We start from the raw sequence: 72,089 nt of genomic DNA on the forward strand, positions 1-72,089 counted from the left end.
CTGTCTACAGTACACACATCTGCTACTTTTTAGCTCTATCAACTGTGACCTCAGAGCAGTAATCTCCACCTCCAGACTGTTGTACATGTCACCTCTCCAGTTCCTCAACAATAACTGAGGACTCTTTCAGCTGAGCTCTCAAGGAATGAATGATCTCTCTAGCTTATGTGAGATCTCTAGATTCTTTTGATATCTATCCCTCCAATCTCAACTCATCAAGTATTGTTGTCAGCTCTCCTCTTTAGTCAACATCTGTATCATCTACCTCATCATCCAACTTTGTGTGTACTATCAACTGCTCTGTGCTCTCATCAAAACCCATACACACTAGCATATCCACCTCTGTCTCTATCTGACAAGAAGAACCTAGATACATCTGAAGCTGACACATCTCCATAAAGGCTCTGTAGTCTCTCCCACATAGCCTTTCTTATATTGTAGCCACTAACTCTAACTCTCACGCTATCATCTAGTCCATCCATGATTGCTCTGCTTGACCAAGACTCAGACTTGGGAGTCCATCTTTCCACTAACCACTGCATCCCACACATAATACCTTAATCTTCTAGAACACAAAATTTGTGCCATCAAATACTGGTGCTCCAGAAACAAAAAATCAGGTAGGTCCACTAAGCGTGTCAACTGTTGTCATCCTCTCAATTCCAAAAACCCGAAGTTGTTAGACTTCTTCCCTAGGGTACCAATGCTTTAATACCAATTGTTGTTCCCAAGTTGACATGAGGAGATGAATCAGTGGACTCTAAAAATTCTTTCCTTCAATAGTTCCACTCTCAATTCATCTGTTGAGATCCCTTGGAATCAATACTAACAAAGACATAGTCTTCTCAAATACACAGGCACACACACACACACTGACTGGCACCCCTGACCAAGGCACACTCAATCACAATCATAGACTCTACTGCCTAAAGCTAATGAACATAATGTTGCCGAGAGCTTATCCTTACACTCTGCACCTCTCTATCAATCACACAACCTTAAACATAGCGGTTGACCCTCACTGTTGGCACAGAAAATCATACATAGTTGTGTACACAACTCAACATGATTGTTAAAGGCTCTACCAAGGGTATGTACATCCATCCTACAACAGAGCACTCCAATATCCAACATGCATACAAAAATAATTGGCATCTACCAATTGCCTTAGTCATCAGCCTCGGCCAGCCATGAGGTCATGCGTGCGCAGGGCTGGGGGTCTGTTGTGGGCACACTCGCACAACCTGCAGCCATGGCCATACCATGTTGTGGGCGTGGCCGCAACACCTTGCCAGTCACACTACCCTGCACACTGTTTCCACCCTGTTGCTACATTGCTACCACTTGGAGTTTCTCAACCACGTAGCCTGTCACTACACAGCCATGTTGTACTTCCACATGGCATTGTGGGTTCTCCCACCATGTGGGCCCACCTCACTTTCTCTACCCTCTTTCTCTCTCCTCATTCTCTCTCATCATTTTGCTTCTAAACTGCATGACTAAACGAAAACACTGAAATAAAGTGTCCCATGTTGCCACAAAGGCTCGGATACTGAAATGCCCCTGTAATGCTATAAATGATAGAATTGTCTCTATGTACACTGTCAAACCCCAGTAATATTGTCACTACCAATGTGGATATTGTAATAACTACTGGGGATGTCCGGAACACTGTCCAATCACTGCCTACACTCCATATAACATTGTGATCCTTGCAACATCACTATAGGTATTTGTAGGTGTCTTGCTATACCAGTACACTGTTGTACAAGATCAGCACTTACGTTGACAACAACCAACAAACATACATTGTGATGACAACAAGCATACAAATACTGCCATCTGCACTGTGTGTCCAACAGACTTGTATCCAAGATGAGCTAACAAGTAAAACTAGTAGTCACCTTTAGACTTATTCGCATCAATTGGGTGGGACCCAATTCCACCCCTCTTGGCACTCTGTTACTCCGAATAAGCAAAAAGGCTCACTGAGGACGTGTGTTTTAATGGACCCAAATTCTCTTGGACCAATAAACAAAAACCCCCAAACTTATCAAGGAATGCCCTGACCAAGGTCTAGCTCAACCTTCTTGGTTTTTCATGTTCCCCGAGGCCTCAATTACCAAACTGTCTGCTCTCGGCTCTGACCATAACCCACTCCTCCTCTCAACCTCAAGGTCTAGACCTCGATATAGAAAAATCTTTCACTTCCAAGATGCTTGGACTTTTCATCCTGAATTCAAAAATTTCTGTGATAACATGTGGAACTATTCCCACCAGGACCAAATTATTACAAAACTTGCTTCCTTGGCTAATTCTCTGAGAATTTGGAACAAAAACACTTTTGGTCACATTTCTAACCTTAAATCTCAACTCTTTGATCAATTCCAGGCTAGCTCTGAAAAGTGTAACCCTAATTTTGAACTGCTTTGTAAGATCCAGAAGCAGGCCGGGTAGATTTTTTACGCTGAAGAAGCGTTTTGGATTCAAAAATCACGACATCTTTATATCAAGGACGGAGATCAAAATACTAAATTTTATCATGTTGTGGCAAAGACAAACCTCAGAAAAAGAAGAATCAATTTTATTTTTGATTCCTTGGGAAATAAGGTGGAGGACCCTAAAGCCATTGCTCATTCTTTTGCTTCCCACCTGAAGGATATATTCACCACCTCCAACCCCCTGGATGCCAATTTTATTGAATGCTTATTCCCCCATGTTATCTCCTTGGCTGATTCTGATAGTCTTTGCTCACTTCCTTTATTGGAGGAGATCAAGAATGTCGTTTTCTCCTTGGGGCCTTTGAAAGCACCCGGAATTGATGGTTTTTCAGACTATTTTTTTTTTCAAAAATGTTGGGATCTTGTAAGCCCTGATCTATTGAGATTGGTTCTTTTTTTTTTTAATGATGGCTCCATCCCTCCAGGTCTCAACCATACTCTCATCTGTTTGATCCCCAAGAAGGATACCGCTGCTTCGGTTGAAGAATTTTGGCCTATCAGCCTTTGTAATGTTGCGTATAAAATAATTTCCAAATTGACGGCTAATAGACTCAAAGGCCACTTAAACTTGATTATTTCACCCTTTCAAGCTGCTTTTGTGCCTGGTAGACAAATTATTGACAATGTTGTTGTGGCACAGGAAATCTTTCACTTTCTTAATCACACCAAAGGTAAGAAGAAATTTGCTGCTATTAAAATTGACATGTCAAAGGCATACGATCGTATCGAGTGGAGTTTGATAACTTCCCTGTTTAAATTTCTGGGTTTTGGTGAGAAATGGGTTTCCTTGATTAACAATCTAATTACATCTATCAGCTTTTCTATTAAGCTAGATGGAAGTCCTTTTGACAACTTCAGAGCCTCGAGAGGAATTCGACAGGGATGCCCTCGTAGTCCCTATTTATTTATTGTTGCTATGGAAGCTCTCTCTAGATTACTCACCACTTATCGAGATCTTAACTTGTTCCAAGGAATCAAGATATCTAGGTTAGTGCCTGAAATATCCCATTTATTTTTTGCTAATGATATCTTCATCTTTTGTCATGCTGAGCAGGAAGACCGCTTGACTATCAAAACCATTTTGGATCTCTTTTCCGATCTTTCTAGCCAAGAAATTAATTTGAAGAAGAGTGCAATTTACTTCAGTAAAAATGTTCCTATGTTTGAGAGGCGTTCTCTCTGTTCTCTTCTTGGTATTTCGGAGATGACCAAGGACTCTACGTACCTGGGTACTGACTTGTTTCATTGTAGATCCAAAGTGAAAGATCTTAATGGGATAGTCCTCCGGATGCAACACAAATTGGCAACTTGGAAATCTAACTATCTGTCTTTTGCAGGACGTTCGGTATTGATACAATCGACGTTAGCTGCAACCCCGACTTATCTCATGAATTGTTTTTTATTTCCTCTTAAAGTGTGTCTACAAATTGATTCAATTTGTCTTAATTTCTGGTTAGGTAGTTCTAATGGAAAGAAAAAGAACTCTTGTCGCATCTCCTGGGATAAATTGTGCCTTCCCAAAGCTGTTGGGGACCTGAGTTTTAGAAAAGTCGAACACCATAATAAAGCTCTCATCATGAAACTAGGTTGGAGGTTAATTACGGATACCTTGTCTGTCTGGTCCAGAATTCTCAAAGCGAAATATTTCTCAAAAAAACCCTTTTTTATCCCACTACTAGGAAAAGAAAGGGATCATGGGTCTGGAATAGTATTGCCCACATCATTCCGGAACTTGAAAAATCTGTTATTAGGAAAGTATGTAATGGTAAAACAACTTTCTTCTTGACCAACAGATGGCTTCCTTCTATTCCAGGAAACCTTTCGGTTCTCTCCTTAATTTCCTTGATTAAGGACATGTGCTCCCACCCTCTTGAAAAGTATAGGTTGGATGATAGATGGAATGTCGATTTCTTGAATCAAGTTTTACCCCCACATATCATTTCTCAAGTATCCTTACTCAATTTTTCTAATGTTGAGGATGGTTGGTGGTTTCTGCATTCCAAAAAGGGCCTCTTTAACACTAAATTGGCTGCCACTGAGCTGAGTTCTAATAAAAAGAATAATAATCTGATTAGCAATACTTGGTGGAAATTTGTTTGGAAACTAAAAATTCATCCGAACTTTAAAATTTTCTTCTGGCGTGTTCTGAATGCAGGACTCCCTATCAAGGCTGCTCTAGCAAAATGGCTTCCGATCGACCCTTCCTGTGCTCTTTGTGGAAATTGTGTCAAATCATACTGGCACTTATTCATATCTTGTGATTGGGTCAAGCATCTTTGGGTGGTGGGACCTCTGGGCCTGAGAACTGAATTTATGGCCTCTCCAAACCTTCAAGAATTATGCCTTTCTATATTTTTCAATACCAGTTTCAATAAACAATCTTTAATTTGGTTTTTTAATGTGTTTATTATCACTTGCTACTTTATATGGAACTCCCAAAACACTGCAGTGTTTGGTACAGAAAGACCTAATCCGACCCGGGTTATAAAGTTAATTATGCGTTATTTATCTGACTTGAAGCTATCCCCTCCCCATATTTCATCCTCCAATGTAAATAATAATCATAATTTATTCTTGCCAATGTCAAAATTCTGCGGCTTATCAAAACTAGACTTTCATGTCTTAATCTGTGCAGGTTACTAAATACCCAGCTTGAGTACTGCTGGATGGTCTTACATTTTTTTGACAGAAGGAAGATTTATCTTTTTTATTGTAGGATTCCTGTTTGCTTCTTCAGAATTGGAGCCAGTTTTATATAGTATTCGGTCTGGCCTGGATCATGCATCAGTTTTAGGGTTGAAGATTCAAGAAGGATGGTGCTCCTACTCTATGATCACCGATGTTCTTCCATCTCCAACCAAATCCGCCTGGCCTTGGCAGCATATTAAAGACTTGCTATATATTTCAGACTTATACAGTAACGTTAAGTTTCTAAATCAAGGGGATCCTTTTTGTATAGCTTTAGCATCTAACTTGGCTCGTCACACACAGGCCAAGAATATTATGTATACTTCCTTATATTAACTTCGTTTTTCCTTTTTATCACCAAAAAAAAAACATGGAGCGAAGCTGTTGGCAATCCAATATTCTACAGGTAGGAATGAACAAGCCAGGACAGACCCCTTATATAAGCTAAGGTCAGTATGTGATCGGAACAGTGGAAATACATTTGTACTACTACTTTAATGAGCATAGATAATGATGTATAACTGCTACCAGAACCAAATTCACGAATGGAAAGCGTGAAAGTAACATAATGAATTTGTATTAACCAAAAAGGCTTTGATTGATTATATTATATATGCGTGTACTTAAGCAGTAATCAAAGCATAAAGGAGCAAATACATCTCAGTAATATCAACATTACATGCCTACAAGAGTTTACCTTACAAAATGTTAGAACCCTTCTTCCTCTTTTTTGTGTTTTCTAATTACACACCTTTGACCCTGATGCAACGTATGTAAACCCAGTATACCACAAGAATTGAAAGATACATAATATCTAAATGGCAACTTGGAAGAAAGAAAACAATATTAAGGTAAAAGAAAATAAATTAAAACAACTAGGTTAGTAGCTAGTTTATCTTCTACTGCAACAAAGATCAGTTTCTTCTTCCTGAGCAATAGTTAGAAATTTGCCAATCAGACGGATTCCCCGTCACAACATCCATCACGCATCTCTCCATTTTCTCTACTCAACTTAGATTTAGCTAGAGAAAAAGGTGCTTGTCTGGGAGATATCTTGTTTGTCAGCTGTTGCAAATTAAGGTAAGTGTACACAGACATACCAACAAGGGCAGTGATTACACCACAGAGACTTACTGTGCCAGGATTCGAACCAAAGAGAAGAAAACCTCCAAGAAGGATGACACATGTTTTGAACTGCCCAAGAACAACATGAGTGGTAGCAGAGGTTGCCCTGCACAGTATATGCAAAAGAAGGAACCAAATCAGAACTGAGCAACAAGAACTCAAATCCAATCATGGTTTGACAAAAGCAACCCATTTACAGAGTTTTATTATTAATGCATTATTTATCACTTTAGATATCCATAACAAATGAATATGCATAATTCCCACGTATAAAACCATGAAATATCTATAATGGATTCTGCCAGTTTGAGTAAAACATAAAACAAAGGGAATTTATCCCAAAAAAAGAATGAAATTTGATAAGCTATACTTTTCTTTTTTTGGGGTTGGGGGGGGGGTATACTCGCAAAATATTCCATAGCAACTACATGTAAAGGTACATTTTCGGTTCTTCATACATTGTTTGTTGACGAAATAACAATGTAATTAAAAGCTCGGTCTTTTATTTATTTTAGTTTAGTTTATTTTCAATACTACTACTTCAGTAGTGGGCACTACTGGAAGCATGTTCTTTTCGAATCAATGTATATACCATACACAGTGCCATGCAGCCCTATTGATGCAAAGCTGGATCTACTCCATGGTGAGCCAATTAAAAGCTTGAACTTGCCCGGAAGGAAGAGACAAAAAAACTCATGAAAAGCACATTAAGAAGAGATGGTATACCTATATGCATCAATCTCTCTATTGCCTCACTACTTGAGTAATGAGACAATGAAAAAAGGTTTTTTTTTTTTTTTAACCCGAACTTCATCAGGGACCCGAGCCGGCCCCTAGCATTTTATTAAAAGCAATAAAAGAATAGGAGCATACACCAGGGGGGGAACATTCCACCTTACCCAAACCCAAGGAGCTGCCCACACCAGACCTCTCAAACAGAAACCCTAACCCGAAGAGAAAGAACGAAACAAGCCCTACTTCCTGAGAACCGGAAGACCCACCTTGTCCTCCCGAAGAATAACCTGAAGGCCGCCACCTGTAGGCAAGCCGCCCTGCTGGAATGTGACAGAAGTCCCAAAGTCACAGGCAAGATCTCATTGAACCACTACCAGCCTTTCCATAAGTTACAACTCTTCTGACTAACCATCCTGGCCGTGGATGCCAAATCCATGTTAACCATCAAGTCTAAGAACCCAAGCTCATGGCACAGAACTAACCCATCCCTCAAGGCTCGAAGCTCGGCAATCGAGTAGGTGCATGCCCCATAGTAATTAGAGAAAGCTGCCAAGACCAAACCATTCGGATCCCTTATGACCCCTCCACCTCCTCCAAAGCCCGGATTACCCCTACAAGCACCATCCACATTGAGTTTTACAAAAGCAAAAGGGGGGGCACCAATAAACTGGTAGGGGGCATTTCAGCTTGGGGGCCGCAGGCGTGAGGCCAAAACACTGTAGGATTAGGCCATCCCTCAAGGACCCTAACCGGCCATTTTTGGGGGGTGGCCGAATGTCTTTTACCCAGGCTTTAATGCTTGCAATAATTGAACCAGAAGTGTGCCTAGTTTCTCCATGCCTTCTATTATTTCTCTCCTTCCACAGCTCCCAAACCACCAAGGCCGGCAGTAGACCCTTGATATCAGCACTAAGACTACTACAACTTGCTGCATTCTGCCACAGACCAATCTGGTTTCTAACATCCTGAGAAGGGAGAGAAGGGATGTCGAAGATACGCTCAAAATATCTCCACACCTTGGAAGCCGTACCCCCATGTAGCAGACAGTGGTCAGTCATCTCACTCTGCGGTCTCCCACAATAGTCACATTTTGAGGCCAGGGTATGCCAGCCGACATAAGCGCCTCGTCCGTGGGGACCCTTCCATTGAGAAGCTGCCACGAGAAGAAGGCTATTTTCACCGTAACAAAAAGATTCCACACCCACTTAACATAAGGAACCACAGGCGAGACACTCCGCACCTCATTCCAAGCCGACTTGGTTATGAAACGTCCACGGTCCATCACTCGAGGGAGACCATACTAGGACATCATCTCTATTAGAGAGAGTAAAGCCTCCAGTATAATGCTTGCCCTGATGGTAGGGGAGTCAATGTGATCAATAATGTCCTGTTTCCAGATGTCGTCCGCCACCAGGGCATCCCTCACACACAAATCCGTGTCTACCATCAGGCCGTTGTCAACAAAGTCAATTAGAGCCCCAGCTCCCGTCCAGTTATCGAGCTAGAAAGAAACCCTGTCAGAGCCAAGCAGCCACCGTGCTCTATCCAACATAAACCCCTTATAGGTCAACGCACTACGCCAAGACTTTGAGCCCATCCCCTGCGATCCAGCCAAAGTAACATGAAGGTTCCTGAAGAACTTTGCCCAAAAGAACCCACTCCACAGAGAGCGATCTGCAAGCACCCTTTCCAAAGGCCCTTGAGCCTGAGCGAGATACCAACATCCTCTAGAAGCCTGATTCCAAGCCCCCCTTCATCAAGCGGCCTACAGACCTTTCTCCAACACACCCAATGCCTGCGCTTTCCCCATTCCGAGCTTCCCCACAGAAAATCTGCAAAGATGCCATATAACCTTCAAATAACTGCCTTAGGCGGGTCCAGAGTATCGAGAACGGGATAGAAGCGAGGACATGCTTTAGGAGTGTAACATGTCCCCCGGAGGATAAGAGCCTCCCCATCCAACCTGCCACTCTGTTCCTTATTTTTTCAACCAAGTTGTCAAAGAGACAGATTTTGAGCCTTCTAGAGTGGAGAGGGGCCCCCAAGTAGGTGATTAGAAGTGACTTCCTGGAGAACCCTGTCACCGACCCAACCATGTGGGCCCTAGAGACCTTGTCACCCAAAACGAAACAACTTTTCTGCCTATTGACCCAGCTGCCCCGAAAAACCTTCATATCTGCTAAAAAATCCCATGACCTGTTTGAGCGAATTCTTCAGACCCCTGGTGAAGATTATGGTGTCATCAGCAACAGTGTGAGATCCTAGAGCACCCTCTCAGGAGCCTGTATTAAGACACATGTCCCTCCTCAAATAAGCTTTTAATGCCTCTGCTCATCACCTCCTCCGCCAAGATGAACAGAGCCGGGGATAAGGGATCCCCTTGCCTGACCCCCTGGAAGACTTGAAGAACCCCGACCGCCTGCCACCCAGCACTATCAAGAACCAACAATTCTCCACGATCTTTCTGATTAAGGCGATCCAGGCCTCACTAAAGCCAAATCTGGAGAGAATGAGCCAGAGGAACTTCCATTCCAGACGGTCATAAGCCTTTGCCATTCAAGCTTGAGGATCACATTACCTCCTTGAGTCTTTCTGTTCAAGTCATGAGCCATCTCCTGGACAATGGAGATATTATCGTGGATACACCTGCCCTGCACAAAAGCACCTTGCTCCTCTGCCACTAAGGACGGGAGAAGCCCTGCCAGCCTGGAAAGAAAGATCTTGGCAATAATCTTATAGGAGAAATTACAAAGGCTAATAGGGCGAAGATCAGCCATTACCTCGGGGTTGTCCTTCTTGGGAATAAGCACCAGATTGGATGAGGTGAAGCTCCTAGGGAGAGTTCCCCCCATGAAAAAATCCATAATCACCGCCCAAACATCCTGGCCCACCACCTCCTAGCATGCCGTGAAGAAATGCCCTGAGAAACCATCTAGGCTCGGGGCACTATCACTTAACATGGAGAAAACAGCCTACCTCCTCCAATGATGGGGGTAAAAGAAGAGCAGCGTTCTCCGCCTCCGACACAGTCCCGGGGATCAACGCCAATAATTCGTCATCAACTAAACAGGCTAGGGAAGTAAAGATCCTAGAAAAATGCCGAACCACCTACGCCTGCACCCCCTCAAGATCAAAAATCCACACACCATCCCCCCCCCCTTTAATTTTATTCACATTGGCCTGCCTCCTCCTGACATTGACCATGGAGTGAAAAAACTTCATGTTGCGGTCCCCTTCCTTCAACCAGGTTACCCTGGACTTTTGTTTCTATAAAATTTCCTCCTGAAGTAACACCCCTTGCAAGGCTTCCCTTGCCTCCCCAAGAGCTGCCCTGGCCTCGGCACTAGCACACAGATCAACAACTGCCTCTGCCCTGCTCACCGAGTCCTCCGCGTCCCTAACCTTCTGGTGCACATTGCCAAACACCTCCTTATTCCACTTATGGAGAGCACCACGGAGCCCTTTGAGTTTTAAGAACAAAACAAAAAGGGGCGAGCCTACCGCCGGTTTCTCCCACTCCCCTTTCACAAAGTCGAGGAAGTCTGGATGCAATAACCACATCTGTTGAAACTTAAAAGCTGAAAACACCAGGTCGCTGGTAGCCGAGAAAGAGAGCCAAATGGGAGTGTGATCAGAGCACGTCTGGTGAAGATGGGTGACCTCAGACCTTGGAAAAGCCCCAATCCATTCAGAATTTACAAAGAACCGATCTAGCCTGGCCAACACCCTTCCTGCACCTGCCTGGTTATTCGACCAAGTGAAGACATTGCCAGCATAGCCTGCATCGATGAGACCAGAGCTGCTCACAAAGCTCCCAAACTCCTTCAACTTGACGTCGAACAAGCAGGCCTGCCACCTGCTTTCTCGAAGGGGGACTGATGCAACTCCAAGAAGGAAGCAGAAGAAGAAGAAGCCCTGAACTTAGGGCTTGAATAGGGAGCCATAGATTAGGATTATTATTTTCCATACTTAGTTTATTTTCCTATTTTTAGATTGAACCGGTTTAGAATTGGTTGCATCCAATTGGTTCAATTGGTCTAATTTAAGTGAAGTGTTCCTACTGGTCAATAGGTCATTATATCCTATTGGCTAGTATGGAATCTTCTTTTAAATTAGTTGTTTTAAGTTAGATTCTTTTATTTTAAATTAGTAGGGGTATCTTAGTCAATTTACTATTTTAAATTAGTTAAGTTAGATTAAATCTCTCCCTTCCACGATTTTAGAAGGTGGAGACCTTAATTTGTATAAGGATTTGGCCATTGGCCCTTTATTATAAAATTAGAAATCGTGGGAGGCTCCCCCACATTGAAATTTGAAAAAAATAGACTGTTTCTGCTGCTGGCCGACTGCTGCTGCTGTTCTTGCTCCTTTGAGTGTGCATCCTTATGGATTTCAAGGTGGATAGAGTGGGTGGATTCCTGCGACTCCTTGCATCGAGACGATCGGCCGATCGGGAGGTTCCTTCACTTATCAAGCTGCTGCCGGTGGATTTCTGTGGTAAGTTTGAAGTTTACTTTTCTGTTCCAGCCATTCTTCTTCCCTCCCAATCGATTTCCCCTTTGTGTTGCTTGAATCCCATAAACCCTAATTCATCTAGGACCTGTCCAACCTTCATCTTCCATCTGTATTTCATAAAATTCTGATCACAGCTTCCCCTCCATCAGTCCTACACTCGACCCAGACTGTTGCCCCATCCTTTGTTCAAAAACCCAAATCCCCTCATCTCCCACAAAACCCAAAAACCCTAGGATAGTCTCAGTTCTGTCCAGACTATTTTAACCATCAGAATTGGCCAATATTCTGATCGAACCTTTCCCCCACTGCCAGTAAAATTCAACCAGAAACCCAGCGCAAAATTCCCTTCCTAAACCCTAGTTTTCAACCTAGATTCTAAAATCTAAAACCCTAACCCTAAAATTCTGAAATCTGAATTTTAATTTAAATCTATGTCAAATCTGTTTTAAAAGCCTTCCCAAGGCCTACATATTAAAATCAGATATACATTGCCCCATTCCCCCAAAAAGTGAAGCTTGAGCTGAAAGAATTCAATGGTCACTCTGACCCCCAGGTATTTAATGACTGGCTTGCTGCAATAGAAGACTATTTTGACTGTATGACCTGTCTGAAGAGGGGAAAATGAAGTTAGTCCACGCTAAACTTGTCGGACCAGCACGTGAGTGGTGGAGAACTGCTGAAAGAGAGATGGACTTTAATGGTACTGCACCCCGCACTTGGGAAGACATGAAATATGACCTGAGTAAGCAATACCTGCCAAGGCACTTCAGGTCTCAATTGCAGGATCAATTCAACTCCCTCCGCCAAGGGACCATGACTGTGACTGAGTACATGATGAAATTCGATGCTCTTTCTTCTCGCACTGGCATTAGGGAGGAGGGCATCCAAATGCTTTCTCGATTCAGGTTGGGACTGTCAAGTGAGATCAACAGGACAATTGGAGTAGTTGACGTTGCAGACGTTCGAGATTGTTTTGAGAAGGCCTTGAAAGCAGAGGAGTTATTAGCTTCAAGTAAACAGCCGGGTTCTACCTCCAAGCCGGCCTATATCAACAATAGCACCTCAAAACAAGGTTCCTCCATAGCAGCACCTCTCGCCCTGCTGTTCCCCCACCTGTGGATGATAAGGGCAAAGCTCCTGTGGGCCGAAATGACCCCTTCACTTATTATTACTGTCAAAACAAGGGACACATTGCTAGGGACTGCCCACACAAGAAGAAGCCTATCAACGTGGCTGAAAAAGAAGTTCAAGGTGAAGATGAAGACCAAGGCGGAATTCATATTCATGCACTCCCTCCTGATGATGAGGCTGATTATTTTGATGATGATGATTCACAAGGTATTCATGTAGTACGTCAAGGGGCTGCTGCCCAACCAGAATTCGAGCCTTCTTCATCCATCAAAGAGCTGCTGTCCGCATACAAGCTTGAACCATCCGCTGAAGATGAACTCAAGAAACTTGATTCTGATTTGGAAGACCATTCTATGATCTCCAGCCATTCATCGGGGATGAATGCTTTCAAGACGGGGAGAGTTGATGCAGCTCCAAGAAGGAAGAAGAAGAAGAAGAAGCCCTGAACTTAGGGCTTGAATAGGGAGCCATAGATTAGGATTATTATTTTCCATAATTTATTTTCCTGTTTTTAGATTGAACCGGTTTAGAATTGGTTGCATCCAATTGGTTCAATTGGTCTAATTTAAGTGAAGTGTTCCTATTGGTCAATAGGTCCTTATATCCTATTGGCTAGTATGGAATCTTCTTTTAAATTAGTTGTTTTAAGTTAGATTCTTTTATCTTAAGTTAGTAGGGGTATCTTAGTCAATTTACTGTTTTAAATTAGTTAAGTTAGAAATCTCTCCCTTCCACGATTTTAGAAGGTAGAGACTTTAATTTGTACTAGGATTTGGCCATTGGCCCTTTATTATAAAATTAGAAATCGTGGGAGGCTCCCCCACATTGAAATTTGAAAAAAATAGACTGTTTCTGCTGCTGGCCGACTGCTGCTGCTGTTCTTGCTCCTTTGAGTATGCATCCTTGTGGATTTCAAGGTGGATAGGGTGGGTGGATTTCTGTGACTCCTTGCATCGAGACGATCGGCCGATCGGGAGGTTCCTTCACTTATCAAGCTGCTGCCGGTGGATTCCTGTGGTAAGTTTGAAGTTTACTTTTCTGTTCCAGCCATTCTTCTTCCCTCCCAATCGATTTCCCCTTTGTGTAGCTTGAATCCCATAAACCCTAATTCATCTAGGACCTGTCCAGCCTTCATCTTCCATCTGTTTTTCATAAAATTCTGATCACAGCTTCCCCTCCATCAGTCCTACACTCGACCCAGACTGCTGCCCCATCCTTTGTTCAAAAACCCTAATCCCCTGATCTCCCACAAAACCCAAAAACCCTAGGATAGTCTCAGTTCTGTCCAGACTATTTTAACCATCAGAATTGGCCAATATTCTGATCAAACCTTCCCCCCACTGCCAGTAAAATTCGACCAGAAACCCAGCCCAAAATTCCCTTCCTAAACCCTAGTTTTCAACCTAGATTCTAAAATCTAAAACCTTAACCCTAAAATTCTGAAATCTGAATTTTAATTTAAATCTGTGTCAAATCTGTTTTAAAAGCCTTCCCAAGGCCTGCATATTAAAATCAGATATACATTGCCCCATTCCCCCATACCTAACCCTAGAATTTAGCTTAAAGACCCTAATTCCTCCTAGCCAAACCAGCAGCCTTATTTAGATCCTGTTGCTTGGCCTCTAATAGGAACCATCTCCTATTTAGAGCTACATTAGGGACACAACAGCGTTAAAATCCCCTCCCACAGACCACGGGAAAGAATTAGACCTTGAAAAAAGTTCAAGCCTCTCCCACAACTCCCTCCGCTCCATCACCGTGCATAGCCCATGGACAAAGGTGATAATAAAATTTACTGCACTGGCATCCACGCATTCCAGTGTAACAAACTAGGGGTGCTCCACCACACGAACCTGAACTGAGGTCTTCCAAAAAACCCAAATTCTTTCCGACGTGTGCATCAACTCCAGACCAAGCCGGCGCATTACCAGCCACGCCTTTGAGATCTGAGCTTTAGGTTCCGCAATGGCAACAATATCAACCCTATGCACACTTAGTAAAGTTTTCAGCCGCCTAGAAGTAAGCTTATTCCCTATGCCCCGAGCATTCCAAAAAAGGCAACTCATTTGGAACCCTGAGGAGTAGAATCCAACGATCTCATCGATCTCGTAACACGCCGGGGAGTGGTCTCTTTGGATGACTGCCCCCGCTTGGACTTCTTAATCTTCTTCCTCTTGCACACCTAGGCAGCACTGAGACACACAGCCCGAGGGGGCAGCCTTCTCCCAGTGCGAACACCTGTTGCCACCGACCCCATATTTTCCTCACCATCCTTGTCAAAGGACCTGCGAATCCGTCCTGCGATAGATGCATGAAAACGTCTAAGGCTCTCCACCATGCCCTCTCGGCTTGGTACAGCCGAGGCAGCCTGGCTTGACACATGGCCATCGTCCTTCGCCCTCAAGGGCCCCTCATTATCATCAAAAAAAGGCAACAAAGTGTCACCCAAAGACTGCGAACAGTCATTCTCCGCAGCCAAGCCAGCGACGCCCGTAGCGCCATCTTCCTCGCTCGATTCTGCCACCAAATTACCCTGCGTCACCAACACCAAGCCCCTGCCATCTGCGACCCCCCCTCTGCCGTGGGAGTACACTCTAACCCCGCCGGAAGAATTTCGCCCTCCTCCAACGGCTGAGGGGTCCCCTCGAAACCAATCCCCTCCAGCGAACCAACAACCTGCTCGACCTCTCGCAAGGGCCCTGCACATTCACCTGAACATTGTTGGGGCCCACAGCCTGCTGCTCTACAGTCCTCCATCGACCCCCCTGTCTCGCCAACCTCCGTGGAAGAGCAAGAAATCTTTGCCCAGGCACACTGCCTTCCTTCCTCTGCCCACCATTGGAGGGCCCCTCTCCCCTGGGGATGAAAACTCCCTCGCTGTTCCTGGCACCAGCTTCGACCCCCACCTCCGTAACAGCGGCGTTACCCTGTGCAGCATTGCAGCCGGACGCTAGAAACCCCTCGACATCTCTCCCCCGTTTCGCTTTTCTACAGGCCTCCACTAAATGGCCTACCTTCGAGCAAGACACACAATAGGTGGGAGTTTGTCGTAAACCACCTTCTGATGAAACCCCTGAGAGCCACATCCAATCCAAACCTTCGACAAAAGCGCAGATCGCAGATCGACCTCAACGCAGAACCTAGCCTCAACAGTGAGTGTGCAGTTGGCCGTCGCGCCATCAACTTTCAAGAATCTTCCTATCGTCCCAGCGACAGACACCAGGTAGTTTCCCTGATAGAAATTGACCGGCAGCCCAGGCAAGGAGACCCAGACCGGAGCGAAGGGGGATTCCCAACCTGAAACGAACTCAGAGGTCCGCTTCATAAACCGCAGGAGGTAGCCCTGAACATGAGCCTGTGCTTTCAACCAGACTTTGACATAGTCTGCCGGGCTCAGAAATGCAGAAGGACATGTCGCGGGTCCAGGGAGGAGATGACAACATCCCCCTGCAGAAACAGAACCTTCTGCAAGTATTCCTTGATCGCGAACAAAGATGGCCTATCGTGGCTGCATTTAGCAATCAACGCCGCCGAGAAAGCCTTCTCTGACAGCGCAACCTCTTCATTGGAGAAAAAAACAGCCAGAGCTCCAAAAAACGTCGATGGCCTCTTCACTTCGATCACGACAGAGGGGGTGGCTAGGGACTCAGACACCGCAGCAGCGAAGGAGTATGACGGGGCCCCACCAGCGACAACCCCTGGAAGGGGGTCAGGGGGCGCTCCTCCTGAGGAGGAAGAGAAGCCATGACCTAAACCCACGTGAACGAAAGGGCTTACCGTGCGCCACCAGAGCTTACCGTGCGCCACGAAAAAAGAAATCGAAGGCAGCATGCAATGAAGAAAAGGTTATCAATTAAATTCTTGATACAAAGATTTAATTATAATTAAAAATAAGAACGAATTTCATTTTAGGTAGAGGGTTCTCTGAGCAAGCGACATAGAGAAGCAAACCAATGAGGCGCGGTAGAACGGTTTCATACCTAGGAGGGTAGCAAGGTGATTTCATGTGAGGAAAGAGATAGAGAGAGAGGGTGCTAGTGTATCTTCCCCGAGACATAAAATATCTCAAGCAGAGCAGTATAGAATTACATTGAAACAACTACTTTAACATGCATATTTTATAGTTAACATTCCTACTACAATATAAAATTCTCAACATTTAAGGTATATTTACAAATAGGAAATTTATCATTATACGGTCCCATTTTGGAAAGGCCTCCCCCTACACGGTCCACAATTTTAAGCCACATGGATAATGATGAACCCAAAATCATTCGAACCAACCAAGAGCTGCCACGTGTACCAGTCCAAGAAGGGACCATCCTAGACCCAGAAGAGATCCAACGCAGACATAAGCCCTAGGCGCGGCCTCCTCACAGGCGCGACCCCTCCCACCAGGTGCGGTCCCAGACGCTGCCTCCCTAGCGGGCGCGGCCCCAGGCACGGCCTAATAGGCACGGCCTCCACAGGCGCAGCCTCCCTTAGGTGCGACCACCTCTTCACCAAGTTCTACGTTACACACATGACCTCCGCGAATAGTGCTCCACAAGCAGACATACACCATCTCCAGGACTCTAGGCCACCGCCTAGAAGTCACGTCGCCCAGACGAACTCAAACACCAAAGGAGCTACCACCACACACGCAGGTGTCTATCTGCTAAGAATCCCAACACCACTGGGACACTCCCTCCCGCAGGGAGATGGCCAACCAAGGAAGAGCCCTACTACTCAGGGTCTCTATCTGCTACATGGATTACTCGCCATCAAACTGGACTCTCCACACCACCATACTCCGCTATAAAAAGGAAGGTATGCTACTCCATTGATCATCTTAAGTTTTATTCACTCATCTGTTTACCCAGAGAGATCTGACTTTAGCATCGGAGAGTCCTAGGCCGGAACCACACTGGTTCTCCGCTGTCACCCCTTGGTCCTTTTGCAGGTTACGGCACACAGAGGGACCGCTGACAATTTCCTGACGCAACAGATTGGCGCCGTCTGTGGGAACAACGCTAGCCATCACCTCTACTAGCCAGTTTCCACAATTGTTCAATCATGGCACCGCGAGGCAAGAAGACCGCTCCCTCCACCAACAATGCCCCAAGGGAGGGGAACGGATCACCTCTTCCAAAGAGCTCACGTCGTAGGGTCAATGACCATGTCCCTCTGGAGAGGGAGATCCCAGATGATGATCAAGTTGCGATAGTCGAACCCAACAACAAAGTAGTGGTGGAGGTAGTACCTGACCCCAATGCACCAGCAACTATGGATCAGATCAATGACCTACAGCGACAGATCCTCGATGATCAGCGACTCTTCCACGAATTCCTAAGGCAGCGAGCAGTGACCCACCGTCGTAGGCAGGAGCAGAGCCCTAGGAGATCACCTCCCAGGGGTGATAGGTTTGAGAGGCATACTAGACAGCAGGGGGAGCCATCCCAACTTCCAAGGAGAACAGCAGACCTCCCAGTACGATCAGATCGTGGGAGAACACCATCACACCGAACAGTGGCACCCAGTCTAGAAGGCTCGATCAGGAGATCAGTGTTCCAAGGTCGACTAGGGGGGAGTTACGCACCAAGGCAGAGCCAGTCCGACAGAGAGGACAGCCCCTCACGTTCACGTCAGGGCTCATCACGACGTGATCATTCACCAGCTCGCCAATACTCAAGGCGGGAGGAGACTTCAAGGAGAGGACGAGAACGCAGTCGCAGTGAGCGACCGGCCAGGCGTGAGGGACCATCACGGGACGAGGAGCTGGACAAGAGACTCCGAGAGTTGGATGAGAAGCTGCAAGGGCTGAAGAAGCAAACCAAGGGCGAGACACACTCGATCCCTGGACAGCATCCATTCTCAGAAGAGCTCATGTCAGCCCCACTCCCTTCCAGGTTCAGGTTACCCACGTTTGAACTCTATAGTGGTACCACTGACCCTAATGACCACATCAACTACTTCAACGCGATGATGACCCTGTATGGTGGATCAAATGTGGTAGCCTGTCGAGCGTTCCCTGCATCCCCCAAAGGTGCAGCCACTGCATGGTTCTCCAGACTACGACCCAGGTCGATAGGATCGTTCGCAGAGCTATGTGAGCAGTTCGTGACCCGCTTCCAGAGCAGTGTCAAGCAGAAGAAGACCACGGTCAACCTACTGAATGTGATCCAAAACCCTGGGGAGTCCCTCAGGGAGAATGTCAACAGGTTCACCAAGGAATCCCTGGAGGTCCGTGACCTAGATGATCAGACCCAGCATGCAGCCTTGGCTGGGGGTATCAGGGACCTTGAATTGATCAAAGACCTAGCACGCCATGAGACTAAGACCATGAAGGAGCTCCTGGAGCGGTGTAACGAGTTCGCTAACATAGCCGAGATAGGGCAAGCTCGAAAGAAGGCGATTGAAGCCAAGCCCCAGGACGACAAGAGGTCGGCGACAGACGACCGCAAAGAGAGCAAGAGATCGAGGACTGAGCGTCGGCAAGACAAGGGGGACCGCACCTCAGGTAGGGGTGACCGTCGCCCCGAAAGAAGTGAACGAGCAAGCAGTCCAGAGTTCACACCCCTAAACACCACCAGTCCCAGATCCACATGCAAATCCAAGATCGTGACCTACTCCGATGGCCGCGACCCATGCTAGCAGGACCTGAGAAGCGGAACCCCAACAAGTACTGTCTCTTCCACAAGGACTATAGGCATGACACAGAGGATTGCTACCAACTAAAGAGAGAAATAGAAAACCTTGTAAGAGCGGGGAGCTTGAACAAATACATAAAAGGAAGACGTTACGGCCGTTCGGGCCAAGGAGACCGAAGTCGTGATCGAGAAAGAGAAGAACCAAGAAGGGAAGAAAGGAGGGCGGATCGAGATAGAGAGAGAAACCGCGCAGAAGAGAGGAGAGATGTACCAGAAGCAAGCGGCACCAAGGGAGCCCCCATCCTCACCATACTTGGAGGGCCGGGGCAGGAGTCTACCAGAAAGGCCAAAGCCCATGCCCGGTTCGTGGGAATAGCAGAGAAGCCAAGTAAGATGGCAAAGACCGAGACAGTGATCTCCTTCTCGGATGCAGACTTGGAAGGCGTGAGCTTCCCACATGAGGATGCCTTAGTAGTGCAGATAGAGATAGCCAATCGACCCATGCATCGGGTACTGATAGATACAGGGGCGCCCGTGGACGTGCTCTCACTAGAAGCCTTCCGCCAGTTCGGATTCGGAGACGATCAACTCAAGCCAGAGCCCACCTACCTGCATGGGTTCTCAGGCGCCACAGCCTCCATCAGAGACACCATAGAGCTACCCGTCACCTTTGGAGAGCACCCTCGACAGGTGACCATCATAGTAAACTTCATGGTCGTCAAGTCCGTGGTGTCATTCAATGGCCTCTTAGGGCGACCATCCCTGGTAGCCCTTAGAGGAGTCGTGTCTCCACTCCACCTGAAGATGAAGTTCTCCACTGACAACAGAGTAGGTGAAGTCCGAGGTGATCAGAAGAAAGCCAGAGACTGCTATGCCACCTTCGTAAAGAACAACAATGGCAACACACGAGGGATGGCACTGTGCATACAGAACCTGGTCAGTGACCAGAGGGATGAACTGACAGAGAAGAGAGGAAGGCCAGTGGAGGACCTCGTTCTATGGCCGCTCAGCAAGGATGACCCTTCCAAGGTTATACAGGTTGGCTCATTATTGAGCAATGAACAGAAAGAAGAGCTAGGACACCTCTTCCAAGCCAACATAGATGTCTTCGCATGGTCGACCTCTGATATGCCAGGCATACCATGGTCCATCGCAGAACACCGGCTACATGTCGATCCAATCAGGAAGCCCATCCAACAGAAGGGGCATAACTTCGCCCTCGACCGACAGACAGCTATCAAGGAAGAGGTCGAGAAGTTGAGTCGAGCAGGGTTCATCAGGGAGGAGAAGTTCCCTACCTAGCTCGCAAACGTGGTCATGGTACCCAAGCCTAATGGAAAGTGGAGAATGTGCGTCGACTACACTAATTTGAACACGGCATGCCCAAAGGACGAGTACCCACTACCCAGGATTAATCTACTAATCGACGCCACCGCCGGTCATGAGATGCTGAGTTTTATGGACGCCTACTCTGGTTACAACCAGATCCTCATGCATGAGGATGATGAGTCTTACATCGCCTTCCGAACGGACAAGGAGAATTACTGCTACCGTGTCATGCCGTTCGGACTAAAGAATGCAGGGGCCACCTACCAGAGGATGGTCAATAAGATGTTCGAGGAACAGATCGGGCGCAACATGGAAGTGTACGCGGATGATATGCTCGTGAAAAGCGTCCAAGCCAATCAACACCTGGCCGACCTGGAGGAAGTGTTCGCCGTGCTGAGAAGGAACCAGATGAAACTAAACCCTGCAAAGTGTACCTTCGGGGTAACGTTAGGGAAGTTCTTTGGATTCATGGTCTCAGTTCGTGGAATAAAAGCCAACCCCTCCAAGATCAGAGCCATCCAAGAAATGGCACCCCCTAGGACAGTCAGGGAAGTACAGAGGTTGAATGGAAGGATTGTTGCTCTTTCTAGGTTCGTGTCACGGTCGGGAGATAAGTGTCTGCCGTTCTTCAAGACGTTGAAGAACCTCCGAAGTCCTAAAGACTTTACACAGACAGAAGAGTGCCAACAGGCATTTGATGAGGTGAAGGAATACCTCAGGAGTCCACCACTGCTTGGGCGACCAAAACCCAATGAAGAACTACAGATCTACTTGGCCGCGACCTTCGTCGCGGTCAACGCAATACTGGTAAGGGAAGAGGGTAAGATACAGAGACCCATCTACTATGTCAGTCATGTGCTGATTGATGCAGAAACCAGGTACACCAGGATTGAGAAGGTAGCCTACGCACTGGTGACCTCGGCTAGGAAGCTAAGACCTTACTTCCAAGCCCATACCGTCATAGTCCTCACTGACCTACCATTGAAGAAAGTGCTACACAAACCAGACGTCTCCGGACGGTTGATAGCCTGGGCAGTAGAGTTGAGTGAGCATGACTTCAGGTTCCAACCCAGGACTGCCATCAAAGGCCGAGCCCTGGCGGACTTCGTCGCCAAATGCACCCTACCTGAGATCGAGTCAGAAGCAGAGGAGCTAGAAGAACATGATCGAGGATCGTGGGAAATATACGTAGATGGTTCGAGTAACGCCACAGGAAGCGGGGCTGGTTTCATACTCACCAGCCCCGAAGGGTTTCAAATCCAATATGCTCTCCGATTCACCTTCCCAGCATCCAACAACGAAGCAAAATATGAAGCACTACTAGTTGGACTCCGGGTGGCTAAAGCCATTCAAGTCACACACCTATCCATCCGGAGTGACTCCCAGCTAGTAGTAAACCAGGTGAATGGAGAGTATGAGGCGAAGGTCGAGCGGATGGCATCATACCTAGCACATGCTCGAGCGTTGATCAAGGGGTTCGAGATGGTTTGGGTTCCCAGGATCGAGAATGCCGCCGCCGACGCACTATCCAGGCTAGCCAACGATGAACTCAGAAACCTGGCCAGTGCCGTGTACGTTGAAATACTACATGAACCCACATATCAGGAGAAGCAGGTCAACGAGATTGAGGGGCCTAGTTGGATGGACCCTATACTCAACTACCTACAGAACGACGTCCTACCGGAAGACAAGGTCAAGGCAAGGACGATAAGAGTAAGAGCTGCGAAGTACACCGTCCTAGACGGAGTACTATACAAAAGGGGGGCCACGGCACCACTACTTCGGTGCCTAAGACCCAAGGGAGCCCAGTACGCCCTGGCAGAGGTGCATGAGGGAATCTGCGGAAGCCACATGGGAGGAAGAGCCCTAGCCTACAAAATCCTCCGCCAAGAACTCTACTGGCTGAGAATGCAAGAGGAAGCAATACAGTACGTCAAGGTTTGTGAGTAATGTCAATTGTTCGCCCTTGCACCCCACCTACCTGCCACCAAGTTGACATCCATCCTCAACCCCATTCCCTTTGCCATGTGGGGGGTAGACATCTTAGGCGACTTCACAGCAGCCTCAGGCAACCGCAAGTACTTGGTAGTTGCCATAGACTACTTCACCAAATGGGTGGAAGCCAAACCATTGGCCAAGATCACAGAGAATGAGATGGAGAAGTTCGTCCGTGACGACGTCATTTACAGATTCGGAGTTCCCAGGATACTGGCCTCGGACAATGGGAAACAGTTCAACAATCCCAAGTTCAGAGCATTCTGCCAAAGCTACAGCATTGACTATCGGCCTGTCTCGGTAGCATACCCACAGGCCAATGGTCAGGTGGAGGTGACAAACAGAACCCTACTGGACGGGATAAAGAAAAGACTAGAAGGAGCCAAAGGGAAGTGGGTCGAGGAGCTACTCAGTGTTCTGTGGGCATACCGTACCATAGTAAGGACACCCACAGGAGAAAGCCCATTCTGCCTTGCATATGGCACAGAAGCACTGGCACCAGTAGAGGTCCTCGCCATGTCCCACAGGGTACTGCACTTCAATGAAAGAACCTACATGGATGGACTGCGAGCAAATTTGGACTTCTTGGATGAGATACGTGAGAAGGCACTGCTGAAGAACGTGGCATACCAGCAACGAACAGCCAAATACTATAACGCCAGGGTGTGAGAGCGATTATTCTACCAGGGGGACCTAGTCCTAAGGAGAGCAAGTGCATTGCAGCCAAGGAAGGAAGGGAAGCTATCAGCAAACTGGAAAGGACCTTACATAGTTTCCAAGCAGATACGCCCAAGGACATACCGCTTGAAAACTCCGGGGGGCAAGAAGGTAGATCGTACGGAACTCGAGCACCGAAAAAGTACTATCAAGAAAAAAGCAAAAAGCAAGACCAATAGCAAAGATAGAATGTAGTAGTAGTAGTAAAGGCGGCGAGCAGAGCATAGTCGATGTCGCACTAGATGCATTACAGCTTTCAAGGGTAATTTGAAAAAAATTATCCAAAGTAAATAGTTGATTTCGGGTATACTCGTCCACTTCTACTACTCAATCGAATCACTTCCACCACACCGAGGCCCGTAGGCCACCAAGACTCAATGCCACCTAAGGTCCATAGACCAAGGCTTAATGCCACCCAAGGTCCGTAGACCAAGGCTTAATGCCACCCAAGGTCCGTAAACCAAGGCTTAATGCCACCCAAGGTCTGTAGACCGAAGCGCAACGCCACCCAAGGTCCGTAGACCAAGGCTCAATGCCACCCAAGGTCCGTAGACCAAGGCTTAGTGCCACCCAAGGTCCGTAGACCAAGGCTCAATGCCACCCAAGGTCTGTAGACCAAGGCTTAGTACCGCTCAAGGTCCGTAGACCAAGGCTTAATGCCACCCAAGGTCCGTAGACCGAGGCGCAACGCCACCCAGGTCCGTAGACCACCAAGGCATGATGCCACTAAGGTCCGTCGACCACCCAGGAATACCAAGGTCCAAGAACCATTGAAGCAATAAAGATCAAATAACTACTCAAGATATGTTATATGCGAAGAGGGTAAGAAATTAACTACATGTGATTGAAAATAAAGTCACAACTCAGAGTTTAGAATCCACAAATCCAGCATACTATATGAACAAAAGTCAAACAACCTCCGCAGGGGGAGTCACATCCTCCTCAGGAGGAGAAGCCATCTCAGCCTTAGGGGAGCGTGTCACACCCTCCCCCACAGAAACAGTACCCTCATCGGGCCGAGTAACCCCCTCCTCGGGTGCCGCCATACTCTCCCCTGCAGGCTCGGTGGCTACAGCAGCGACTGAGGTCAATGCTGCCACACCCGCGAACCGTGAGAAATCATAGCCAGGAGTCTCCTCAAGGACATATGCGGCCAAGTCCTGGATCCCCGCATCGTATATCCCCTGGTTTTCTCCATAGAACCAATCTGTAAGCTCTAAAGACTTCTGGTACTCCTCCACAGCATGCCTACCGGCCCCAACCAACTCCACCTCATGGCTCTGCCTCAGATCTCGAAGCTCCTCCTCCAAGACACAAATCCGGGCTAAGAGTAGCTGAACTCTTAGCCTCCACAACCCCGCACCGGAAAGACATCGCTATGAGCTCCTCAGCCAACCTCCTCACCCGAACGGTGGCCTCCTCTCGAGCGACTCAATGCTCCTGGAGCTCCCTCTCTAAGCTACGAACCCGGCGGGTCTACTGGATCTCCTGGAATGCCTTCTGCTCGAGACGAAACACTGCCTCGGTGGTGCGATGCTGGACCTATAGACAACAGCATCAGAAGCCAATCACACGACGACATGGAAAACAAAAAATGGAGATATGACTCACTGAGGCCAGATCCTGATAGAGTGTGCACCAGAACCGAGTCACTCATCCCCTGAAAGGCCGCACGCTCAGCAGGAAGCCTCCCCAGGTCTAACCACTCCCGAGGCACACCCGGGCAAGTCAGGACTACACCCTCCTGAAGCTCCCAAGGAAGCACCAGAGTGGACGAGGTCGGCAAAGCAACAGTCGATGGAGGCAACGAAGCAGCAGGCGTGCCAACGGAAGACGTCACTCCCTGCGAAGCGGCAGGAGGAGGAAGGGGAGGTCTCGGAGCGCCAGCAGCCAGCCGTGGCTTCGGGAGGATAACCTGCGGACTACTCGTAGTAATGGACAAATCAAGACCCCCTTTCCGCTTGATACCAGCGGCTGTAGCAGAAGAAGGCCTAGAGGCCGACGAAGCCTTCCCACCAGAAGATAAACCACCCTGGGTGGCCTTTTCCGCAGATTATCGTGGAAGACATTAATATCCGGTCGAAGATTCACTACATAGCAATATCTAAGGAAGACATTAAGAAAAATCAACAGTCAATGCACTCAGAGGAGACAAACATAAAAGATCAAGTACAAAGGACAATAATCTTACCTGGACTCAGCTTCCAAAGAAATAGGAAGGCCTCTGAGTCCAACTCCTGGACGTTGAATAGATCACGTCCCAGACATCGCTTGAGGGAGTCACCCTCAGAATCACTCAACTCAAGGCCATGATTGACCCTCTTGAGGTCGATAACCTCTCAGATAGTCCGCAGTGAGCATCGGGGGACCGTAGCAAAAAAGAAGCGATCCCTTCAGTACTTCATTGAACTAGTGATCCCCTCGAGGAGCTCCAAAGTGGCATAGGGTCCCTTGAGGATGCAACAAGCGAAGTGATAACATCCACCGTCCCCCTTCTTCAACAAGTAGAAATACGAGAACAGGGTAACAGTGGCAACACGCCCCATACGAGCGAAGTACACATAAAAGCCCAAAGTGACCCTCCAGGAATTGGGCAATACCTGCCCGAGGGTGAGGTGCCAGTGCTCTAACACTAACTCGACAAAACGAGGAATAGGAAAGCGAAGATCCTGGAGAAAGAAAGTACGATAGAGACAGATCTCGTCCGCTCGGTGAGAGAAGGCATAATCGTTGGGTCCGGGAATATAAAGCACAACATCCGAAGGAATATGGTACTCCTGACGAATGGAGACCAAATCTGAAGGGGTCAGGATACTGGCAACATGACCCGACTTACTGGAGGGGCCAGCGGCAGCAGGCGCCGCCCCAGAAGACCTAAGAACTCTACCAAGGCTAGGGGTGCTGGAAGGTCCCACTTCCCCTTCACTAGCACTATGGGAAGGCATTGAAGATAGGGTACCCACAGGAGAAGGCGACCCAGAGGAAGGCTCCTCCGAGGATCCAACCACGACCGTGGCAGGGTCAGAGTCACTAGAAGATGACATGAACAGCACTAAGGTAGATTACTTACTCAGAAAGTGATCTCCCCCAAAGACAAGAAGCTGACACCAGAAGGAAAAAGCCCAGCTGCAAAGGTTAATCAACAGATCCATGAGAGGTAATTCGTGAAAGGCATCTACAAAACAAAAAAAACAAAAAAAAAATTTACCTCAAACGGACGGGCGAACTCTACCTCAAGCGGGCGTAGCCTCAAGCAGGCGCGGCCTCGAGCGGATGCGGCCTCAACGCGACCCAGGCGTGCGACCTCCAGCGCAACGTAACCCCAGGCGCGGCCTCTGGGCGTGACCTCTAACATAGGTATGGATGGGCGCGGCCTCTGATGTGGACACGGGCGCGACCTCTAGTGCACACGAATAGGCGTGGCCTCTGGTGTAGACACTGTTGCGACCTCCAGCGCAAGCGCGGATAGGCACGGTCTCAAGCGCGACCTCGAATAGGTGCGAGTAAGGAAAGTGAACGTAATGGGCGCGGCAAGCAAGCCCCAAGCAAGCACCAAGCCAAGGCCAAAGGCCAAGAGAGAGCAAGGAAGCCAACAAAAAGTCACACTATTCTATGTTGCTTAAAGACAAACACATGGTGGGCACCCAAAAAGGCAAATGCCAAATGAATGCAAGGAAAAGACAAGATTTCAAAAAAGGTGGAAAGCAAAAAGCAAAAAGAGGATGATGAGAAGTGAAAAGTGAAAAGGCAAAGGAGAAGAAAGAAGATATATACAGAAAAGAAGAAAAAAAAAAAAAAAAAGTGTAGGAAGAGAGGTTTGAACCTACAACCTCTCCCACCTCACTAGAAGATTTATAGGCAAGCCCCTCAAGGGAAGCTTATTGCGAAAAACCCATCACTACATGAAAGCATTACTCTCTTGGACATTCTGTTCCAAGAGAGGGGGGCAAATGATGAACCCAAAATTATTCGGACCAACCAGGAGCTGCCACGTGTACCAGTCCAAGAAGGGACCGTCCTAGACCCAGAAGAGATCCAACGTGGACATAAGCCCTAGGCACGGCCTCCTCACAAGCGCGACCCCTCCCACCAGGCTCGGTCTCAGGCGGGGCCTCCTCACAGGAGCGGCCCCAGGCGCGGCCTCTATGGGCGTGACCTCCAAGCGTGACCTCCACCGGCATGGCCTCCAGGCACGGCCTCCGGGCGCGACCTCCACGGGAGCGGCCTCCACAGGCGCGGCCTCCCTTAGGCGCGGCCTCCACAGGCACAGCCTCCCTTAGGCGCGACCACCTCTTCACCAAGTTCTACGTCACACACATGACCTCCGTGGATAGTGCTCCACAAGCAAACATACACCATCTCCAGGACTCTAGGCCACTGCCTAGAAGTCACATCGCCCAGATAGACTCAAACACCAAAGGAGCTACCACCACACACGCAGGTGTCTATCTACTAAGAATCCCAACACCGCTGGGACACTCCCTCCCACAGGGAGATGGCCAGCCACGGAAGAGCCCTGCTACTCAGGGTCTCTATCTCTACATGGATTACTCGCCATCAAACTGGACTCTCCACACCGCCATACTCTGCTATAAAAAGGAAAGTATGCTACTCAATTGATCATCTTGAGTTTTATTCACTCATCTATTTGCTCAGAGAGATCTGACTTTGGCATCGGAGAGTCCTAGGCCGGAACCACACTGGTTCTCCGTTGTCACCCCTTGGTCCTTTTGTAGGTTACGGTACACAGAGGGACCGCTGACGATTTCCTTACGCAATAGATAGATAACGATGGAAATTCTGACCCTTGGATAGAGAGGACATGGTCTGATGTAACACGTCACATGGATAGATGATTGTGGCAATTCCGACCCTTGGATAGAGATGACATTGTCTGGATTAGCCATGTTTCAAATTTTACAGCCTAATTCAATCAAATACCCTCCCATTTATTATCATACATCTCCATGTATATCCATGCACGCCTACAGTACTCCAACCACTATAGTGTACTGTTCCACAGTCCTGGTCATGCAGAATTCCAGCAGAAGAAAGAAGAGGAAGAAAATCTCCTGCAATTCTGGCTGGTCTGGTTCAACCTTGAACTAGTTTTCCGGTTCATTACCTGACCCATGGTTCAAGATCTGGTTCACATCAGACAGCCAAATCATGGGTTAATTTTTAGGAGTTTAATTACTTCATTTTTTTCTGCTGAGTTGTTTAGACAGGCTAACGAAGTAATAGTTTATTCCAGACCAGATTTAGACATAGTTTCCTTATCTATTCCAGTTTCCTAGTTAGTGAGGACAACTCCATTTTAGCCCATGCAAGGAGGAGATTTCCTTCTTTTGGGCTATATCTTTCCTAGTTAGAATCTGTTTCAGTAATAGATATAGATGAATGGATGATGGTTTTATTGCTTTTTTCTTTCTTTGTTCTTCCTATTAAGAGCAACAGTATTGTAGCAAGGTTCTAAACTTGGTTTCGACACTGGTTTTAACCAGGCAGAAACTGAGATATGGTCAAAACTGGTTGAAACCACGGATTTTTTCCCAGCCAACTCGAGTTGGTGGTTTCAAGGCCCAGAAATATATTTTGTGCTCTGGTTTTTTCTACAGCCTATTTTTTACATTCTAAAAAACACTCAAAACAGTACTTGTGGTTATTGACCCAAGTTTACTAGTGTACGCACAATGTACTAAGAATCATAGTTGTCAAGGGCAACGCTTATTTATGCCAAATGATTTAAATGTTTTTATAATTGTTATTTCATTTACTTAAAATATTATTATTCATAAATAAACAAATCCCCCCCTATTCGAATCCAATAAAAAGTTAAAAATTCAAATTCCAAAAGGATAAAAAGTCAACCCCCTAGGGCATGAGTGCACAGAATGCCTTTTACCATTATAATACAAGTTCCCATAATTTTTTCTCACCCAAAAAAAAACTTTACTAACTATGAAGCATTACGTGCACACATATCCATGTATATTCAGTCTAGGCTCAGAACGTTGAAGAAACTGGTGAGCTTTTCCTTGACTGAAATTGGGTCAATTTAATCAACCATCCAGTTTGGAAAAGACTTGGCCAGTCTTAAAGAGACGACTTTTTCAACCCATCCAAGATAGTTCTAGGCATTTATTGCCGAAATTTCGGTAAATTTCGGTAATTTCGACACTACCGAGACGAGATGGGCTTCCGAAATGAAAAAAGTTCAAATTTCGTAGAAATTTCGGCATATTTCGGTATATTTCGTAGAAATACTGTGTATTGAGCAGTATATTTTAGTAAATTTCGGTACATTTCGGTATATTTTGGTAAATTTCGTAGAAATACTTTGTGTATTGAGTATTGAACTATTGACTATTATGAAGTTTATGAGTTATGACTTATGCACTTAAGACTTTATGAGTTTAAACTAAAGGCTACATTTGACTTTATTTTTGTTTCATTACTTTGTTTAAATTTCTTATTGCGTCTTTTAGTACTTAAACAATGTGTATTTAACTATTTTATACATCAGTGTCCGACCGTATACAGTCAATCAAGGGAGCAAACCCAAAACACCACTTTGAATTCATTTTTTTTGCAATATGAAGGTTTAAATGTGTTTATTTAGCTTAAATAAGGTTGTACAAGAAGTATCAGGCCTTAATATGGCCAAAAACCCATCGAGATGGAGTGCCGAAATATGGCAGAAAAAATACCATATTTCGGCGAAATTTCGGTATATTTCGGATATCTCGGTAGGCTCGAGATACCGATATATCGCGAGATATTGAACTATGGTTCTAGGCACTTCTCAGTTGGTATACTTGTTTAATAGGTACACAACACCAATACTTTAGGGTTCATCACCAATTAGAATAATCCAAAGACAGAGTGGCCTACTAATGACCCAACACTTACCCAAGTGCTAAAGCACCAGACAACTGAAGCAAGAAGCCAAGAACAGCCGACATGAGTATCACCGAGGTATTACTGAACGTCCAACCAAAGGAGAGGACACCTGGAGGATCGAGCCAAGGCATCAGAGCCACCAGAAAGAACAAAGTAATTGGTGTCGTCTTCCACATTAACCTGCTCAATAATTACAAAGGTCATGATCTAAAGACCTATGGCTTTGTAAGGAATCAAAACGAGAAAAAAAACAAAACAAAATCAAGAAGACATTTTGGTAGATAGAGAACATACGCCAAGGCAGTCCAGTTTTCCTGTTGTTGTAGGTTTGACCAGAGGATCTTATTGACTGCACTTGGTATGATCCAAGCCAATGCTACACAAGCACCGAAGAAGTGGAATTGGAGATCGGTAACAGTAGCCACAGCAACACCAATAGAAACTACAGTAAGTGCTAAGACCTGCAAGATTTAATAATGACAGCCCCAATCACAACAATAAGGGAATTTCCTTCTCAAAGTGATAATACATGTAATAAGTGCACTCAAAATAAATGTATGAATCATATACAGGGAACTCCTTATGCTTTGTATGAAAACAAGGCAAAAAGTATTCATCAACGTAGTATTTCAAAATGTAGGCAATGGACCATTGCCCAACCATGGGTTGGATAATCCTAGTTAACAGATCAAAATACCTAAATTATGAGGGAACAAAAAATTGCAGTCAAATCAATAAGTCGGTGACCAATAGAATCGCCAAAAGCTTTAGGTAGCTTAGCTTGCTTCCAAACTGCCCGGCACTGAGGAATTAACAGATCTTTGCCAGTGATGACTTGGATCTCGGGCATTCTTATCTGAAGGCCTAAAATGTCTAGACACCAGACTCTGTAGTCTGTATTAAAAGCACAGAATGTACACTCTATTTGCCTAGTGAGAACAAGCAATGCTTCTGAGTAAAGGTCATTCAATGCTAAGAAAAATTAAATGTACAAGAATGGCTTCCTGGACAGCCCAGTTAGGAGGCCTTCCTCTACGAATCTATTATCTTCCATGTAGCAGTTTGGCTGAGTTCCAAACTTTGCAGACAGGTAGGCATGTTAAGTTCAAATCCAAACGGAGTTGGACATTTAACAAAATAAAGCTTCAAAAATCCACTAAGAAGATAAAAATTCTAAAAATTTGGTGAAAAGAAAATGTATATAAAGGAAGTTGAAGATTCTAATGAGCACTGGGAGAATCTCAGGGACATTACAGGGTCCCAGAGATTGATACAGATAAAGGATTGTAAGGATTCTCATCTCCTATTTATTTCAATTGTTGTTTGTGTCTAGTACTTGATGCTAGAGATAGGTTTGTGCATTGTTGGAACCTATGCTAGATGTGCATCATTGTAGGGCATTTTTTTTATATATATTTTTTTTTATTTTAACCTGAATATTACCTGGGACCCGGGCAAGCCCCTAGAATTTTATTAGAACCAACCAACGAATAAAGAATATAAGGGGGGGGACATACCGCCTTACCCCAAACCAAAGGAGCAAAACTCTCACCTCAACTCTGGACCCGACCCATACAATCAAAAGAAGCAAGCAATAAATACTATTTCCGTAGAACTGGCAAGCCAGCCCTGTCTTCCCGAAGAATCCGCTATAGCTCCTCCGGTGGCTGGCTGCCACCGTGGTAACAGATGGATGAACCTGAGTCACAGGCTAGGTTGGCCATCCAATCAGCCGCCCTGTTACTCTCCCTAAAAGCGAAAGTAACCATAGCAAGTAGAACAAAGCAAGGCCAAGACTTCCTGAAACCAATACCAGCCCCTCCAGAGATTACACCACTTAAGATTTACCATTCTAACGGTGGACGCAGAATCAGAGTTGACCACCGCCCCAAGTCAAGGCACAGCTTCAAACCATCTCTCAAGGCTCTCAACTCTGCAATTGAATTTGTGCACTCACCATAGAAATTTGAGAAGGCAGCCAGCATAACACCCTCTTTGTCCTGATGACTCCCCCACCACCGCCCGCACTAGGATTGCCTCTACAAGCACCATCCACATTAAGCTTCACAGAGACGAAAGGCGAGCACCAATACACAGAGATGGGATGTTTCAGCCGGGCAGGAGGAGCCAGAAGACCCAATAACTGTAGGATTAAACCATCCCTTGGGGAAGACGATCTTCCAAACTTGGAAGGGTACAGGCCTCTCACCCAGAGTTTAACACACTCAATAATAGCACAAGCAGGTCGCCCTACTTTCACCATGTCTTCTGTTATTTCTTTCCTTCCATAGCTCCCAAACAATCAAGGAAGGTAAGAGTCCTGTAACATAGGCGCTTAGGCTGCTACAGCCCGCCAACCTATGCCAAAGGAAAATACGACTTCTGACGTCCTGAAAAGGCAGCATATCAATATCAAAAACACGTGAAAAAAACCTCCAAACTTTTGCCGTAGTGATTAGTGGCCTCCCTCTTAGGCCTCCCACAGCAATTGCATTTAGATGCCAACGGAATGCCCACCTCCATTAATGCCTCATCAATCGGGATTTGTCCATTAAGGAGCTGCCATGTAAAAAAGGCAACCTTCGTGGGCAGGGATTGGTTCCAAATCCATCTGGCATAGGCTACCTCCGGCGATTCGCACCTCACCTCAGTCCAGGCCGATTTAGCAGTGAAGCAACCATCACTAGTGAACATCCACACCAACACATCATCCTTGCCTGAAAAAGCACAACTACACTCTGAAGGACAGACTGCCAAACCCCAGGCCGAGTCAATCCGATTCAACAAGTCGTGCCTCCAAGAGCCATCCTCATTAACAGCCTCCTTAACACACAAGGATGTGTCAACCTGAAGGGCGGTGTCCATAAAGTCAATCAAAGGACCAACCCCAACCCAGTTATCCAGCCAAAAAAGAACATCTCCAGAGCCAATTAACCACCATGACCTGCCTAGAATGAAATCTTTAAGAGCTAATGCATTCCTCCGAGTTTTCGACTCTGAACCACTCGACCCAGCCAGAGCAGCATGATTACCTTTAAAGAATATTGCCACGTAAAAAGAGCTCCACAAAGATTGATCAGAAAGGATCCTCCACCAACCTTTGAGCCTTAGAGAAAGGCCCAAATCCTCCAAAAGCTTAACCCCCAAGCCTCCTTCCTATGGCCTACAAACCTTCTGCCAACTCACCCACTGCCTCCGCTTCCCCCACTCTGAGCTCCCCCAAAGAAAGTCAACGAGAATGCCACAGATTCTCCTGAGAATAACTTTCGGCGGCTCCAAAGTAGCAGGAACATGGATAGGAATAGAAGCAAGAACATGCTTTAACAGAGTCACTCGTCCCCCAGCCGACAAGAGCTTTCCTTTCCACTCCGCCACCTTGTTCCTAACTCTTCCAACCAGTTCATCAAAGAAACAAACTTTAAGCCTTCCAACATAGAGAGGGGGCCCTAAGTAAGTGATCGGCAACTCCTTTCTCACAAACCCAGTAACGGTCCCCACCATTCGAGCCCTTGCCACTGAGGCCTTTTTACCCAACACAAAACAGCTCTTTTGCCTATTCACCAGCTGCCCCAAGAAACTTTCATATCTGCTAAGAAAACCCAGAATTTGCTTCAAAGAGCTCTTCAAACCCCTGGTAAAGATAATGGTATCATTAGCAAACAAGCAATGGGAGATTCCAGGACACCCTCTTGGAAGCAGGAAATAAGAAGCCCTCCCCTCAACAAACAAATTTGTAAGACCCCTGCTCAGAACCTCTTCCGCCAAAATGAAAAGAGATGGCAACAAGGGGTCCCCTTGCCTCAAACCTCTGGAAGACTTGAAAAAGCCAAAAGCAGAGACTCCCAGGACTACAGAAAACCAACAATTATCTATAGTCTTACCAATCCAAGCGTCAACAAACCCAAACTTTGAGAGCACCAAATAGAGGAATTTCCACTCTAGGCAGTCATAAGCCTTCGCCATATCCAATTTGAGAATCACATTGCCTCCCCGGCCCTTCCTATTCAAGTCTTGAGCAACCTCTTGGGCAATGGATATGTTATCATGGACATACCTTCACTGGACAAAAGCGCCCTGCTCTTCCACGACCAAGGAGGGGAGAAGCACAGCCAATCTACAAACAAAAACCTTAGCAATAATCTTATAAGAAAAATTACAGAGAGTAATGGGCCGGAAATCAGACATTACCTCAGGGTTGTCCTTCTTCGGGGCAAGCACAAGATTGGCAGAGGTGAAGCTCCTAGGAAGGCTGCCCCCTTCAAAAAAGTCCTTAACAGCAGCCCAGCCATCACTACCAACAACTTCTCACCACACTAGAGCAGGCCTTTGCCTTGGTTCATAATGAGGAATCTTGTCGAGCTGCTATGTTACATTCATCTGTTGTTGATCGCTCTACCTTGCAGGCTGCTTCCAGTGCTCTTTCTATTACCACTACTGATGGTGGTACTGCTGCCCCCAAAAGGGTCTGTCAAGTGTGAACACTGCAACAAGCTATATCATACTAAGGCTCAATTCTGGAAGCTCCATGGGAAGCCTGCTGATTTTGAAGAAAAGAAAGGTCGTGGGAAGTCTAAACCCAAGGCTCATCTGGCTGATTCTCCTACTACTACTGTTGCTGCCCCTTCCTCTGACATTGGGCTTACTCAGGATGAGCTCCTAGCTTTCCGTCGCATGCTCCAGGCCTCTTCCGCTGCCTCTACTACGGCATCTGCACCGGCTGCCCATCCTGGTTCTTACTTTGCCTCAGGTATTCCAGTCGGTCTGTGTGCATAGGCTGTATCCAGTCCTTGGATTATAGGCTCCGGTGCCACTGATCACATGATTGACTCCTCCCATGTGTTTCATCTTTATTCTCCATCTTCTGGCAAAGACAGTGTTCGAGTGGCTAATGGTTCCCTTTCTCCTATTAATGGAAAGGGTTTCATACGCTGCTCTCCTACCCTTTCCTTAAAATCTGTTTTGCATTTTCCCTCATTTTCTACCAACCTTCTCTCTATCAGTAGTCTTACTAGAGATTTGAACTGCAAACTAACATTTTTCCCTTCTCATTGTGCCATACAGGATCTGGAGACGGGGCGCACGATTGGGGGTGGTAAGATGTAAGGTGGTCTCAACTTACTTGACACGGGTCAGCCTTCTGCTTTGCATTCGGCTTCCTCTTCAGTTCATCATTTACAGTCCATCTCATCACCTGAACTTCATCTCTGGCACTGTCGGCTTGGTCACCCATCCCTTAGTACTTTAGCTCTTTTGTTTCCCAACTTGATCACGCAATGTAATAGGAATGAGTTTTTATGTGAGGCTTGTGTTTTGGCCAAACAGACTCGTTCCAGTTATTCTTCATTAAATAAAAGAAATGCGTCTCCTTTTGCTTTTGTTCATTCTGATGTGTGGGGCCTTGCCCGTTGTACTTCCATTTCTGGTCATAGATGGTTTGTCTCCTTCATTGATTGTTATACTCGTGCCACCTAGGTATACAATGTGAGCCATAAAAGTGAAGTCTTCCGTTGTTTTCAGCTTTTTCATCGTATGGTTCAGACCCAATTCAATGCCACTTTGAAAACTTTACGAAGTGATAATGGAAAAGAATACATGGAGGGTCAGTTCCAACTTTATTTGGCTGAAAATGGTATTGTCCATCAGACCAGTTGTATTGACACACCTGCCCAGAATGGAGTTGCTGAAAGGAAAAATCGACATCTCCTTGAGGTGGCCCGGGCCATTATGTTTGCACGGCAGGTTCCTTCACAATACTAGAGTGATGCCATTCTTACCGCTGCTTATCTCATCAACCGTGTACCAACCCATGTCCTTGATGGTCGTTCCCCAGTTGACCTCCTCCAGGGTTCCTCCTCCTTTGTGGTTCCCCTAAAGTTTTTGGTTGCATCTGCTGTGTTTGCAATCATCATCCTCATAGGAAATTTAATCCACGGAGCATTCGGTGTATTTTTCTGGGCTACTCTACGACCCAGAAAGAATACAAGTGTTATCATCCACCTACTAGACGTATTTTTGTCTCCATGGATATTGTCTTCTATGAGTCCTTGGCGTATTATTCTTAGACACCTCTTCAGGGGGAGCAGGATCTAGGTTTTGAAGATGTGTCTGCTATTCTTCCGGCTCCTATTCAGGGGAAGCCCTCTGTAACTTTAGCCCCTACAGTGGTTCCTCATCAAGGGGAGTGTAGACCAGTCAATCAAATCCTTGTTGATAAAGTCTATACCCGGGAGCACAAAGGACAAGTTGAGCCTACCACCACCACCATACCACCTCTACAATCGTCTGCACTTGATCCAGATTCAAACCCTACTATATCATCTGGTAAGGATCCTTCTCTTGACTTACCTATTGCTGTTTGTAAAGGCGTTAGACCATGTACCCAACACCCCATCTCCAATGTTGTTTCCTATGATGCTTTATCTCCTTCCTATCGTGCATTTGTTTCTTCTCTTTCCTCTGTTTCTATTGCAGATCCAAAGTGGAAAGCAGCCATAATGGAAGAAATGACGACCTTATTTAAAAATGAGACATGGGAGCTAGTTGTTCTTCCTTCGGGTAAGAAATCAGTCGGGTACAAATGGGTTTTTGTTGTCAAGCAGAAGCCAGATGGAACAGTGGATAGATATAAAGCCAGGCTTATGGCTAAGGGCTTTACTCAGACTTATGTGATCGACTACCAGGAGACATTTACCCCAATTGCGAAGTTGAACACTGTCCAGGTCTTTCTGTCTTGTGCTGTCAACCTTGGCTGGGACTTGCAGCAGTTGGATGTCAAAAATGCATTCCTTCATGGAGAGTTGGAAGAGGAGGTTTATATGGAAGTTCCTCCAGGTTTTTCTTCTGACAAGACCCATGGGAAAGTTTGTAGGCTAAAACGGGCACTATATGAGTTAAAGCAATCTCCACGGGCATGGTTTGGTAGGTTTCATAAAGCCATGGTCTCCTGTGGATACAAACAGAGTAATGCTGATCACACTCTGTTCATCAAGCGAAAGGGAGAAAAGGTCATTCTTCTTATAGTTTATGTTGATGACATAGTTGTGACTAGTAATAATGCAGATGAAGTTTCTCACCTGAAGACTTTCTTGGGACGAGAATTTGACATAAAAGATCTAGGACAGCTAAGATATTTTCGTAGGATTGAAGTTGCTCGTTCTCCCAAAGGCATCTTTCTCTTCCAAAGAAAGTATGTTCTAGATTTACTATTAGAGACTGATTTGCTTGGTTGTCATCCTTGTGACACTCCTTTGGAAGCTACTACTCGTCTACAAGAGAAGGATGGTGATCCTGTTGATAAGGGTAGATATCAACGATTGGTGGGAAAACTGATTTCTCTCTCCCACACCAGAACAGATATTGCAGTTGCTGTGAGCCTAGTAAGCCAATTCATGCATGATCCTTATTCCACTCACATGGTTGTTGTTCTTCGTATTCTCCATTACTTGAAATCAGCTCCAGGAAAAGGGATCCTTTTGTCTCCTCATGACCATCTTCGCATTGAGGCTTACACAGATGCTGACTGGGGTGGTAATCCTGACAGGAAGTCTACTTTAGGCTATTGTACTTTTGTTGGAGGAAATCTGGTCACATGGCGGAGTAAAAAACAAAATGTTGTAGCAAGATCTAGTGCTGAAGCTGAATTCCGTGCTATGGCCCAGGGCATATATGAGTTATTGTGGCTTCAGAGTTTACTCCTAGATATCCATGGTTCTGTTCATCTTCCAATGATGCTGTATTGTGATAACAAAGCGGCAATTAGCATTGCCCACAATCCAATGCAACATGACCGTACCAAGCATGTGGAAATCGACAGACACTTCATCAAGGAGAAATTAGAGAGTTGGCAGATTTGTATCCCTTTTGTGAAGTCTGAAGATCAACTGGCTGATGTCTTCACCAAAGGGTTGAGTGGGAAGTTGTTAATGTAATTTCATTGTTTTTATGAAAGTTATAAACACAAGGGCTGAATAATCACATTGATTATTCTAGCCATTCCCTCAATACTGTTTTGTTAACAGAAACCTATTCCATTAAATAGGCAGACCCTCTTGTAAGTGCCAGCATAAACAGTAGCAGTGGGTAGTTGGAGAATAGAATTTTCAGGCCATGTTGCCATCTTTTATGGGAGAATATCCTTGTTTCAACAGCTGGGATAGCTATGGGTGAGAGACCCAGGCTTAGAAAGCCATCCCTTACCCCCTTCTTCTTTTATCTTCCCTATATCCTCTTCTTCTTCTTGTTCTTATCCTTTTCTATGTTCATCTTTCATATGTAAACAGGAAGAAAAAAAACAATAAAAGTTTCAGTTATTCAATTTGTTCATCCTTATTGTGCTGATCCTGGCTGCAATCGATCTCCCGTTGGGTTCCCTGGTTCGAGGTTGATCATGGCTGCATTATCAAATAGGAGCCTTGGCTGAAGGGTTATTCCAATTACAAGTTGGTTCCCCCTTCTGCTGGATTCTGTTCTCGAGAAGTAGAGGATTACAAATCTTATTATGAATATGGACTGTTGTTTCTAAAATTCCACACAAGCCATTATCCCTTTAAGTTTGTTATTTCCTTTTCCCCCTTCTATTCCAAGTGCCAGAAAACCCCTCTTTCAACTTAATTGCAAATTAGTCTCCAGTTTCTCTTAGCTTCACACAAAAGAGTCTTGAAATTCCATTTAATTACAGAATCACCACTACCAATGTTATTTGAGTTGTCCATCATCTGGGTGGGCCCATAGCAACCCATAATCAAAGTTACTGAACCAGGGATCCCATCACTTGTGCTATCTATCCAATATTCAGAATCACCAAATCAAACTTTGACATGGCACAATTAGGTGGACCATATAAAAAGGCCTTCCCACATGGGTCATGCAAAGAAACTTCTGCCTTAAATATATTGATTGAGAATATAACACTCCATCACTCACTAGCTTATTAATTTTCTTTTAGCACGGCAATAAAGTAAAATAGAAAATATATTAACAATGTTATTAATTGCTTGATATCCTACTTAAGACAAATATATATTTGTATTATTTGACTAATGTATAACATAATGACACTGTATGAGCCAGTAATGTATCCATGCCCATGTCAAAGGTATAATAATAACAAAAGAGCAAAATCAAACTAGCCAGTAACAGTGGCAACACTTACCTTCTGGAAAGAAACTGTCTTCCTGAACAGAAGAAATTCTGCTAGAACGATTGTTGGAGTTACAGCAATCTTGGCCATCTGATAAAAACCAATGCTGAAAATATAGAAATTATAACTTACAATGTCCATAAGAATATGATGTGGAAAGAAACAGCATTTTCATAGCTCACCTATTAAACTTCAAGCTGACATTAGCCAGGCCATTAGAGAGAGACATCACCACCCCAAGTGCTAACAAGGAGGAAAATGGAGTTGTCTTTGAGGGAGGGGGTGCAGGAAGAAGTGAAAGGGTGTTGAGAATGGCCATCAATAACCAGCTCAATGCATAATGAATGAACGTGAGGACGATGGGATAATTGAAACCAACTTTGCCAAGGACCTATAAGGAAAAAAAGACAGTTGAAACAACAAATCTCAGTACAGTACAGAATTTATAAATAGAATCACAGAATCAGAATAAAAAGGTCTATGGAATTACCAATTTGTTCATCAATATAATGCCAACAGAAACCAAGAAATTGAACAAAAGAGCAACAGTGGGACCACATATTCGTTGCTGTTGACGCTTTGCACCTTCAGAAGTACGCAACTCATTAAACAGAGAAGCTCGCAGGTCTTCCAATGCTCTGCCTATATTAATGAGGAATCATATCATGGAAAATAAGCTTGTGAGGATATATAAAGAATAAGAAAATAAACGAAAAGCAGAGGCCCGACAAACCGCTATTCAGATCTTAAAACTTTATGAAGAAAATTTTGTCAATCAATTTAATCTGTAAAATATGTTGATCAAGAGGACATCAGACCACTGATCCGACAGTTCATAATGTCCCAGAGACTACGACGTAGAGATCAGCCTACTGCAGCACAGATATGGATGGATGATGAGTTTAGAGGCTACCGTATTGCTAGGGGGATGGACATGATTTCAGCCCCTGATCCCTAGTTCAATAGTTGATTCCAGCCCTGATTTCAGCCCTTGGTTTACTTGGATCGAGATTCCAGCCCCTACTTGCTTACTTGGATCGATGGAGGTCTTGTTTGGTTTGATGGTGATGCAAAACCAAGGGTGTACTCAAGGAAGAAAAAGAAGAAGGCTGCTGCCTACCTTGGCAGCCAGCCACGATTTTGAGTAGGCTACAGTCCAGCAGTAGCCCACGATTCCACTGGGTTGTTTTATGTTTTATTTGTTGAGTCTTGTAGTGAATCAGTGAACCGGTTGGTTCAGCTAGTCTAATTTAAGTGGTGGTCCCATAGTTTAGTTGAGTCTTTTATTTATTTAAGTTGTTATTAGAATAGTGAGTCTCACATCAGCCTCTATTTAATTGGGCTGGTAGTGTCTTATAACTCAAGAAAGTCCCAAAATTGGAAGTTTCTAATTTTGAGACTTTCCAATTTTGAATTCTTGCTCTCTTTATTTCAGTTTATAAAAGCAACCCAGGAAGGCAAGCAACCCACGATTTTGATATTCAACTACTGCTACGTTCTTCATCCCCTTCAAGTTCTCAAGCCATTAGAAGCCTCATCTCTTCAACCGAGCTGCTCTGCTGCTGCCAAACCTACTATTCTCAGGTTACTTTCTATTTTTGAGCCTAACCTTCTAATTCCATTCCCTCTCCCTCCTACACTATCCAGTCATTTTTCTTCAAGTTTTCAGCAAACCTTCCCCCCTCTAAGACCTCTACTCGATCCTTGTTTCATATTCTACCCAGCAGATTTACTTTTACAACAAATCTCCCTAAAACTCCATTAAGCCCTATTTTCCCAGCCTGCAGATCAAATTGGCAGAGACAATAGCCTGCTGCAGATTTGTATTCTTAGTCCCTTTTACCTCCTACTGACCAGACCTATTCCCTCACCTTAACCCTAACCTAGACTTACCCATTAATCCACCAAACCAACCCAACCTCAAGTACTAGTTGTCAAGGCGTAGCCTAGGCGTCCAGGCACCTTGGTCGACTTGGACGACTTGATCACCTAGTTGGTGCCGACTTGATTTTGGACCCTCTCCAACGCCTTGGGTCACCTAGACGCCGTGACAACTACGACCTTAACCCCATCGAGCTGAACCTTTTCCCTGATTTCAGATCCTGTTTTGGGACTGGTTGAACCTTCATTCCTGTCCGACATTAGATGGAGTGCAGTTTAATTTGTATTTAGTTTATTTAGGTTTATTTGGTCTATTTGGTTCTTTATTTAGTTTATTTGGGTTTAGTTGGACTATTTGGTTCGATGGGTCGACCCACCGATCAACCCATGGGTATTTTCACTTTTGTTATGTTTTATTTTTACTTTTACTTTTTACTTAGTATTTTATTCCAATTAGGATGGATTATTCTGTTTAGGGTTAAGTGTCTTATAAAGCCTTGTAAAACCCCACGATGGATCATTATTGAATGGAATTGAAATTAAAAGAAGGAAAGCTCGGCTGCTCTCTCTTCTCTCTACTGTGGACTGCTTCCCCCCCCCCCCCCCCCCATTGTGGTACTCTTCTTCTTCTACCTCTCTCTATCATTCGGCCAGGTAAGCTTCTCTTCTCTTCTCTTCTCTTCTCTCCTCTTCTCTTCTTTTCTTCTCCTTTCTTATTTACTTCTCTGCTACTGTGGACACTAAATCCCCCCCCCCCCCCCACGAATTTTAATTCTGCCCCTTTTTCCCAGTTTATATTAATCTCTTAACAGCACTTACTTTGGGGCATCGAATGCACTTCAATTTCCTTTTTTATTTCATGAATACCTTCTCCAATCCCCACAATTTCTGTTGTGCCTATTATTCCCCTGTTTATGACTATTATTAATTAACCCATTAGTTTAGGGACTGCTTGCATTGATTAGCTTGCTGTCCTATCATTTAGTGGCTGCATGTTAGGGTTTTAATCATAGCACTAATTATTTTTTAGAACTTTGAACCTAATTGCACTCAATTAAGTGTTTTGCTGTCATGTCCCTATCCCCATGTTTGTCCATGGTTTTTCTTGTAATGTTGCTGCCTCTTAATTAGGATGTTGATTGCTTATTACTCTTTTATAACCTGTTTTACTTCATGTTAATCATCCTTATATGCTGCTGCCAGTCTATCTTCATAACTTTCCCGGGGACATTACCTTTAGTCTAACCTACCCAACCAGCCTTATAGGACCCTAGTCCCTAGGGTGTCCCCTACATCAATCTCGATATCAGAGCCTAGGTTTAGGTATCTAGTTGCTGCTGGTTGTGAGTCTAAGTGTCTTTAAGTTACCCCTTTGCATGTCCACCCGTAGTGGTAAAGTGTATCAAGACATGATGGACTCTCCTACCACCTCAATTTCACCTGATCAGTGGACTAAATTACTCCAACAAAGTAAGGAGACCTGAAGGCTCTCCAAGCTAACCAAGAGCTGCTAAGAGCTACCAATGCAGAGCTAGTTGCCAGTAGGAAAGAACTGGCAGCACAAGCTGCTAACATCCAAACCATCACAACAAGGCTTGCAGCCATGGATGGGAAGCAAGGCCGTAATGTCCAAGGCAATGGACCTAGGAATGAGATTCCCCAACCTGATTTGGACAATTATGACAACCACTCTGATGGTCATGATACAATAAGGGATAACTTCCTAGGCAATGGACGTAATAGGGGTAGTGGTAGAGGTCGTGGGCCATGTGGACAATATGGCCCGACGTATCCCACACCATCTGGGGATGATTATGGTTTTGATCATTATAATAGGGGTTTCTATGTTAGGAAAATGGTCAAGGTAGAGGCACCTTCTTATGACGATCACATTGATGCTAAAGTCCTATTAGATTGGATTAAGCAAATGGACCCATACTTCGGTTTCTATGAGATGTCCGAGGAAGTTCGCTTCATGTTCACTAAAATCAAGCTTGCCAGAGCTGCCCAAGACTTCAGGACAGAATTAGAGTACCAACAGAACAGTTTAGGACTTGAGCTAATGACCACTTGCAGATGTAAGAGAAGTTCAAAAGGGAGTTCTTGCCTACCACCTATAGGCTACAACTGTTAAATCATATGAACACCCTGAAACAAGGGAAGTTGTTTGTAACTGAGTACATGGGCAAGTTCAATGAATTGAAAATTAGGAGCCGTACTCGTGAGGATGTTGAGCAAACACTCTCCAGATTCCTCACTGGACTTAATTCCGACATCCGGTCACAGATGGCACCTCACTTGGTGCGAGATGTCCCTCATGCCTTTCGAAGAGCTCTTGAAATTGAACCATCAAGGAGGACTTTTCCTCAAAAGAAGAGCTTCCAGGCTGGGGGACCTAGCTTCCGAAGGCCCCTCCCAAATGCACCTAATTTCCAAAGGCCTCTGTTAACCCACAGCATCAAATTGACAACAATAACAAGGGTAAATGCATCTTGGGAGCAGCTCCCATGAAAAGTGGTCAGCTCCAGTGTTTCAAATGCCAAGGATTTGGACACGTTGCAAGAGAATGTCCCAACAGAAATCTTTTTGTTTGAGGACAAGACCACGAGGACTATGACCCGGATGACACCTGTTATACCATATAATGGCCACCCAATACTGGTGCGACACGTGGCATCGACAAAGGTGTTTGGTCGGGCCTACCAGGTCGGCCTTACCCGCATCACACCCGCAAGGACGGTCCAATGATCCACCCAGGGAAGCGAAAGGAAGGTAACACGCCTCTGGGTTCAGCTAGCCTCTCTAGGACAAGTCTACGTGCCTTGGCACAACGTCTTCCACTATGTATGGTTACTCCACAAAGGCTTTGGCACATCATCACCCACTAAGTAGGGTTACTCCATAAAGGCCTTGGCACATCATCACGCACTAAGTAGGGTTATCCTGCAAAGAAAACCTTCTCCCATGCCGCAACGGCATTAATGGGCATTTATTGATACTCACCAAACACGGCTCCCAGACATATAGGAGGCCTTATCAGATAGGGATTCTCCATAACCTGATAAACAGGAACACTCCACCGCCTGACGATAGGGGGGCTCCATCATTGGTCAAATCAAGACCTTTACGTTACCACATCAATCAAAGGGAACCAACCCTATAAATGGGAAGGTAACACCCCATGCAAGAGGATCAATTTTCTTGAAACTCCTACTATTTCATCTATTTGCAAAAGAGACCTAACTAAGGCATCAGAGAGTCCCCTGCCGGTACCCCATCAGTACTTATCTCCCTTGCCTATTTGTTATTTTGTCCAGGTCCCCATCCTTGGAGGGCCCACTGGAAGTTTCTTAACACAACAGATTGGCGCCGTTTGTGGGAACGATACTTCTAATCTAACCCACTTAATTATTCTCTACCAACGGTTGAGACAACACAAAACTCGCAGCCAGGCCTAGCAGACATCCTCCCAAGGGAAACGCTGGCCAAACCAGCCGTTCCGAGAGATTAGCCTCACGGGTGGAGCGACAAGCAAACCAGGAGAATCCGGCTAAGGAGCCCATAGCACCAACTCCTGACAACCTAGTGGGTAGACATGTTGAGCTGGCGATAGGAGGGCTTCCACCGCCACCACCCATTCCAGCCATAGTGATACCAGAGACACTGGACCCTAACGCTCCGACCACTAATGTGCAGGTCCAGGATCTCCGACTCCAAGTCTTGCAAACCAATGCCTTTCTCAGAGACATTGTTAAGCAAGTGGGTCCTGGTAGGGTCCCTATGCCGCCTTTCGTGGCACCCGCACAACAAATACCGCCTCCGGCCCAAAATCCTCAAATACCTTCAGTGCAAACCACACCTTTGGTTCGAAGGTTAGAAAGACGAGCGGGATCTTTGCAGCCGTCCCACCATGAGACGATGGTTCCCACTGTTCGGACGGGGACACTCCCTACATGCTCCCCATTAGCACAGACTCATCCAAAAGAACGTGGGGCTCGTGCCTCAACTATGGCACCAATCAAGGCAAAGAGATCTTCCTTAAGAGAGCAGCATGCAGAGAGCCAGAGTAGGCAGTCGAATGGGTTACAACTTCGAGGACTTGAAGAGAATCATACCTCGCACAATCTTCCAAACGTTCACCGGAAGACGCACGGATGAAGCGGTAGACCGAGTCAGAAAATCATTGTATCCAGCAGACTGACAAATCAAGACCTCGAAAGGAGAATACAAGACCTCGATGCAAGTTTTAGGAGCCTTGACAAGCCAACATTGTTACCCGGGCATTCTCTCCCAGGGGATCATCCATTCTCGACAAAAATTATGAGTGCCACGTTGCCGCTCGGGTTCAAACCACCCAACTTCGTACCGTACGATGGGACAACAGACCCGAATTACCACATCAACTACTTCAACCCAATGCTGACTATCTACGGCGGTGGTGATGCGGTTTCTTGCAGAGCCTTCCCGGGTCATTAATGTGAGACCCACCTCTAAATTCGATCTCACTAAACTTGTGTACATTCAGGTTCAAGTTCAGCAACCATGTATGCCTCCATGTTGTGGGTTGTATCGCTTGTGGATTCGGACCAATCCCCTTGATTCGTCAATGGAGGGTATTGAAAGCCAGCCCAATTGGCCATTATCGAATCTGAGGAACCTGGCGGAACCCCGCACATAAGTTTTGCATACGAGGTATGCTGGGAGGAGTGCATACAAAACCTATCAATCTCTTAGGTCGGATCATAAGTAAGAAACTGTTATTATATATATATATATATATAACTAATGTTTTATTTGCATAGTATTAGCTGAAAACTAAACTTTCTCCTGTGGGACCCACATACCCCGTCTAGGTCGAGCTGCCCGTGTTTTATCACGACCGGATTCTCAATTATGTCGCAGGACATCAATCCCGGGACTAAACTATAAGTTTTTAAGGGGTTAATTGTCTTTTAATTAGTTTAGAGAATCACATTAACTACACCAATTCTAGTTTAGCCAAACCAAACAGACCTTACTAGCCTTTACTATATAAGTAATACTTAGTTTTAGGATTCATTTTAACTCAAAATAAGAACCGAATTCTGCTCTAGAGAAGAAGTAGAGAAAAGAGGGAGAATTGGAGAACTTAGCTATTGGAGAGAGAAGGTTTGGAGATCAAACGATCTGTTGGGTTGCTACTACTCCCTCCTTGTTAATCTCCTTAAGGTAGGCTCTTAATCAGTTCTCTGCTGAGTTTATAACTCAAGCAATCCAAACCTTAAGAGTTGGTGTTTTTTATGTTAAAGATCCTAAATCCAATATGCAATTGGGTTGGATTGGCCCAATTGGTATGCTCTTCATCCTCCCTAAGCCAATTTTGTGTTTTGAGGTTGTGCATGGCAAGATCCATAAAAGAGAAACCTAAACCACTACACTGTAAGACGCACCGGATGGAGGTGTAGCCCTCCAACCGGTTAACCGGTCCCAGGGGACAGCCTCTATCCGATCCTCCCCTGCTACCTCTGTTTTTGTCTTAAATGCTTAGGGCTTTGGTATGGGTTTATTCCATGAGCTAATCCATGTTATGTACTATTTATATTAGGTTGTAGTCTGTTGTTGGTGAGGTTTAATTATAGGTTGGACCTTCTTTTGTTTGGCTCACTCTCCAACTCAAGGTAAGTGGAATTGACCTTAATTTTTGAGTGTTTATTGTTGTTTTTCCTATTTATGCTTGTTGCACCTGTTCATTCATCATATTAGAATTACGTTCATGTATATTTATAGTTTTTCTTTTGCATTAGTTGTACGCATGATATTAGGTTGCATTCCATAATGCATATGCATAATATATGGTGATTTATGAATGATGAGATTGACAAATGATAATGGAACTAATCTGTTTTACTCCTTACCATTAAATCATATGACATTCATGTTAGAAAATGCATATAGTTAGGCTTTCATAAACCCAATGCTACGACCCTTGCCAACAGGGGTGAGGTGTTGGATAACCCATGGTAGGTCCGAAGGGATGATTCCGGAATGCCATTTGTCTGTCTCCTAGGTCCGATGTGTACTTTCCGAATGGGATGTATAGTAGGGTTAACATTGGGGGTTTGCCGGGACCGATGCGTAATTCCGGTACTGGCAGGTTTCCATCGTAGCAAAGTGGTATTCTTAGGGTCCAAAAGGGATGATTCTGGAACTGAGATTATCATACTTGTTACAGTAGCATTTAACCTCATGAAACCTAGATCTGTTGTTAGTTGCATGCTTAGATTTAAGACATGCATAATGGACTATTTGCATCAGTTTGTATGTTTTCCCTCGCTGAGCTCATGGAGCTCATCCCCGCAGATATTTCCTTTTTCAGATAGTAATCATAGTATGACTGGTTGTGAGGAACCAAGGATGGGAGCGGTTGCTGCTTTGGACTTCCGCACCGATGATGGTTATGCGGTACAGGAACTCGAAGTACATGATGCTTCGTGAGTGTGCAATGCGTTCGTATTTCTGTGATGTGGCCTAATGGACTAGGCTATGTTTCTTTTGTGTTTATACATTATTTTTGTTATAGAAAAGCATAGAGTGGCTTTTACAACCTTTGAGCTTGTCTTTACTTTTGAGAAGTTGTATAGTGTAAATGCAAGTTTTTTTTTTTTATGAATAAAAAATTATATTACCAAAGCCCGAGGGGGGCGAGAGGGAGAAAAAAGGGGGGAAGGAATGTACAAAGGGGAAGAAAAGGGGGGGGGGAAAGCCCCTCTCCCTGTTAAAGGGGGGGAATTGGGCGTAACAGAGCACTATCAAGGTCCCAGGATACAACAATATGTCTGTTCCTTGGGGAATCTAAAAAAGCCTTGTGGGACAAAAGACTAACCTCCCAAGAGATGGCTTTCCAAATCAGGTCAAATGAACAAGATTTGGGAGTCCATCTTCTAAGGTTCCTCTCCATCCAAATGTGATAAAGGGTAGCGCCGAACATAAGCTTACCGATGACGTCGCAGGTAGAGCAGCCCAGGAAAGTCATGACCATCCAAAGCCCCTCTCTAGCAAATGGTAGAATACTCCTGCTGCGAACCGGATGAACGACAAAGCTTTTTTCCAGATGGTGGAAGTGAAAGGACAGGCGAAAAAAAGGTGGTCAATGTCCTCGGAGCCATTCCAACAGAAAATGCAAGCGGGAGGTACAGGGATTCTTCGATGGGAAAGGAAGGCTTAGGTTAGGAGGCAATGGTTAAGGGTTCTTCAGGCAAGGAAGTTGTGGCGGGGAATGTGGCCTTTGAACCAGACTAACTTGTGCCAAAGGACAGGAGGAGCTTGAGGTCTAACCAGGTTCCAGGCCGATTTAAAGCTAAAGAGGCCATTGTTAGAGGGAAGCCAACAAACCTTGTCCGCAAGACCAGGGGCGGAAGGGGGAAGGGGGGAGGGAGGCCCAGATCGAGGAGAGGGGTGGGGGAAGGGGGGAGGGGGGAGGGGGGGACCAATTGCCATTGGAAATGATGGAAGAAAGAGGGGCAGATTTTGCTATCCTGGAGGAGTAGATTTCCCTAGGTCCAAAGTGGTTATAGAGAACTCCAATGGGGTACCAGAGATGGAGCCATAAGGAGGTGGAGGACCCATCAGATATGGAGGATGAAATGGCTGAAAGAGCCAGAGGGCGAAGGAGGAGAATTTTGCACCAGATCCAGGAGAAGTCCTTGGGGGAGGAGACAGTCAGATGGAGTTGTTTTTTAGTAGTTGAGAATAGACCCATTGAACCCAAATGGAGTCATGCTTAGTGCAGATTTTCCACATAAGTTTCAGAATCCCAGCCGTGTTGGAGTCACGGATGCGGCGGATGCCAAGACCTCTCTCGGATTTGGAAAGGCAGATAGATTTCCAGTTGATCGGAAGAGAACAATAATAATAATAATAATAATAGCAGTAGTAGGAGAAAGTATAATACGCTTATCACTTAAACTCTCTCCTACAACTGCTATTATTATTATATTGTTCTCTGCAGCTGCATTTTGATTCCTGTATCGTTATAATTGTGAATGCGAGTACTATACTTGCGATCCTGGTAGTTGTGTGGATGTCAGTTGGCATCCAGTCACACCATGCCCTTATCCACTAGGCCGGGGTGTGACAATTGAGTGGTATCAGAGCATTCGTGCTCTACTCCTATTTACAGTCTAATTAACAATACAGCAGCATCTTAGACTCATTAACCTGAAGGTGAGTCTACTTTAGGCTGAAGTAAAAATTTCAACTAAAAACACTTTAATTATATAGAAGTAAGAAAGGATGTGTGAAAATAGCAAGGAAACATAAACTTGAAAGAGAAACCTAGAATCCAGAACACAATGCGATAAGAAAAGTCATAAACTTTTATATATATAAGCTGAGAGTTTGGTTTACAAAATTACAGCAATGAATGCTGTTGGGTTACATCCTTTTCAAGTAAACAAAGAAAGGAGTACATAGTCCTTACAAGTAAAGAAACTGAAAAGCTAAAACTAAACCAAAAGGTAACCATTATACCATCTCTACTGTGGTGCTGGTGGTAATGCCTGCCCTAAGAAGTGAGACGCCCACTGAGTTAGCTAAGTCTCTACTGCACCCACTCGCCCGCTAAGCTGAGCAAAACCCTACTCCACAGTCCTCTCCAGAGAATCAAGATGCTTAAAGAGCTGTCCCCAAGTAGTGGCATCCTCTGGAATAGGAGGGACAGCGTAGGAAGAAGAACCACCCACATGACCAAAAGTGGGTTGGTTGCCTGTAGTGGAGCGACCCCGCTTTGCTGCCCGGGAACCTCTCAAAGCAACTCCAGTCTGTGCCCCCTCTATGTTCTTCTCGACCTCCATCAGTACCTCAACTCCTGGGGCACCCTGTATCAACACTAGGGAGTATGGCATAGCTAGCATGCTCATCTTACGCAAAGAAATGCGATCTAAATTCAATGTCTTGTGAAGCAAAGTCTCCTCAAGCTGAAGGCTTACTCCCCAATGCATGAATATCCTTGTAAGAAGCCTCCCATATGGCATGTTTCCATCTCCGGGGTTGTCACTACGGTTAGCCATTACCCGCATAATGAGATAGGGCAAGCACATAGGATACCCCACGTATAGGGAAAAGGTAGCAAAGACCTGGATGAGAGAGATCTCGGTACGATGTCCTACCTTGGGAACTACATTGTGCCCATAAATCCTAGAAAGAACTCGAGCTGAAGGCACATATTCCAACTCGGACTTCACCTTTTCATAGGAATTTCCATCTGTGAGAATCAAAAAGATAATCTCACTCTCTACTTCAGAAAGAAATTCCCCCACTTCAATTCTTAGAGGACGATACCTCCTCTCTCCTTCAGCTGAAATCCCTAGCATCTGAGCAAGTTGGGCGATGTTGAAGGAGAAACGATGCCCCTTCACATAACTCTAGATAACAAAGTCATCCTCCCCCTCATGCCTGTAGGTCATGTTACAGTAAAAATGTCGCACTAGGCGAGGGTAACATGCAGTGTTAGGTTGTAACATTGGGAGCCATCCCAAAATCTCAAACCTCTCTTGGACCTTGGAAGAAGCCAAGTCTTCTACATTAATTCCTCTTTCATGCTCAATAGGCAGGTCCATCAAGTAGTCTGCGAATTGCTCCTCAGCAAGTGCATTTTGGAACCAGAAATGGTCGAAGTCTGGGCCCATTGGGGGAAGACCTCTTCCCCTACCACCTCGACCTCCCCTGCGACCTCGAGCTGCAGCCATAGCAATAGAAAGGCTGCAAAAAAAATTAGAAAGGAAAAAGATTAGGACAACGACTATGTTAAAAAAAAAAATAGGAATATTAGATCATATAGGAGACGTAGAGTTTAGGGAAGTATAATCAAATACATACAAAGGGACACTTAGAGAGTCTTAGGAAGCTTAGAAAAGTTTAAAGTTTCAAGATGGACAAGAAATTAACTAAGAAAAACCATACAAACATTTTCACTAACACATGACTTGCACAATCTAGTACATAATTAGGTGAATAGCTTATAGATAAGAGAAAATCAGTAAAGAAGAAGGTAATGGAAAAGAAAGATAAGAGAGTAGTATTAAAAACATTAGGAGTATGTTAGATTCCAAGGTAAACAAGCTATAATGATAAAAAGACCATTTGGACGTTTTTACAAACACTAGTTGTGCACAGTTGGTGTATTGCAAGAATACAGAACATAAAAGTGGGCAGGAATTATGAAAATAAGAAAGAAAGAGAGGAGGGTAGTATTATATGCATGAAATGGGTAAACAAAAACAAGGAATAGAAGAAATGTATAAGAAGTACCAAAAAGATTTTTACATTACCCCAGAACTTAGGAAAAGATAAGAGAACTAACTTATGTTTATGAGAAGGGATGAGATTTGAGAGATTAGGAGTTTGGATCACTTACTTGTAGATTGGAAGACTAGATCTTGTCTTAGGATGCCCCCAAGTGTGTTAGAAGACCTTTAGGTAAGTTCTTGAGAGAGCTAGGGAGTGTTGAGAGGGAGAGCCAAACATTTGAAATGTTTTAAGTGAAACCCGATTCTTATTTATAAAGCTACTGTAACGCCTACCGGTCGACCGGTAGGTAATTTTGAGATTTTTACCTTAATCCGGTGCCCTCCGACTGGTACCTTTTCTGAGCCCAAGAAAGGTATCCCAACTTGCTAGAACACGACCCAATGACATACACCTTCATCCATTGGGTCAAACAGTAGATTTACATATTTTTTTATGATGAGAACTACTATAAATGTATAAAAGTGATTTAAATATTTGAGTATATAATGTATGTGTTTATATTTAAATTGATGTATGATTCAAATAACCATCTTGCTTTTATGTTTAAGAAAATTTTTAACTTGTATCATATTGCAATGTTTTTTATAGCAGTCGGGAATGACGGCTCGATACGCCACCATAACACAAGAATGAGATACACATTAAGACAAATCGAATAATATCATTACAATGATGACAACATTGATGAATTAAATTGTAAGCTTGGATTGATGATCAACGATCGAAGATATCTTCAATCCCACATGTGGCATAACCGAAACTTGATGACTAGGGACATCAATGTCATTGAGCGAAGGGTGGAATACCTTCAATTCCATACTACCCGCATTGGAAGCATACTAAATCGATGGGCGGACCAAGTCCAATGCCTTAGATAGGGCATTCTAGTGTATGTTGTTGCTTAACCCAAATACATATTATTGCATCTATACTTTATTGTTATTGATGCATATCAAACTATTGTTGCAAGAGCTAATAGTTTAATCCTTTTCTCTGCTGATCAATTATGGAGGGATCTCACCCGAACGCTTGCCAACGGATGAACACCTAAGGACTTGGTAATGCAACCTCTACTTCTAATCCCATAGTAAATGATCAGACAGCGGAGAATACCAATGAAATTCCTCTAAACCTCAGGTGTTCATGATGTCTTGCATGTCTCCGTGTTGAGACAATACATACCAAACTCAACACATCTTCTGACTCAACAGCCTACTGAACTTGTTGCTGATCTGACATATGAAGAGGTACCTGAGGAAATCCTTGATAAGAAGGAGCATAACCTAAGGAACCGTACCATCTCATATGTTAAGGTTAGATAGAGTAATCACTCCTCTAATGAAGCATCTTGGGAGCGAGAAGACTCAATGCAGGAAAGATATCCTCACCTTTTCGGCATATCAGGTATGCCAATTTCGATGACGAAATTTTCTTTTAAGGATGGGGGAGTGTGAGACCCACCTTTAAATTCGGTCTCACTAAATTTGTGTACTTTCAAGTTCAAGTTCAGCAATCATGTATGCCTCTATGTTGTAGGTTGTATCGGTTGTGGATTCGGACCAATTCCTCGATTCATCAATGGAGGATATTGAAGAGCCAGCCCAATTGGCCATTATTGAATCTAAGGAACCTAGCGGAACCCCGCACATAAGTTTTGCATGCGAGGTATGCTAGGAAGAGTGCATACAAAACCTATCAATCCCTTAGGCCAGATCATAGGTAAGAAACTGTTATTATATATATAGAACTAATGTTTTATTTGAGTAGTATTGGCTGAAAACTAACTTTCTCCTGTGGGACCCACATACCCCGTCTGGGTCGAGCTACCAGTGTTCCATCACGACCAGGCCCTGTTTGCTAACTCTGCCCCATTACCGTATAAATCCCAAAGAACACATTGAAGTTAAGCGTCAAGTAGATGAATTACTTCAGAAGGGATTCATTAAGGAGAGTCTTAGCCCCTGTGCGGTACCTGCCTTGCTAATGCCAAAGAAGGATGGCACTTGGTGTATGTACATTGATAGCAGAGCCATCAATAACATTATTGTCAAGCATAGATTCCCTATACCTAGACTTGATGACATGTTAGACATGATGGCTTGCTCATCGATCTTTTCTAAGATTGATCTCAAAAGCGGGTATCACCAAATTTGGGTTAGACCTGGGGACGAATGGAAGAAAGCCATCAAAACGAAAGATGACCTTTTCGAATGGTTAGTTATGCCTTTTGGTTTAACCAATGCACCTAGCACTTTCATGATAGTAATGAATCAGGTATTGCAACCATTCAATGGCAAGTTCTTAGTGGTTTACTTCGATGACACCCTCATCTATAGTAAAACCCCGTCTTCCCATTTAGATCACTTGCGACAAATCTTTCAAGTACTTCAAAGAGAAAAGCTTTATGTCAATCTCAAGAAGTGCACCTTTATGAGTGATCAAGTCATTTTCTTAGGATTTGTTGTACCAACACAAGGAGTATGTACTGATCCTGAGAAAGTGCGAGCCATTGTTGAGTGGCCAGAGCCAACCAATATCCATGAGGTACGAAGCTTTCATGGCTTAGCTACTTTCTATGGAAAGTAACCTAAGAATGAAAGTTTGAGCAACAGCAGAACAGCTCGGTTGAAGGGATGAAGCTTCTAATGGCTTGAGAACTTGAAACAAAAAGAGAACAAGGACTGAAGAGTAACCTCCTGCGCTTCCCACCGCAAGGAGTCAGCTTGGATCAAACACCAGCCCCATCACCAAGGATCGAACACCATGAAAATAGCTTTAGTGAAGCAACATGCAAGCAGAAGTATTTTAGAGGATAGAAATCATGGCCTGTTAGGCCTCTTGGGTTGTATTTATTGACTGTCATAAAGAGAGAAAAGGCAAGGGAACAGAATTAGAAAATCCTAAATTAAAAACTTCTAATTTTGATCCTTGACTTGGATTACAAAATTACAAAACACAATCAGCTTCTAATTGATGTGACTACTAATTTTAATCACCTACTAATTATGAAAATAGAAACTAACAACTAACACGAAATTAGAAAGTAAATATCCTAGACAACTTAGACCACAGGGCTGACCATAACTTAAACTAGGCCAATTGAACCAGCCGATTCTTTGGTTTATTACATGACTCAAAAATTAAAACATAACAACCCAATAGAACAGCACTGTTCACAAGAACAGTACCATGTGAACAGTGTTACACCAGCAGCAGTTGAGACTCAAAATCGTGGCTGCCTGCCAAGGTAGGCAGCAACCTTCTTCTTTTTCTTCCTTGAGTACACCCTTGGTTCCACATCACACACCCCCCCCCCGAATTTTAATTCTGCCCCTTTTCCCAGTTTATATTAATCTCTTAACAGCACATTACTTTTGGGCATTGAATGCACTTCAATTTCCTTTTTTTTTTATTGCATGAATACCATCCCCAATCCCCACAGTTTCTATTGTGTCTATTATTCCCCTGTTTATGACTTATTAATTAACCCACTGATTTAGGGACTGCTTGCATTAATTAGCTTGCAGTCCTAACATTTAGTGGCTGCATTTTAGGGTTTTAATCATAGCACTAATTATTTTCAGAACTTTGAACCTAATTGCCCTCAATTAAGTGTTTAGGTGCCATGTCCCTATCCCCATGTTTCCCCATGCTTTTTCTTGTTATGTTGCTGCCTCTAATTAGGATTTTGATTGTTTATTACTCTTTTATAACCTGTTTTACTTCATGTTAATCATCTTTATATGCTGCTGCCAGTCTGTCTTCATAACTTTTCCTTAGGACAATACCTTAAGTCTAACCTACCCAACCAGCCTTGTAGGATCCCTAGTCCCTAGGGTTTCCCCTACATCAGTTGATAATACTTGAAGTAAAATGGCTGGTAGTCCAAAGGGACATAAAGATGACTAGTCAAGTGGACTGAATTCAACCAAGACAGTTGACACATAGGGATAACTTGGTTTCTCTGAATCTCAAATCGCAATACCTAGGAGGGAAAGATGTCAACTTGGACTCATCAAGCCCTGGGATAAGATAAATAACTTCTAAATCCTAGAGACATGAAGAATAAAGTGAGACAAATATGAGCAGACCAGATTATATAACCATTTCAAGGAACATATTCCAGGACTTGAGATTCCAATTGGGGAGATAGAAACACATAAAATTTTACCCCAAAAAATAATATGATTCTTGAATATTGCAATTTTGGTGCCTAAAACGCTTAGTGCAATATAAAAGTCATTTAAAATCTACTGAGATAACTAACTCTACAATTGATGAACTCAAACCATGAACAAGAAGCTGAAATTACAGTCCACTAAAGACCACGCTTATGTCAGGTTCCTAAACCCTGTTTGACGACTGTCTAAATATTGTGATTGTAAACTTACAATGCAATGTTTCTTCTTCTTCTTCTCATCAATGTTTCCTCTTTTCTCCCCTCCCCTCACCCCCTAAAATCCTTTTGCACCAAAAAATAGTTATGTAGTAGTATAAAATGCCAGACCATCTTTGAAACAATTGATCTGACCACTAACCAATCTTCAAAAACAAAAATTCATGAACAACTTTTTCTTTATAAAGGCACATTTGAGCACATCCTACAAAACTTAGAAAACTAAATTAGTCAAGAAATCCGATCTGAAGATTGATTGAATAAAAACGATAGACTAATATATAATAGAGGACATAAGTACCACTGATGCCAAAATTTCTTTCTTTTTTCTTCTTTTGTTGGGCATGCGGATGAATATTGAATATTTTTTTTCACTCAAAAGAAGGATATAACTTTTCTAAAATCCTCAGCTAGGAAAATTGACATGCAACAATAATTTACTTCGATGAATGAACATTAAGGTAATAACTACTCCAAATCTCAATATTTAAGACACTCATAAACTTCTGAGAGAGAGGTAAAGTCTCCCTGTTCTCCAAAAAAGGGACTCATATCTGCTCCATTTGGTTGCAAGGGGAATTAAAGGGAAGGGAAGTGAAATTTTTCAAACCTAAATAGAAAGTTTTTGTAATCATTATCTAATATGATTATAAATTACTTAAATTTCTTACTATATTTAGGAATAACACATTTTAGATGTGATTTTATTATACTTTTTTAATTCAAGGAATTTGGAGGCAAAGTAAAGTGAAATTTAATAACCAAATAAAGAATAATTTGGAGTTAATGACATAAACATGTGGGGTAATAATTACAAAAGTTTCTTTCATAGGTTTGAAAATTTCCCTCTTCCCTTCCCTTTAATTTCCCTTGCAAACAAACGGAGCCAGCTCAAAATTCAATGCAGAAAGTAGTAGTGCCCATAACGTCACTCCTAGAAGAAAGTTAACCAAACAGAAAAGTAAGAAGTAAAAGACTAACAAGAAGCTCCCAAAGTAAATGGGAAAATATAGCTTTAATTCAAAAGACTTCCCTCTTTTTTTTCCGTTTCTTCTCTTTTCCCCTAATTCCCAATTGTATTTGAGAATGAAACTGTAAGCCCAGAAACCCTACCCAACTAAAAGGACACAAATGCAGAAGAAACAGAGCAGAAAAATTAATTATGATATTTAATGGGGAAGAAGCTCATCTCTATAATTCTCAAGCTACATTCAAAAATAAAAACAACAAAAACCAAGAAAGGAAGAAGAAAAAGATATATTACATGAAGCTGGAAACCCACGAAGCAAAATTCGAAATCCAAAAGAAAATAAAAGTTAATACAAAAATAATAATGAGAATGCCACTGGAAAGAACAAAAGGAAGTAAATATACCACGCTCCCCAGCATCACTGTCTTTCCGCTTGAGTATCTTCCTCATATCCTTCCTAATAAAAAAATTAAACATCTTCCGGCTACACAGCATCCCTATCACTCTTTAGATTTCCTCCAACCTTTTAAAAGCATCAATGCAAAAGACCCACAATAGATAGAGAGAGAGAGAGAAATGCAGAACCAGTGGCAGTTCATAGAACCCCAAAGGCCAAAACAGTACTGTTAGAACACACAAAGAAGAAGCGTGGTTTGTCTAGCGAGGGACAAAGAGAGCGGTGATGGAGGACAGAAACTAAATTGTCGGAAAGCAATGACATGGCGGAGAGATTGATGAGAGACAATCACGGTTACGCTAACACCCCGCCGACAGTTGAGTGGGATGCTTGGAAGTGTGAACTCGGTCACTACGAACCGAAAGAAGCCAATAAAGCGAATCTCCAACGGTACCCCCTTTCTCATTTGAGCCCACCTTTATCTTACATTCTTACGTCAGATCATATCAAAACTCGTTAGTGGGTCCCACATTTAATTCTAATCCAATGATTTTGAAAGAATATTGCAATAAGGTCGACAACCTGGACTGTATGCCCTCAAGGGGTGTCACTGTGTCACGAGGCCGACTTGGAATGGTTTCAGTAGTCATAGTTAGTAAGTTCGGGTATGGCAATATTACGGAACAAACACGTAAGACAATTAATCGACTCATACGATAATAGTATGGTTTCAAAAATCTATTTCAATAAAACATGTACGGCAATCAAACAATACGTGTGTTTAATACGGTTGCTCTGTAAAAGTATGGGAGCAAAAATACGGGTTTATCGGTTTATCCTAGTAAAAATCAAAGAGCAAATTGATTTTTTTGCAACCAAATTCTCATCTGTCATGCCTTCATAAACACTTAAAACTACGGTGAGAAGAATGAGCAGATAGGTGAGCATGGTGCCCTATTTTATGAGCAAGAGATCTATACTTTGTCATATGGTCTACACAAACGTCTGGGCAATAGGTGAGCACACCTTTATCTACCCTGGAGGCAGAGGCGTCATCTCATGGTGCCCTGTGAGAGGGCATAAGAAACACTACCAAGTAGAGATATTTTTCCCATATTTTATAGTTTAACTTATAAAAGGGTTGGGTTGGGCCAGGTCGGGCTTAGCCCGAGGCCTCAACCTTAGTCTGACCCAATCCTGACTCAGGGTCAGAAATTTCCAACCCTGAAAACCCACCCTCAAGGCTAGGTATCTCAGCCCATGCCCTGTTCGAGCTCAAAGCAGGTTCAGGCAAACAGGGCCAAACTTGCACCCCTAGTTTTTGGGCATGCATCCTATCGGATCGGGGGGAATCAAGATCGATTATGACTAATATGGCCGATTCACTAATCCAATTCTTAATTCTTAAAACACTGACGATAAGTCTTAAGGGTGTTAAACGATTCAATTAGGTTTGATTTAGCATGCTTCGGAGTACAAATCGAAACCAAACCGTTCAACTAAATGATTTTAAAATACGAAACTTGAATCATGAGAAAATTATTATCCCCTCCCCTCGATTATGCTTTAATGATAGTCCCTTCCCCCACATATTGAATAATGACTCTCCCCTCCCCTAAAATCGAAAGATTCTATCAACCTTACCCATTTTGTAAAAAAATGTTGTTAAGTGATGACATCAGCCTTAATATATTCATTTAAACCCCAAAATTCCATGTAGTGTGATACTCCAATATTACATAAACGCCCACTATTTCAGCCCATTTCTGCAACTCTCTCTCTACCTTCTTCTCTTTCCTCTTCCGTTCTTCGTTTATAGAAATCCTCATGAGCCTCTTTTGTCACACCCAAAACCACCCCCTAGGAGGATTGGGCAAGTGACGCGAATTATATAACAATATCCACCAAATCACTAGGATCCAGAAGTAGTTAATATAACTCACAAACACACACACCCACAAGTAATGGACAGATAAATACAGAGTGCAGTGGAAACTGAAGCATATCATTAAAGATTTAAGTGTTTACATCTCGTTGTTTCTATTTCCCCTGTCACAACTTGTTTATACAGCCAATACCATTCTAACCACAGCTTTACAAGTATACAAAAGAGGGCCAGTAAATAGAAGCCCAAGTAAGCTATACAAAAGAAGGGAGAGTTAGTACATCCTATCTACCCAAAAGATTCCCTAAAGGTTAAAAAAGTATGTTGTTCATCCCTCAAAGATCATTCTCAAGGGTCACCCTGATCACCCACACAAGAGGGATAACCTCCCTTGGGGTCCACACCCAAATATTCATAATCACCATCAGCCTCTGCCTCAAAACGAGTCTCCCAGCCATCGAAATATCCACCTGCAATATCATCTAAAAAGAGAGTTTGCACAAATGTGAGCTCCACCGAGCCCGTGAATGAAATATAAACCATGCATGCATATGCAAGCACAACCATGAGTCTATATGCATGAGATTCATTTATATTAATTAATCCACCTAGCAACCAAGCTAAGTCAAATAAAGGTACTACTACAATCCCCAATACATGTATCCCTGGTGCATGCTTTTAACCCCTTCCCGTGATGCACCCATTAAGTTGTCGAAGAAGACCAGCCAGCTCCAGCATGCTCTCCATGCTCAGCCCGACCAACCCTCTAGGATTTGTCTGTGATATCACCTTTCACCATTTCGGTATAACATTTTTCTTTCTCTGGCATTCAGCCAAATAATCATCATTTCGGTGTAACATGTTTCTTTGCTTTTCCTTTTTCTTTTTGACATAGGTTCTGTCACAGACATCCAACACCTTCACCCCTGTTGGCAAGGGTTCGTAGCACGAGTGATGATACTCTAGCCATATGCATTCTATATGGCATAGTATGAGTCGGATGGTGTCAACCGCATCCCATTCTACGGGCTACCACATACCTCATTTCCAAGCCGACTACGGCATCTAATCTAGCATTTCCACAAATATAACATTAACATTTAATTCCAATAGCCATCAAATACGTATCAGAATCAATAAGAATATAAAGCAATTTAATAAGTAAAACAATAAATAATGTTGTTGTTGTTATCATGACTCATTGGTCATGTTACACCTACACCCATGGTGTAATTCCATTCACCTTGTGTCAATCCCGCTTGTCCTTTGGCCAGCTCAGTCCCAATCGGTGTGTGACACAACACCTCGTGTTCGGGGTTATGAGTTAAGTTGATCGGACCATTAGAACATATCAAATATTGTCTAAAAAGGGTCTTAGAGTTCCAGGTTTGGATTAGAGTTTGGGTAAGGTTTACTCAACATTGTTCAGCAATTATGGGAAGAGTAGCATGGTTCTATTCTAGGTCTGGCTTGGTTTACAGTGCTGGTTTTGACCCCCTTTTTGGGTCCACTGGCACCTCCAAGACATGGTTACCAGCAAGGATAGTTGGGGTATGTTTTTAGGGTAATTTTTGTGCCCCCAACACAGTCCAAGGCGTGCAGATGCAAATCAAATAGGCTAGAATCAAAGTGGACATCAATCAGCAGCACTGGACGATTCACTGGATGTTTGGACCAAACGTCCAGTGCATGCTCTAGTGCCTGTAGAACACGAGTTTCTTGCTCAAATCTTGTTTTTGGCATCTGGTTTCCTCCCTTATTCAATTGGGGATGAGTTCTGGGAGTAGCATAGCCTAGGATTAAGCTCATGCAATGGTCTTAGGGATTTCCAAATTGTGTTTACCAATTGGTTGATGGTTGGGTTCAGACAATTCAAGCCAGCAAGGCTGAGATTGAACATGCAACTATTCAAAACTCACATGCACACACATCAGCAAGCATGCACATGTATTTTAACTACAATCACAGGCCCTAGAATGCAAATCACTCCATCCATGCAAGGATCTATGCATTTAGCTAACTATCATAGGTTTGCATGCATGATCAAACATGAAGTTAAGCTAGATGCATGGCTGGAACTTAGAATGCATGAAATAGTAAGCTAAGGCAGTTTAATCTCATATAAAACCCCCTAAAACTAACCATGCATGTAAGATCTAAGCAATCTTGAAGCTCCAGACAGTAATCTCATAGGAGTTCCTACAGAGATAGCCATATAGGCTCTGGTCATGGGTTCAAATTCAGAGAACCAGATTAGATTCATGGTTAGAGGGTAGTTCTAAGGTTGGAGGAGTTTACCTTGGATTGTCGAGGGATTCGGCCAAGGACTGCTAGGTGTAAACCCCCCCCCCCCTTTTCCCTCTCATTCTTCTTCTTCTCTCTCTCTTCCTTTCCTTCTCTCCACGGTTTTGAACAGTAAAAATGACTTGAAATGGGTTGGGTCCCTATTTATAATTTCTATAAAACTAAGGCCTGTTTGGCAAAGCAGCCCTACAGTGTAAATGCATTTTTAAGGTAATTTTGACCTAGTTTAGCTACATAGGTGGGGCCCACATGGATTCCAAGAGGGGATTTGGTTCCTAAAATTCCAAAGTATCTATTGGAGGTTTTTGAAGGCAGTAGGTGTAGCTCCCACAATCCTGGAATGAGAAAATGCAGGTTTTGGCAGCACTGGACGATTCACTAGAGCTTTGGGCCAATCGTCCAGTGCATCATCTAGAGAATACAACACTATTGTGTTTTGCTTGTGGTTTCCACAGAGGATTGTCTTTCCACATGGCACTTTCCCAACACCCCACCACACATACAAGGAACATATATTTAAGGGCGTAACCCTCCAAATACTCAGGAGAGAGAATGACATGTGTTCTGTGTTGTACTACAGGTAATGGACTGAGCAGCTACATGGTGTTGCTACCCATCTTCTCACAGGCATGGTGGATGTCATCAGTGGGGGCTCCCTGTTGATTGTAACCACTGGGGTGATACACCACAGGTCATTGGTGTGGGTGGCTGCTGATCCCTGTTCTTTAAGCAAAAATCTAAGTCAGATTGGGGCAGGTATGACATTTCTCCCCACCTAACAGAAATTTCATCCTCAAAATTGACATTCCTTGTGGTTCAAAAAGCTGAGGATATTTAATATTCATTTCCTCCTCACGCTCCCATAAAGCTTCCTCTGGTGGGCAGTTTCCCTATCGAACCTTAATGAATGCAACCGTGCGGTTATGGAAGTTATGCTCTGGGTGGTACGATGAGCATCATGGAGCAGAGATTGGACTTCTAGGATGTTCGCGCTCATTTTGACTCACATCCACCCCAGCGACCTCATGATCCAGCATAGGAGTAGCTTTACTTTAACCATACTAGAGGTCTAGGACTTTGCTTTCTGTTTGTTTCTGTTCTTCAAACTTACTAGTTGTACTTTTCTTATTTTCTTCTGATGTATTTTGGGTAGTACTTCCAATTTTGTTTTGCTTTGTTGTAATGGCTTTAAGCCCCCTCTTCTATCTTATGTACTTCAACTTATGAATCTAATCAGTTTCCCTATTATGTTCATCTACATTCTTGTTTGTATGTTCACTAAAGGATTTTTGTTTTCTTTACTTCTAGTTTGTCTACTATCTCAAGATTTTTACTTCTTTAGTTCCTGTCTGCTTATTATCCTATTTCCGCCATTTTGTGAGCTTAGAGAGCTTCTCGCTTTGAAACCAAGCTCTGTCACACCCCAAACTACCCCTAGGAGGATTGAGAGGGTGACCCGGATGTCAAACCACATCCGTTAAATCTCCAGGATCTAGAAGCAAATGCCACTCACAAACACACACAAGCATACACAATATACCATTGTAAAATCAGAGTGCAGCAGAAAGCAAAGTTTTATACATCAAGGTTTCCAAAATACATTGTTCTAAAGTAGACCACAAAACCTGACTGTACTTGTATTACATACATGATATTTACTAAGCTTTACATCAGAATTATAAAGTTAACAAAACATGCATCTATAAGCTTTACAAAAAGAAATGCCATCAGGCTATCCACAAAAAAGAATGCTCCAAGAGACATCAAAATAAGGACAGCCGCTCCTAAGATCAATTCCTCCAAGCCAACTCTATGCACCTGCATCAGAGGGATCACCTCCGTCGGGGTCCACACCAAAAACGTCACAATCACTATCACCATCCTGTCCGAAATGATTCTCCCATTCAGGGAGACATCCACCTATAAAATCATCTAAAAGAAATATTTCCCGAGGGATGAGCTCCAACGAGCCCAGCAAGTAAATGATAAATCATGCATGCAGATGCAACACAACATCATGAGTCTATATGCTTAGATTCAATTTTATTATGCTAGTCCACCTAGCAACACAACTAAGTCACTAGGTATATGCTACTTGTCAATGACTCGGGCGAGAACCTCCGCTTCTTCCTATCATCACTTTGGTTTTGGCCTCAATCATTGTGAATTGAACCTGCGCTAGTCTAGGAACACCGACTCCCTCCCTTGGCAGACCCCAAGATAACCATGGTAATGTATCCCAGATTCTGCCCTCCTCGGCTTTTAGGAGGCCATGATCACCTAACACGTGCACCCCTATTGGTAAGGGTTGTAGCATAAGGGTATGTTTGACCTAACCAGATGATCTACATGGTAAGTATGAGTTGAGTGGTGTCAACCGCATTCCATTCTACAGGCTACCACACTCCCTATTTTCAAGTATGAAGTGTACAGTGCTCCCGTAGCCCATACTATGACACACCATACTATTCATTTTCAAGCTGACTACGGCATCTGGTCTAGCAGTTTAATATCATGCAATTCATCATAATGCAGCAATTTAATCATAACACGATCATTCCACATTTACATCATTGGTTTCATAATTCCAAAGCAATTTAAAAGAAAGAAGAGCATTTAATTATCTTTACAGTATTTAGCAGCATTACACCCACATGAATGAAACATATCCACTCACCATGGCTAAGGTCTACTTGCTCGAAAGGTTCCCGGCTCTCAAAAGCACTCCAGCATGCGTCGCAGAACAAGTTGCTATAACCTAAGGTAATTAAATCAGAATTGCACATTAATGAGTATTAAATTTCTTAAAAAAACCAGGGGTACCCTTGGTTTAGGTTCCAAACCAAAACCAGACCCAAAACTGGAAAGACAGCAGTAGTGGTTCATTGGTACTGGTCCATCCAATAGACCAATAGCAATCGACCAGTAGGGCTGGCAGTAGCAAAAATTGAAAAGGTTTTAGGGAAAAGGGCATGGCTTCACACCAAAAGGTCCTAGGGTGATACTTCAAGTATTCTACATGTTTTGGTTAAGTTTTAAACAACGATTTGTACTGGTTGATCCAATCAACTCGAGTAGATCAAGCCATTGCTCTAATGTATCAACAGGGCATAGCTTCTTATTTGGTTCACATGAATGGCCTCCCATATGAGATTTCAGGCTATAGGACTGGTCAAACTTAAATCTGGTTCAAGTTTCTGGTAGTGGTCGATTAGTACTGGTCCTTCCAACAAACCAGTGGCAATCGACCAGTAGGGTCATAGCAGCAAAACTGAAAAGGGCTTAAAAGGAATGGGCATGGTTTCACACCACAAGGCTCTAGGGTGATAGATCAGTAGCTCCGACAGGGTTTGGGCTAGGGTATTATCCCCAACTTGGGTTGGTTAGCCAACCACCATTCCCGGGAGTTAAACTATTTTCCAACCAATAGGTATAGGGCTGAGATGGCATGGGTTTCAATACAAAAGTCCTTCCACAAGATGTTACAGGCCATGGACTGACCAGGTTTGCATTTGGTTAAGGTTTCTGGTAGTGGTTGATTGGTACTGGTCCTTCCAATCGACCAGTGACTTTACAGCTCGAGAAATTTAAAAGCCTGCACTGTTTGGGCTAAGTTCTACTAATCTATGGCTAATAGGGATGATCAAGAAGCATAGTTAGGTTACTTCCATGGCATTTAACATTTTCAAACTACAAGATTGAACATGCATGGTGATTTTGGGGTTCACGGCTCATATGGCTAACATGCATGAGCATCATAGAAAAGATCTGCAGATTTTATATATATGAGAAGGTTCAAACTTCTTTATAACAGCTCTGTTACAGGAAATAGGCCTTGGATTCAACATGCATTCAAGTTTAGCAAGTCCTACACCTACAAGGCTCATTCAAAGCTAGCTCTGGGCATAGGGATTGATCATCCAAGGCTGGAATGGTGGCTGCAGTATGTATTTATCAAGAGAAGGATGGATGAAAGGTAAAAAATGCCAGATTTCAACATGCATGCAAGGATCCTAGTGTTCTACACCAAAACTCATAGCATAACATCAAACTAACATGGTAAATCATTGGCATACTGTAGAAAATGGAAGATGATCATGATTAGAGCCTAGGAGTAGATAGGAACAAAGGTATTTACTGGGGTTGAGAATGGTTACCTAGGCACTCCAAGCTCAAGGAGTGCTCAAGCTTCTCCTTCCTCTTCTTCTTCTTCTTTCTTCTTTTTCTCTCCTCCTCCTTTCTTTCTTCCCACAAAATGAACAGGGGTGTGTTTGAAGTAAGGGTAGGCTCTATATAGAGGCTGGCATTAAGTCCTGTTTGGCTAGGGGACCACTTTGGCCAAAACACATTCTAAAGTCCATTCTAAATGCACATGGGCTAATAGGTGGGCCCCACATGATCATATTGTTGGGATAATATTCCCACGGATCAATTTAGGCACGGAGAGGTGATTCGGGTGCGAGACACTGGGCCCCACGCACCAAAAGTGAAATGTACACATGACAGCAATACTAGTCGATACCAGTGGCAATGGACCAGTAGGCGAAATTCTGCTATTTTTGCATTTAAACCCCACAAAGGCCCATGCCATGGTTTGGACACTTACCACACATGTTTGTTCAGCTAGTAACAGTGTTCAAATATTTATAACCTTAATTTATCTAAAGTGAGGAGTTTACCTTGGGTTGTGCATCAATTAATGCACAGAACAACTGCATGGGGGTGGTGTGTTACATCCGCACCCAGATTTGCTGTTTAATTATAGTTTCTCTCTCTTATGATGTGTAGATACTGTTGCCATGTACGCTGGGAAACTGTTTTCGCTTGTGGTCAAACCCAGCTACAAGATTATTGACCAGTTCACAGGCCTACCTGTCGAAGAGAGGTTCCTCAACCGGCAGTGGGGGAGATTTATCGATGGTGATTTCGTCGACCACCCTCCTAGCACAAGTCCTTGGAGTGAAGAGTACCAAAAGGCGTTTCCTGTGTCCCCACATTTACACGCCTCACTCAGCGATGAGCTTAGCAACGCGGTCGGGAAACTCTTTGGGATCATGAAGGACACGTCGTGATGGTCGAGGGGTAAGATATTTCCTTGATGTATGTTAGTGTACCCTCCCCTTTAAGGCCTTGAAGTGTGGGCCAATGCCCAACAACTTTCCTTAATGTTCTGCCCTTACAGCAACTACAGAGTCACGAACGGACTCACAAGATTGCCTTCGTCCCTACTGTTTCAGACTTTGGATGTTTTCCTCACGTGCGACCCACACCTCGTGCCCTAGGTATCCTACCTAAGCACCCAAACAAGATGGACTCCACCCTTGGTCTCCTTGAATTGTGCTTATGCTATATAGGTGGACCCACTTGGGTATGGTGACATTTAATTGAGTTTTGACTCTTAAAGCCCCAAGCCAAACAAGCCTTAAGTGGGAGCATTGTTATAAATGCACAGCCCAACCATTATGGCTCTTTCACTTTCTCTACCTACCTAAAACATTGAGGGCTTGGAGGGCATTGAAGTTGAAGGAGAAGGTGATTGGGGGGAGCTGTTGGAGGTGGAACCCTTCTATTGGCTCATCAAGGCTGGTGAGTGCCATTCCTGTCAAACCCTGCTCCTGACTGGCTGGAATTTTGACTAAAGAACAGGAACCCTTGATCAGGCAACCAAGAGCGCTATGGAGTATCACTCCAGTAACTTGGGTTGATGAAGAAACCCTATGTGGATCATCCTACATGCCTGTCAGTAGGTGGATCACTGACCCTTGTGGCTGTACAGCTCACAGCATCATGTATGGCCTGGACCCCAGGTAATCTCTCTCCTCCCCATAACTTTGGGACCCACCTCTGAAAAAGTGTGTAAAAACCTCTAAATGGTATGTGGGGATAATGCCCTGACCAAGGGTCAAACCCCTGTGCAAGCTCCACTGAGATTCAGCCTTGTTGGAATCTCTGGGCGATGGCACTGGGCGATGCAGACAAGGCCCAGAGACATCGCCCAGTGTGCAACATAGCTGATTAAATTAATTTTAAATTATGGGGTCCACCATAATGGACATGGGCACCCTCCATAGGTAGAGAGGAGTTTAAGGGACCACCTCATACCCTTGGTTCACTGTGGACCCCACCAGTGTGCCCAGAATGACTGTGAATGCAGTAAAGAATGCATTTTGAAAATAGGCCTTAATAGCCAAACAGACCCTAGTCATGGGCTAGCCTATAAATAGGAATGCCTTGGGCTTATTTAGAGCCCTTAGCACTATTGGAACTATGAGGGGGGAAAGAAGAGAAAGAAGAGAGAAAGAAGAGAGGAAGAGGAAGGAAGAAAGGAAGGAAGGAAGGGGAGGAGCTGCTCTCACACCTGGGCCTGATTTTCGTGGCATCCAAGCCCTGCTCAGGTATAAACACATATGTACATACCTGCTGCCCACTTGAATCTCTGAGTTTTTGCTTGATTCCTGCTCTCTGGCAGCCCAGAATAGCTGGGAAATGCTATGGATGGCCTCAGATCTGCCATGCAAGCTTAGAGTATGGGAGATCTAAGATTTTTAGTTAATTTTATAAATCTGTTATGCTGTTCTTGGAGCCGAATTCTGGCTGTGCACAGCTGCACTGCCAGATTCTCAGAGACTTGCCTGTTTGGAACCCTGGATGCAAGCCATGGCTGCATAGACCAAGCCCTAGGTGGTAGCAGCATTGAATCACCATATTACATCTATTTCCAGCCTTGCATGTGGCTGAAATTGAGATTCATGCTTGAAGAAAACCATGTGATACTATTCACTGGGCTGTCTAGGCAGCCTCTGGCAGCCAAGTGGTGGGCCCAATGGAGAATCCACTTGGACCAAAAGGTAGATCACCCCTAGGGGTACCTAGCACCCTAACATGCATGGGGTGAAGATTTGAGCATTGCCCATGAAGACCAACCTTGGAATCTCAGCCCTTTGTTGAGTTGAAGATTCTGGGCGATGCACCCAACGCACAGAGACATCGCCCAGTGAGTGAAACACTGTTGTTTTGGCATTCTGACTTGGGGAACTTCACCCAATGGCCATGGAATAGTGTGGGAAGGTAGGAAAAGACCTAAATACCCTTTCCCCACATCTGTCCTTATGAAGACATGACTTGGGAACCCAAGTGGGCCCCATAGGTGATGGAAACCCTGCCTGTGCTTAGTCCTACAGGACTGCCAAGTTGAGGATAGCACAGTAAGCCTATTATGACCTAGGGACAGGTGTAATCATTGAGAATGACCATCTTACCCCTAGACCACCATCTCTGGATGATGCACCGGGACATGGACCTAAGGCCCAGTGCAAGACCTAGAGAATTCCAAGTGAAAACCAACTGAACACCGGGTCAACCCAGTGAGCTTAGGTTAACCCTAGGACTACCAGAGACAGATTGGAAACTTAATATGACACTTTTTGATTTACATCTAGGATTTGATCCCGCGCTTGAGGTCTACAACCAGACTGCTGTTGGAACTGAATTTGCGACCAAGTTCTTAGAACCAAACCCAGATGAGTGAAGTATTATCATATATGCATGTGTAACTGTATGCCGGCAAATAATTTTTAAATCTTAAATGATGTGTTATTTAATACTGTTCAATTACTCAAATTACTGAACAATGATTGTCTGCTGATCAACACTGTGAATATTATTTGATGATTGTGAATGTTAGACTAGATGCCGTAGTCGGCTTGGAAATGAGGCATGTGGTAGCTCATAGTATGGGATGCGATTGACACCACCTGACTCATACGATGCCATATAGACATGGGGTTAGAGTTTCATCACCCGTGCTACGCACCCTTGCCAACAAGGGTTAAGGTGTTGGATGCCTGTGAGGGTGACCAAATGTGTATATGAGAAAAGAAATGAAAGAAATGTGTTTGCACCGGAATGGTGATTATGAGCTATATGCCGGGCTATAAGCCAGAAATGAAAAGAAAAGAGAAAAGTGATGGATTGCCCTATAGGTTAATCACAAAGGGCTGGTCGGGTTGACCTTGGTGAACGAATGCAGGAGCTGACTGGTCCTCTCTGACAACTCAATGGGTGTATCGCGGGAAGGGTAACCAAGCCCACACCAGGGATACATGTATTGGGGATTGTAGTAGCACAGACCTGACTTAGTTGTATTGCTAGGTGGCTAATAATAAATATGGACTTGCACATCATATAGGATCACGTGGAATGTGGTTGCATGTGCATGCATGATGATATGTTTTTTTCTTACGGGCTCAGTGGGAGCTCACACTCTATTATATATGTTTTCTTAGATGATTTTGCAGATCGATGCAGCTATGGCATGGAGGCTCATTATGAGGAGGAGAGCCCTGGTTATTATGATGATATTGGTGTGGACCCCGATGGAGGTCGTGCCGATGATGCGTGCATTCTCGGTGGTCATTGATGAAGACCGTTGAAGAGTGCACTTGATGCTTTTTATCTTGGGGACTCCTTTTACTTTGCTTAGGAGTTTATCCCCGTTCTGTAAGTGGTTCTGTTGTAGTCTTTTTACTTTCTTTTTGGGGTTGAGTCTGCTCACCCTATATATATATATATATGTATGTAGTAACTTTGGCTTTGATCTTGTCAGCTTTGCTTTTTAGTTTGTGGGTAGGTTGGGAAATGTATCAGAACAATCGCACATATGTATATATTATCATCATTTCCCGTATCACTACGCTTTCTATTTGTTATTGCAGTTGTAGTTTCTCTCCAACACTCTGATCTTGCCTATGGAAAAGTGAATGGATGTGGTTCCGTGAATGTAATAACTGCTTCTAGATCCGTGGGATTTGGTGGATTGCCGTTACGTAATTCAGGTCACCTACCTAAGCCTCCCAGGGGGTGGTTTGGGGTGTGACAATGCTCCTCTCCCTCTCTTTTCATTTTAAACCTGGGAAATCCCCTTGGGATTGATTCCAGCTTTGGGTTTCCTTTTGGAAACCCAATACCCCTTTTTAGTTCCCTAAATAGAGACCTACTCCTCTCTCTCTTGATGCTTTCATGGTTGAATGGCTTGAACTGCTGTACCAAGCCTCAAGACCTAAATCAAGGTTTGGGAAACCCTAGAGGTGGTTCCAAATCCCTTAAAATCCACTAAGACCAATGTTGGGCTAGGTGCTTTCGACCCTAACGAAGCTTGGGACTCACCTCCCTAAGCCTAGGAACCATGTGGTCTCATGTATGGAAGCCTGGAGGTGGAAATCCTTCCAAGTCTCGAAAAGAGCTTCGACGGATCCATCATCGTGGTTCCGTCCGTTGATCCCGGTATAACCTGGTTGACTGGTTGGGACGGAGCCAAGAACAGATTCACCTAAGTGGTTCCGTCCGTAGTTCTGTTCGCGCTCGGGAATGTCTCAGGGTCCGGACGGATGCACGAACTGACCCACCTGGAAGTTCCATTTGTGAATCCGTTCCATCTATTTTCACTATGTACTAGGATGGAGCTAGGAATGGACTCACCTAGTTGCCTCCGTCCCTGCGTCCGTCCGTGTTGCGTTGACTTAAACTTCAAACTAACTGTCAGGACTCCTCATGGGACCCACCTATACTCTTCTAACATTTTCTCACGCATCCCCAGACTTCATAACCTGTACGGGAGTACGTGCACCGAGGCAAATCTTATCAAACACCCCGAGCAACAATCAAGTGAACGGTGAGTGGGTTTTGGGTGATGCTTGGGTTTGTTATATATTTATATATATATATATATACTAGTAAAGTTACAAGTGTTTGCTTTTTTCACGAAAGAATCACCGGAATGAACACTCAACATTTTGGATGTTTTACTTAAATAATACAATTGTTTATATAAACAAACATTACAGTAATCCATTTTTTCTTTTATATTGTAATATTTTTTTTAAAGATAAGATGTTATTAATGGCGGAAGAATTGAATTTAGCTTTAAAATCAATATAAAACTAAGTAGTGAAATTAATGGTACCCTTAATTTTTATAAAAAAATAATTAATGCAACATTGAGGGAGGGTTTATCATGGATAAAATTATAATATATTTTTATTTTTATTTTAAGATAAGATGTTCGTAATGGAGGAAGAATTGAATTTAATTGAAAATTATAACAATTAATTGAGGGGGGGGGTTATCGATTGTTCATGGAATAATGGATAATATTGTAATTTTTTTTTTTGGGTAAGATAAGATGGTATTATTTTATATATGATAATAAAACTAAATTACTTTTTAAATGTCCACGTAACTACCATCTAAACTAATTCTCCAACGGATAATTAGCAACTGAAAAAAATCACGCATTCTCTTCAAACAGTCACGTCTCTTCTTTCTATTTACTATTTTCCCCACGTAACTGTTGTCTAAAGTTTTGTGAAGGTACAACTCAAAAAAAATAAAAATTTAAACTTACTCTCCACCGATTAATTAGCAATTGAAAATAACTCTTTCTCTATCTCTCGATATACCTCTCCCTATACAATAGACATATAAGACAATAAAACTAAATTTTTTTTTTTTTTTTTGGTGAAGAAAACTAAATTATTTTTTAAACGATAAGTTTGGTTATCTTA

The 72,089-nt window shown here is 44.0% G+C and overlaps 1 protein-coding gene across 1 annotated transcript; it reads right to left on the reverse strand.

Moving 5' to 3' along the window:
- Positions 1-5,751: 5,751 nt before the first annotated feature.
- On the reverse strand, positions 5,752-57,659 carry LOC122662039 (nucleotide-sugar uncharacterized transporter 2-like). The gene is made up of 7 exons (XM_043857591.1): positions 57,346-57,659; positions 39,898-40,049; positions 39,590-39,798; positions 39,420-39,513; positions 30,563-30,729; positions 30,278-30,448; positions 5,752-6,420 (listed from the first exon to the last, which is right to left on the reverse strand). Exons 1-7 carry the CDS (start codon positions 57,434-57,436, stop codon positions 6,144-6,146), a joined length of 1,161 nt encoding a protein of 386 aa, XP_043713526.1. The 5' UTR covers positions 57,437-57,659; the 3' UTR covers positions 5,752-6,143.
- Positions 57,660-72,089: the final 14,430 nt, after the last annotated feature.

The sequence above is a fragment of the Telopea speciosissima genome, chromosome 5 (assembly GCF_018873765.1).
Source record: "Telopea speciosissima isolate NSW1024214 ecotype Mountain lineage chromosome 5, Tspe_v1, whole genome shotgun sequence".
In the NCBI taxonomy this organism is placed as follows: domain Eukaryota; kingdom Viridiplantae; phylum Streptophyta; class Magnoliopsida; order Proteales; family Proteaceae; genus Telopea; species Telopea speciosissima.

Excerpts from the sequence above, each read along its gene's own strand:
- LOC122662039 (XM_043857591.1), bottom strand. The coding sequence starts at position 57,436 with ATGCTGTGTAGCCGGAAGATGTTTAATTTTTTTATTAGGAAGGATATG. Across the intron at positions 40,050-57,345 it reads CAGTGATGCTGGGGAGCGTG|GCAGAGCATTGGAAGACCTG; the intron begins GTATATTTACTT and ends TCATTAATATAG. Across the intron at positions 30,730-39,419 it reads AGACAGTTTCTTTCCAGAAG|GTCTTAGCACTTACTGTAGT; the intron begins GTAAGTGTTGCC and ends TAAATCTTGCAG.